A 70093-nucleotide genomic window follows, 5' to 3' on the forward strand; every position below is an offset into this window, starting at 1 on the left:
AGTGCCTTCCAAGGTGTGCTGAATGAGTAGTAGCCATTATTTAATTACCTTTACCCAATTAGCTTACAATGCAGAACGCATAGACCACGTTCAAATGTTTCTCTAAAATTTTAAGCTATTTTCTTCCCAAGGTGTTGACAGTGCCCTTTCCCTCACACCATCCTCCATGCCAATTAGATCTATCAACATACTCGCAATTCACAGGTGGGCTAAATTTAAATTTAAGTGGATCGCTATTCCTGAACCTGTTAAGCAAAAAGTCGACAGCTACCGTGAAGTGTATTACAATAACATTTTAGAAGCTTCAGGTAGCATGAAAACACATTGAAAACCCGTAGCATGAAAACCCATCACTGAGAAGGCAGCAGCTGTTCCTTGCAACAACTCCACCCCGCACGGGGCACCTTGAGCAATCTTGGTGACGGTACTGGCGATACCGCGGACCCCGAGCCCCCAAACATACGCTGGATCCAACCGTGGCAATGTGTTTATAGGTGGAGGGTTAGAAACCACGAACGGTGGCCGTCGGAGCCCAGGTCAAGCTCCGGCGGATGGGCTCCCTGTCTGTTTACCAGGCAGGGAGCTCCGGGACCTCCTCAGCTATCAGGGTAAGGTTGTGGAAGAAAGTACCCCCGTCCCCTGCTTTCCAATGTATCATATGGCATTTTCAAACCCCCCCTCCAAACGTGATCGGTCCCTGAAAAGGGGCCGCACCGAAGTATCTTTTCCTCCTTTGTCTTCGATCTCCATTCCAAAGCCCGATAATTTCTCGCGCTTCCTGGTAATGGAATCCCTAGATAAATCAAAACCCGTCACGTCCCAGTCTGTCTTTCTCATTTCCAAGTTTCTTGAAAGCCTTGTAGGCAAATCGTACAAGGCTAAAAAGCTCACAACCGGAGAAGTCCTAATTGAAGTCCAAAACAAACAATCCTGTAACCTCTTGAAGCAAACGCGCATGGTCGATGTCGACATCAAGATCACGCCCCATCGCACTCTGAATAGCTGCCAGGGCGTCATCTCTGATAGAGATCTAATACCCCGCACGGGGCACCTTGAGCAATCTTGGTGACGGTACTGGCGATACCGCGGACCCCGAGCCCCCAAACATACGCTGGATCCAACCGTGGCAATGTGTTTATAGGTGAAGGGTTAGAAACCACGAACGGTGGCCGTCGGAGCCCAGGTCAAGCTCCGGCGGATGGGCTCCCTGTCTGTTTACCAGACAGGGAGCTCCGGGACCTCCTCAGCTATCAGGGTAAGGTTGTGGAAGAAAGTACCCCCGTCCCCTGCTTCTATACTATGATATATGGCATTTTCTAAACCCCCCCCTAGACGTGATCGGCCCCCGAAAAGGGGCCGCACCGAAGTTCCATTCCCACCTCTGTCAGCAACTGTCTCTTCAACAAACGGGGATAACTATTCTCGTTTTCTTGTCATCGAATCAGCTGACCCAACGAGACCCGTCGCTTCACTGTCGGTATTCCTTGTCTCGAAATTTCTGCAAAGCACATTAGGTGAAAAGTATGAGGCCAAAAAGCTCAGGACAGGAGAAATCCTTGTCGAACTCAACACTGAAAAACAATCCCGCACACTTCTTGCCCAAACTCGCATCCATGATCTGGACATCAGGGTCACGCCCCACAGGAGCCTAAACAGCTGCCAGGGTGTGATTTCTGAGACAGATCTCCTGACGGAAACAGATGCTGACCTTCTTGAAGGGTTAAAGGACCAGGGCGTCACAGCCGTGCGCCGCATCACGATGCGCAGGGACGATAAGATAATCCCCACCAAGCACATTATCCTGACCTTCGACAGATCGACACTTCCGCAGTACATAAATGCAGGCTACATCCGATGCTCTATTCGCCCGTACATACCGAACCCGCGCCGCTGCTTTAAGTGCCAGCGGTTCGGGCACAGCACAACCTCTTGCCGCGGCAAAACAACCTGTGCGAAATGTGCAGCGCAGGACCACCCCACCGACAATTGCAATTCTGATAACCTCACTTGCGCAAACTGCAGGGGCCCACATGCGGCCTACTCCAGGAAGTGCGAGAAATTTCATCTTGAAAAGAAAATAATCAACGTGAAAGTGACAGAGAACATCACCTACCCAGAGGCGCGGAAGAGGGTTGCCTCTTTCCCTCTGGGGAGGTACGCCGACGCAGCTCGCCGGGGGGCGGAGCGGCGTCTGGTTTCCACAGGGACCCAGTTCAGCGAGTCTGACCTGGTCCCTCCTCCGCCCCCCCCTGGGTTGCCTCTGGCATCCCAACCCGCCACCACGCCGCTTGCTGAGGCAGCAGCGGTTGTGGTGGCAACATCTTCCGTCGGGACCGGTGCCGCTCCCACCTCTGTCTCCCAACCCTCCAGTGCGTTGGAGGGTACTGAGGTGATGGACACCACGGGCCCCGCACCGGCTCCCACTGCCACCGCACCGCCCGTGCCACCTCTGGCGCCCCGGACGCCCTCGGCGGTGGCGGCTCAAACGAAGGGCTCCCGAGGGGGGGCCAAGTCCGGGGGGCCCGGTCCGTCGGCCACCCCTCGGACATCCGACGACGAGATGGATGTCGGGGCGTTCTTGCCGGCGGTGCACCGCAAGGAACGCGTCCCGACGCCAAAGCCTCCCGACAAGCCAAAAAAGGCGAGAGTCACAGCCCCGAAAGACGACACATAAAAACACACACACTCCAGTAGCTCTCACACTAAATAATGGGAAGAGAAAACATAATTCAATGGAACTGTAGAGGCCTTCTTAAAAATCTTGACGATGTATACGAAATACTGCATGCTAATCAGCCAAGTGTAATGTGTGTTCAGGAAACACATTTGAATTCTAAACACACAAATTTCTTGAATAGTTACATGGTCTTCAGAAAGGACAGGGTTGGCTGCACACACTCTTCTGGCGGTGTGGCCATAATCGCCCGCAAATCCTTAGCATGCCACCCTGTCACCTTGAACACCGTCCTTGAGGCTGTAGCAATACGCTTAATAATATTTAATAGGTTGATAACGGTATGCTCCATATACATTCCTCCTGATGTTACACTTTTGAGTTCTGACTTCGAGGCGCTGGTTGACCAGCTGCCCGAACCATACATCCTGACAGGCGACCTTAATGCTCACAACACTCTTTGGGGCTCTTCTCGCACGGATGCCCGAGGTCGCCTTATAGAAAAGTTCCTTACATCTTCAGGAGCATGCCTTTTCAACAATAAACAGCCTACATACCATAACATAGGACACAACACATACTCATGTCTTGACTTGGCGATTGGCTCCGCAGTTCTCTTTCCTCTTCTCGAGTGGGGTGTGGGCACTGACCCATACGGTAGTGACCACTTCCCCACCTCACTCACATACATAGGTAAAGGCCCATGCAGTCCATCTTCCCATAATAGGTTCAATGAAGCACGAGCTAACTGGAATACATTTACAGAGACATCCAAACTACACCACACATCCATAGGACACCTACACGTCGAAGAAGCTACCCAACTCCTCACGGCGCACATCCTCGACGCCGCCGAAAGGTCCATTCCCCACGCCTCTGGTGCCCCGCGCAACCAGCGGAGGCCGTGGTGGAATGAGGACTGTAGGCGGGCGCGAGAGGCCCAGAACAAGGCGTGGGGTATCCTTCGTCGGTACCCCACGTTGGGAAACCTCCTCTTGTTCAAACGGGCCAAGGCGTTAGGAAAACGTGTGCGCCGTGAGGCAAAACGAGAGAGTTGGCGTATATTCATAACATCAATAAACTCCTACACAGACACAAGGAAAGTATGGACACGAATACGCAAACTAAAAGGACAACAGACACACAGCCTGCCCCTGGTCAGTACAACAGGGGACAAACTGGAAGACCAGGCTAACACACTCGCACAACACTTCCAACACGTGTCCAGTTCAGCACACTACACTAGCACTTTCATGAAACACAAACAATTGGCCGAAAAGAAGTCTTTACGTGATAATGATAAGTCAACCTCCTCTTATAACTCGGAGTTTTCACTTCATGAGCTGAGGACCGCTCTGAGCACTTGTAAACCCTCAGCTCCAGGCCCAGACAACATCACATATACAATGATACAGCACCTACACTCAGACACTCTTCTAACACTCCTCCACCTATATAACAAGATTTGGCTTTCGGGGCACATTCCTCGCTCTTGGAGGGAGGCCATAGTAGTGGCTATCCTAAAGGAAGGGAAGGACCCTTCCTCTCCATCCAGTTACCGGCCCATTGCTTTGACAAGCTGCCTGTGCAAGCTCCTCGAGAAGATGATAAACCGTAGGCTCGTGTACTTTCTTGAGTACAATGGTCTTCTCGAGGGCTGCCAGGCAGGCTTCCGGGCGGGGCGATGCACAAATGATCAACTGGTTTCTCTAGAGGCCTACATAAAGGATGCATTCATTCATAAGCAATACTGTATGACAGTATTTTTTGACATTGAAAAGGCATATGATACAGCATGGCGCTACGGCATTCTTGGAGACCTAAAAGCTTTTGGTATCTCGGGTAACATGCTGAACACTCTTTGTAGTTACATGTCTTCACGAACATTTCGTGTCAGGGTCGGTTCGGCACTTTCAAATGTTCACGTGCAGGAGAATGGCGTGCCTCAAGGTGGCGTATTGAGCTGCACCTTGTTTATAGCTAAGATGAACTCTCTCCGAAAGGCACTGCCGCCAACCATATCCTGCTTGATGTATGTAGATGACGTTCAAATATCTTTCAAATCATGTAACATATCCATTTGTGAACGTCAGGTCCAGCTTGGGGTAAATAAACTTTCTCGCTGGGCAGATGAAAATGCATTTAAACTTAATCCTTCTAAAAGTACCTGCGTTGTATTCTCAAGAAGGCGGGGCATCCTGCCCGATCCCGATGTAAAACTCTTTGGTGACTCGATTCCAGTAAAAAGAGAACACAAGTTTCTGGGTGTGGTGTTTGACGAGAAACTCTCATTCATACCCCACATAAAACGACTTAAACAAAAATGCCTAAAAACAATGAATATTCTAAAAGTCCTGTCTCACCAATCGTACGGTGCAGACAAACAACTCCTGCTTCGACTTTATGCCGCGTTGGTAGGGTCACGGTTGGACTACGGAAGCGTTGTGTATGGGTCAGCCACAAAAACAGCACTTAAAATGCTCGACCCAGTGCTTCACTTAGGGCTTCGCCTGTCTTGTGGCGCATTCCGTACGAGCCCTGTACAGAGTCTTTACGCAGAGTGTGACAAATGGTGCTTATCACACCAGCGAACCTATGTTGACTTGTTATATGCCTCTAAAATTTCATCAATGGACAACCATCCTTTTAAACCGGTTTTTAATGATACATCCACATCAAAACTCTTTTTAAATCGCCCATCCATTCCTGTTCCCTTCTCGCTCAGAGTAAGGGACGAGGTCACAATTCATGAGGTCTCCTTTGTAGACACATTCAAGTCATCTATCACTGATCTTGTAGCACCATGGCACCTTCGTCCTGTTGCATGTGACTTGTCTTTCTTAAAATACAATAAGAACAGGACACCGAAAAGTGGGATTCTGCAGCATTTCATGTATGTGCAGGATAAATACAAGGCTGCAGAGTTTTTCAGCGATGCATCGAAAACGTTCACTGCAGTGTCTTGTGCGGCGCATGGGCCGAATTTTGAAGCATATAGAACCATGAATGTAAAGACAAGTATTTTTACGGCAGAAGCATATGGCATTTTTCTTGTTGTAAGTCACATAGTCGAACATCATATTCCTAAATCCATCATCTATACAGATTCACTGAGTGTCGTCCGTACATTGTCATCCGGAGAGTCCTCGAAAAACCATGTAGTTAACCTTGTCTTGAAATCAATTGTGCTGGCATATTCTTCAAACCTTGAGGTGACTGTGTGTTGGGTGCCAGGCCACTCTGGCATCGGCGGAAATGAACTGGCGGATGAAATGGCCGCCAATGCTGCACTCCGAAACACAGTAGACATAATAACACTACCTTACACAGACCTCAAGCCACACATAAGACAACACTTGCGCAGAACATGGCAAACACACTGGAATGAACAGACAGACAACAAACTACATGTAATAAAGCCACACTTGGGACGGTACACATCTGACTCGCACAACAGACACACGGAAGTCGCCTTGGGTAGGCTGCGGATAGGGCACACCCATGCAACGCACTCGTATCTGCTGACGGGATCTTCTAGACCCCAGTGCGGCAGGTGCGGAGAGGCCCTATCCGTAGTGCACATACTAATCACATGCGAGGCACTTCACACAACACGTCACAAACACTTCAGAGAACTTTACAGACAACATATTCCCCTACATCCATCTTTTTTCCTAGGTGACGATGCCATTGTTTCCGTCAAACGTGTGTTTGAGTATTTGTCAGAAGTCAAGTTTTTAAACCTCATTTCCTATCACGCATCATGAAATCTGGCCCTTTACACCAGCCATCCTCACTGTCTTTTATTGATTTTACTTTTGTTCTTGCTTATTGATTTCAGTGTCTAAGTTCTCACCTCTCATATTTAACCACTGTTTTGGCGCTCTTTGCCCTAGTTGGCCTTGCGCCATTAACATCCAACCATCATCATCATCATAGAGATCTAATAAATGAGACTGAAGCAGATCTGCTCGACGGCCTTCGTGATCAGGGCGTGACAGCAGTGCGGCGAATCACGATACGCCGAAACGACCAACTAATAGCTACTAAACACATAATCTTGACATTTGACCGCTCAACACTTCCTGAGTCGGTCAGCGCAGGTTTCCTGAGATGTCCGGTCCGACCCTACGTGCCGAACCCACGCCGCTGCGACAAGTGTCAGCGGTTTGGACATGGCACTAATGCTTGTCGTGGTCGACTAACATGCGCCAAGTGTGCACAACATGATCATGCATCTGACAACTGCCCATCGCAAACCCTCATCTGTGCGAACTGCAAGGGACCCCACGGGGCCTACTCTAGAACATGCGAGAAATTCAAACAGGAGAAGGAGATCATCAAGGTTAAAGTGACTGAGAATCTTACCTTTCCAGAGGCGCGAAAGAGGTTCGCCTCTTTCCCCCTGGGGAGGTATGCCGACGCAGCTCGCCGGGGGGCGGAGCGGCGTCTAGTTTCGGCGGGGACCCAGTACCGCGAGTCGGACCTGGTCCCGCCCCCGCCCCCCCCCCCTGGGTTGCCTCTGGCCGCCCAACCCGCCACCACGCCGCTTGCTGAGGCAGCAGCGGTTGTGGTGGCAACCTCTTCTGTCGGGACCGGTGCCGCTCCCGTCCGTGCCTCCCCATCGTCCAGTGCGTTGGAGTGTGCCATGGACACCACGAGCCCCGCACCGGCTCCCACCGCACCGCCCGTGCCACTTCTGGTGCCTCCGACACCACCGGCGGTGGCGGGTCAAACGAAGGGCCCCCGAAGGGGGGCCAAGTCCGGGGGGCCCGGTTCGACGGGCACACCCAGGACATCGGACGACGACATGGACGTCGTGCCGTTTTTGCCTGCAACGCAGCGCAAGGAGAGGCCTCCGACGTCCAAGCCTTCAGATAGGCCGCCCAAAAAGCCCAATCCAAGAGTCACAGCCCCGAAAGACGACACATAAACATACACACTCCAGTAGCTCTCACACTAAATAATGGGAAGAGAAAATATTGTTCAATGGAACTGCAGAGGCCTTCTGAATAATCTTGACGACGTGTATGAGATTCTGCATACCAATCAGCCAAGTGTAATGTGTGTTCAGGAAACACATTTAAATTCTAAACACACAAATTTCTTGAATAGTTACCTGGTATACAGGAAAGACAGGGATGGCTGCACACACTCTTCTGGCGGTGTGGCCATAATCGTCCGGAAATCCTTAGCATGCCACCCTGTCACCTTGAACACTATCCTTGAGGCTGTAGCAATACGCTTAATAATATTTAATGGGTTGATAACGGTATGCTCCATATACATTCCTCCTGATGTTTCACTTACGAGCTCCGACTTCGAGGCGCTGGTTGACCAGCTGCCCGAACCATACATACTTACAGGCGACCTTAATGCTCACAACTCTCTTTGGGCCTCTTCCAGAACGGATGCCCGAGGTCGCCTGATAGAGAAATTCCTTACATCTTCTGGAGCATGCCTTTTCAACAATAAACAGCCTACATACCATAACATAGGACACAATACATACTCAAATCTTGACTTGGCTATTGGTTCGGCAATTCTCTTTCCATGTCTTGAGTGGGGAGTGGGCACTGACCCATATGACAGTGACCACTTCCCCACTTCACTAACATATATAGGTAACGGCCCAAGCAGTTCTTCCCATAATAGGTTCAATGAAGCACGAGCTAACTGGAACACATTTACAGAGACATCGAAACTACACCACACATCCATAGCACACCTACACGTTGAAGAAGCTACCCAACTCCTCACGGCGCACATCCTCGACGCCGCCGAAAAGTCCATTCCCCACGCCTCTGGTGCCCCGCGCAACCAGCGGAGGCCGTGGTGGAATGAGGACTGTAGGCGGGCGCGAGAGGCCCAGAACAAGGCGTGGGGTGTCCTTCGTCGGTACCCCACGTCGGGTAACCTCATTTTGTTCAAACGGGCCAAGGCGTTAGGAAAACGTGTGCGCCGTGAGGCGAAACGAGAGAGTTGGCACACCTTCTTGACATCCATTAATTCATACACAGACACACACAAAGTCTGGACACGTATACGCAAGCTCAAAGGACAACAGACACACAGCCTGCCCCTGGTTAGCACAACAGGGGACACACTTGAAGACCAGGCTAACACGCTTGCACAACACTTCGAACACGTGTCCAGTTCAGCACACTACACGAACACTTTCATGAAACACAAAACATCTGCAGAAAAAAAGCCCTTACACGACAAAGACAGATCAAAAACGTCTTACAACTCTGAATTCACTCTCTATGAGTTGAGGGCTGCCCTGAGCTCGTGCAAACCTTCAGCTCCAGGCGCAGATAAGATTACATACACCATGATACAGTACCTACACCCAGACACTCTTGAAACACTCTTACACCTATACAATAAAATATGGCTTTCGGGGCACATTCCACGCTCTTGGAGGGAGGCCATAGTAGTGGCTTTCCTAAAGGAAGGGAAGGACCCTTCTTCTCCTGCCAGTTATCGCCCCATTGCCCTGACAAGCTGCCTGTGCAAGCTTCTCGAGAAGATGATAAACCGGAGGCTCGTGTACTTTTTGGAGTATAACGGCCTTCTCGAGAGCTGCCAGGCAGGCTTCAGGGCGGGGCGATCTACCAACGATCAACTGGTTGCATTAGAGTCTTATATCAAAGATGCTTTCCTCCACAAGCAGTACTGTATGACAGTCTTCTTTGATCTTGAAAAGGCGTACGATACTGCTTGGCGGTACGGCATCCTTAGCGACTTGAAGTCCTTTGGCATGTCGGGTAACATGATAAACACGCTTTCCAGTTACATGTCCGAAAGGACGTTTCGCGTGCGACTTGGAACTGCACTCTCTAGGGTGCATGTGCAGGAAAATGGAGTGCCACAAGGTGGAGTTTTAAGTTGCACCCTTTTTATTGTGAAAATGAATTCCCTGAGGAAGGCATTGCCACCGTCGATTTCCTGCTCAATTTATGTAGACGACGTACAATTATCCTTTAAGTCTTGTAACCTGTCTGTCTGCGAGCGCCAAGTCCAGCTTGGTGTTAACAAGCTAGGTGGTTGGGCAGACGGCAACGGTTTTAAATTTAATCCAGGGAAGTGCACTTGTGTCTTGTTTTCCAAGAGGCGTGGCATCCGGCCGGATCCAGACATTCAACTCCACGGTGTCTCGATTCCTGTCAAAAAGGAACACAAGTTTTTAGGTATAATCTTTGACGAAAAGCTCACATTCATCCCCCACATAAAACAACTAAAACATAAATGCTTAAAAACAATGAATATCCTGAAGGTTCTCTCGCACATCTCTTTTGGTGCTGACAAACAACTTCTGTTGCGTGTTTTTACCAGCTTGATAGGCTCACGATTGGACTATGGCAGTGTTGTCTATGGGTCAGCAAGTAAAACATCCCTCAAAATGCTGGACCCAGTGCTCCATCTCGGGCTCCGCCTGGCGTGTGGCGCCTTCCGCACTAGTCCAGTCGAAAGCCTGTATGTAGAGTGCAACAAATGGAACCTGCAACGTCAGCGAGCATACACAGACCTCCTTTATGCTTTTAAAATTTCATCCATGCCTCACCATCCTTTTAAATCAGTTTTTCATGATACCTCCATGACTGAACTCCTTTTAAATCGACCATCTTTCTCTGCGCCCTTCTCTTACAGAGTTAGAGAGGAAGCGTCAGAGCTTGCTGTCTCCTTTTTAGATACCATCCAAAGTTCTGTGACAGATCTCATAGCACCATGGCATCTCCGCCCTGTCTCATGCGACACATCATTCACACATGTAGATAAAAACCGAGCTCCCACATGTGCAATTCTGCAGCATTTCTTGTATTTGCAGCAGAAGTATGAGTGCTCTGAATTTTATACGGATGCCTCTAAGACTTCCACCTCTGTGTCCTGCGCGGCGCATGGGCCCGGCCTTAGTGTCACCAAAACTCTGAATAGTCATACTAGTATATTTACGGCAGAGGCTTACGGTGTACTTCTTGTTGTCAATCATATACTTCAAAGCCACATCCCACAAACCATTATCTATACAGATTCCCTTAGTGTTGTGCGGGCACTGTCCTCAACAAAGCCTTCGAAAAACCACGTTGTCAATCTGATCGTCAAGGGTATTATGTCTGTGCATGTACGCAAGTTTGAACTGGTTCTTTGCTGGGTCCCTGGCCACTGTGGTATAGCCGGGAATGAAGCAGCGGACCGAATGGCTGCTGCTGCTACACTCACGAATACAGTAGACATAACCACATTACCCTACACCGACGTGAAACCACACATCAGACAACAACTTCGCAAAACATGGCAAACACACTGGAGTGAACAAACAGACAACAAGTTACACGTAATAAAACCACAGTTGGGACCATACACCACCGACACACGTAATAGATACACTGAAGTCGCCTTGGCTAGATTACGGATAGGGCACACTCATGCAACGCACTCGCACCTTCTCACTGGGTCTCCAAGACCTCTGTGCAGCAGGTGCGGAGAGGCCCTATCCGTGATCCACATCCTTATACAATGTAAGGCACTTGACACAACACGACACAAATACTTCCCACAACTACACACGCGACATATTCCACCACACCCGTCATACTTCTTAGGTGATGAAGCCATGTTTTCAATCAAACGCGTTTTCGAGTTTCTTACCGACGTAAAATTTTTACATCTCATTTCTTATCATGCATGTTGACAACCTGGCCCTTTACACCAGTCATCTTCATTACGTTGTGTTTTACTTTGTTTATTTTTACTGAAGTGTTCTTTTACTTCCATGTCAGCTTCATGTAATCACTTTTCTTTGGCGCTCTTTGCCCTTAGTCGGCCTTGCGCCATTAAACTCTAAACATCATCATCATGCAACAACTCCAAGAACCACATTTCCGGGACACATCACTTTCTTAAACTGTGGGTCCTGACAGGGAGCAACAAGCGGTACAGAATCACGTGCAATGGACAAACAAGGGCACCATGTAGGCTTTTGAGGTTTTTCAAATTTATATCCTTTTCCGCCAACCAGTTTTCAGGTAATGCTGTGGAAAGGACTACAGGCCCTCCGTACAGCAAAAAAAGCGTAGTTCAGCAGCTTTCGAGTGATCCAGTTCTGGAAGACTTTGTGGCCTCCTACTGAAGTCACACGGAACAAATTCGGCTAATTCAAAGTTTCCTTCTGAAACCTCATTGGTTACAAGTGTCCACAAGTTTTGTCGTTGCTTCCGAAACCACAGAGCAAGTAGTTTGCGCATAACACCAAGACAAACATGTTGCATGTAATCAAGGGGAACGTTCTCAATAAGGTCTATAGGTATACCCGCATGCTGTTCTTCCTGTGCCTTGTCACGAAAACTTTGATCTGTGCGTAACTCCTGTCTGATATCTGGGTAACACACCCTGTTCTCATGTTTGCCTTTCACAATTCACTTTGAGCAGCAGAAGAAGTCTGGATGGCCTTTTGTGCACAAAACAAACGCTTTAGCAGGGGCATCACATACTAATGCATGCAGCATCATAAAAAGGGGTTTGTGATCTAACAGTTATGCCATCACCAAACAACACTTTCATTTCATCAACAAAACCTGACAGCGAATCATTCACGTCACTGGGCTTGCTACGGCCGAAGAAACACTCACAACAAATAGCACCTTCTCAACATTGTTCACGTGGCCAAGAGTGCCCCAAAAGGTAGTTCTCGCGCTTTTACATATTTCCAGGCTGTCTATACTGAAGGAAAGGCTGAGTTCTGCAGGGAGCTCTGGACAATGCTGAAGTATTTTGCAGTCCTGCTTTTACACTGAAGTGCTGGTACAGTTGAAAGCTTTATTACAGTAAACACGGGAGCGAGTGCCGCTCAATAGATGCAGAGCGCTCTGGTGAGAGGATGGCGTGCTCTCGCAGTTTGCGCGGTTGGCGGATGCACTCCCTGAAACGCCTTATCGCATGCCTGCCTGCTGCATCAGTTAGTCACGGAGGATAACATTTTTTTTATCACCCAATAAGGAAGCGAAAAGAAAACGTTTTAATCCGTTCGCACCGTTTCGCGCTTGATAAAAAGCCCTTCATTGGCACATGTATTCTCTGGAATCATGCCCAGGTATCTAACGTAGCTACTGCAGCAGCGCAATCAACCGTTGCCAGGGGGTGGATCCGCCAAATGTACGAGCTGCGACAGTTCGCCATCCCATTACTAGACCTCTCTGCATGTACTGAGCGACACACGCTCCCGCGTTTACTGTACAGGGTGTTGCGACGATAATTGCAACACTAAAAAATTTTCCTGAGCGAACCACCGCTCTGTTTGCACTGAAACTTGCCACGAAGGTCGCATTTTGTGGTCTATTTTGTTTTATACCGGGAACAACGACGGTACTTACCTTTGTATTCTGAAAATAAATAAAAACGATTTTAGCCTACGGCAAACTGGCGGCTGATTTGGACATGCGAGCCAGCACAAGTTGATGTTGGAACGACGGAACCACCGGGGGTATGCAGAGCGAAACGCACGTTTGAGATTCACGGTAGGAAGGAGCCAAATGGAGCAGCAGACGATCAGAAAATGCACCTAGGAATGAGCTGGCAGACAATCAGAAAACCCGGTTTTCGGGCTCGCACGTCCAAATCAGCGCCATTTTTTCTTTTCCACGGGTGAAAATCATTTTTATTTATTTTCAGGATAAACAGGTAAGTACTGTCGTTGTTCACGGTGTCAAACAAAATAGACTACGAAATGCGACCTTCGTGTGAAATTCGAGAGCAAACCAAGTGGCGGTTCGCTCAAGAAAAATTTTTAAAGTGTTCCAATTATCGTTGAAACACATGGCATAAGGCTTTCGAGTGTACTTTCCCCTGAATGTTGCGAAGTACCACTGGAACTTGGTGTGTGCAGCAGGGCTCTTGCAGACGATAGCAGTGAAGAAAAACACGTGTGGCTGCGCAACACACCAAGCAGTGATGTAACTGCGGCAAGGGTCAATTTAGAATTTACCTCCCTCTTCTGCAGTTTGTGCCGAAACGCCAACGTGGTGTCTCCATCGTCTTCGTTAACACAACTGTGGTCTGGCAACTCGTGATCTCCGCTGGACAGGGGCCGCGCAACGCGACTCTCGATGTGGCGGCGGTTTATTACAGACACAGCAGTATGTCACGAACTTCGCTGCTGGTGGTTGCTCGGACTGGGATTACGCCTACAACTCTAGCGTGTGCTAGCATCTAATTAAGTTGCTTCTAAACAAAGCCCGCGTTGTTGCGATGTCGACGGCTTGGGCACAAAGTCGATTTGCTTGCTGCCAACTAACGGGGAAAATGCATCGACGTGGCGCTTCCGTTCCCGCCTGAGCTGCCGCTCGCTGCTTTCTGACATTTGGAATCCAGTAAAGTTATACAGAGAGCTCACGTTCGTTATTTGCACCCACGACAGGTACTTACCTTCGTGCATGGCCTCCGTGCATGGCGTGGCGGCGGCCATCTTTCTCAAGGCCGACTGGCTCGTCTTCAAACTAAGTTGGCTTGACTAGAATAAGTACTTGCGCATGGTGGCCAGCAACAAAATAGAAGCGCTGAAAAATTGTTTCACACAGGACGCATGCACGTACTGAACATTTTCTCTTTTGTATGATTTTTAATTTTAAAATTTTCAGACGATGTTTGTATTCTTCTGAATGTTGAAAAGGTACCCAGCCAGTAAATTAGGAGCGCTATTTTTTTACCTGTATTACAAACAAACAATGTGGACGAGAACGCTAATCACTATCTGTGTGAAATACCTGCGCGTGAAAACTATATTAGCGAGCGTACCCATTGTCTTCTAGTGACCAAAATTAGCACATCCTGAGAAAGTCCTCAAATAAACGTTTTAGGACACCAAGCGCACTGACGTACTGAGGATATAGCAAAATCAGCGAGGACGTTTGGACCTTTTGAGGACGTCCTGAGGACATTGTGTGTTGTCTGGGTCTTGGCATGCGTCTCCACCAAAGTATGGAAAAGCGAGTCGCTGTATCCACGAAGTGTTAGCAGGGTTACGCAATGTGATGTCAGAATTTTCGCTACAACCTAGAGATGTCTGTTTTCGTACCGTTTTCACGAATTTATGATTCTGCGACATGTGCCTGTAAACATTCAAGCTGCAAGTATTCAAGCGATTCTTCTTCGCAGATGTGTGATGCTGAAAAGCCCGTCGCCACTCTGGACCCAACTTTTGGCGGCTCAATGCATGATTCTTTCGTCTGAAAAGCCTCTCGCTGCACGGGGAATTCGTATGTGGAAGGCTTGTCCGACCGGGCGAATACTTGCTTGGTAAGTTCATACACCGTTACGGAAAGGCGTTTGTGAGGCGCTTTGAAAAGCCGGCAATCGGAGCAAAACAAGCGAAGACGACGAAGTGCATGGCGAGGTTAGAGAAAAATACGTGTAAAAAGAGGACGGAGAGCAAGTGGCGAGCACTGGAGGCAGGAAGCAGAAAGCGGTTCCAGAAGCTCCCGCCTGGGCGAGAACGCCTAGGAAGTCTTCGTCTCGGAGCCGCCCATTCCTCCTCGAATCTCTCGGCTGGGCGTCAGCGCTGAGGAGATCTTTGCGGCGAGCTACGCCGGGTCAGTTCCACTTCGAGACCGGTCACGGAGGACAAGGGCAGAATGCGACGTGTTTTTTATCGGCCGCAGCGTAGGCATCGACAAGGTCACCGAGCCAATGCCATCTACATCTCAAGCCCTCTGCACCATGTTCGTGACGTCACACACCTTGACCGAGCCGCGCGGTAAACATCGCCTGCCAACATTTGTGTGCGCGCAACGTCCACTTTATCTCCATGGGTTGGTTCGCGTTGTTAACATTTAGTGCCGTCTTAACTAAACAAGAACACTGAGTTAACATTTTATGACTCTGAAAAACTAGTTAAAATGTTTAGAAACCGCTGATGGGAGGGCCAACACACTGTTCTGCGTCTGTTTACTCCTGGCTTACTGATTTTTTTTCTGTAGGAAATAAAAACTCATACACATGTTTTCTTTCCACACATTATTTTGATCACCCTCAACGACTCAAGACCTTATTTCTTGAACCATACGTTCACTTACTACTTCTTTTTAAGCTTACTACTTAAGCGTTCTCAATTTTCTCTGTTGCTCCTCCACCTTTTTTGCCGTCACATTGTCCGCTGTCATGTTCACGTAGTTCTTCAGCAGTGTGTTCGGAGCTGCGTGCAAGACATTTTGAAGCACCGTGTTCGGGTGGTGTTCCTTGAAGCAAACATCCAAATCCTCGTTGTCCACAAGGAAGTGCTTCGATAAGCAGAGCAGCAATTCTCATTGGTTTCGTGCTGCATGAAACCAGGTGACATTTCCTTTTTCAAACAGCTTTTCCAAGACAAGCTGTGTCTGCAAACAGCATTTACGAACATTGCCTGGGGAAACTTCAGGGCACCTCTGGAAAGATTTACAATGAGGATGTTTCTGCCCAGTTGTAGCTCCCTTCAGTTGTGAGGTTCAATTCGCACAATTCACAAGGCAGTTTCTTGAGGGCGGCATGGGCGCAAAATCCGGCAATAAACGTTATCGCTGGCATATTGGGCTCCTTCCGCTTGATGTCGTCAGCTGTGATTTTAATACCGTGGTCTTCCACAAGTTTGTCGGCATCCAAAGTTGGGTGGCAAGGTTTATACAGCTCTTGCATATCTGAGAACACTAGGGAGTCCTGAAGCATCCGTTTTGTTTCAGATTCGAAGATCTGCTGTACCAAAACGTGGTAATTGGATCCAGACAGTCGACGGGAATGACCCAACCGATCGTCCAGACAGTCTGTCTGAACTTTGCCTAGCAACACGTATTCGAAGTGTGGCTATTCGAGGCAGTACCGACTTACTTCAATCAGACTGTACGATGTGAGTCGGAGCGCGGAGTGTGTTTCTGACGTCAGTCTTCGTGTGTCCATTTCCACGTTTTTCCAGGTGTCCAGGCAGCCAACAAAATTGCTGAGAAACTCAATTTGCATATCAGCCATACCTCGTACTTGCTATTGCATGGAGTCGTTGAGTCGCCGCCCCTTTGATGGAGTTTTCACGTTGACAACGCGCCACCGTTTGTGTAATAACTCAATGAAGGCTGCTGTCTCTGTAGCATAAAGCAAGGTAAGCTCTGCTCTCGAAGAGTTCTTAGGGCTTCTGCAACAAATGGACTCATTACCTTAAGTGCCAGCTTCACGTTTTGTCGCTCAAGGTTTGAGGGACGCAAAGCCTTGTACGTCAATCCATATCCAAACTTAGACTGTTTTGTTTTGACGTGTGCAGGTCTCGAAGGGTCTTGAATGAAGCTCCATGGACAAGAACAGGTGAACTCGTGCTGTTGAACTGGGGGTAGAAAATGCATGTCCCCGGATTATTTTGGTTAAGCCAATTGTTCCTGATGCACTTTAATAAGTGCACTGAATCTACAACGTAGAATAGGGGTCGTGAAGAGTCAGCCGGATGTGGGTACACTATATCTACAGTTCTTGCTTTTGAAAACATGGACATTACCTTTCTGTTCACGGAATTGTCAGTCACAACTGCAACTACCGTGAGCCGGGCTTCTTCAAGCCCTAAAAGACTCTTCGAAGAACTTCATGCAACTGGCTGGCATCGATGCTGAATACAGGAAGAATGTGGGCTACACCCTTGTGTGATGATAGCAAGCATTGTGTCATGAACACGTGTGCAGTTTTGGCTGCTTCCGATAAGTTAGAAGCCGTGCCTGTAAGTGAGCCACCTTTGTACTCAAAATACTGCTGGATGTGTATTTCATCCATCATCAGCGTCACATATCGTTCGTGTGGCTCCACAAGCTTTGCTTGTTTTTTCATGTACCTTAAAAAGCCTTCACCATTTTGCTCCTTTGCAGGACTCACATTGTAGTCACTGCAAAGCCTCATTATTGTAGACGGATGAGGCAAGGTCAGCTTTCCAGTGCTTCGTACAAATTTGTACGCATCAGGAGAAATGGTATAAAACAAGCTGGCAAAGACAATCAGGTCTGCTGAATACCTTAAGGCTTCTCATTTTTTGAGGAGTAGGTGCACCTGCTCTACCATGAATGAAAGGGCTTCTTTTTTTTTCTCGTGGCAAAAGGCCCTCACTTGAAATGTGATCCACAAGTGAGAAAAGGAGCTGGAAACAAGCTTACGGTTTTTCATCTTTTTTGCAGGCATCTGGGGCTTTAAAGAATTCTACACTGTCCAAAAAACCTTAGAGCGTCCGCATGTCATCTAGAAAGTCAGGAGCACTGACACCACCTCCACAAAGCTTCACATTTTTCCAAAAAGCGAACACTTTCATGTCACTGCTGACTGTCGCCGAGCGCTCAACCTCTGGGTGCCCGCTCTTATCATCAACGTGCAAGAACAGAATGGCATTTTCCAGCTTCTTTACGATCCAGAAATCAGAAACTAGAAAACCTGGCAGTAACGACACCAACTGTCCAAACGATGACACCCTGTTCTGATGCTCTTCATCCTCATGACATTCAACTGACAGCTGAATGGCTTCCTGGAGTTGTTTATGTCCAAGGCGCTTTCTCTTTGACTCTGGGTCCTCACGGACGGGCGCACAGTCTGACAAATAAGAAGGGCTATTTGGAGACACCGTTGGTACTGCGTCTTGACTAAGCCTCGTAAGGCCCATGGCAACTTGTATCGTCCTGCCATTGTGATCTGTGTACGAGGTAGTTGTCTGCAGATACTCCAGTTTGAAGCGCAGCTCGCACACCTGCAAGACACGGTACACAAGACCGAACAGTTAAAACCAGCAGGCCTTTCCTATTGCTTCCTCTACATCGTGCTTGCAATATCCCGTAATGTGTGAGAACCTTCAGGAGCAATAGTCCACATGTTGTAATACCCTTGGAATACGACAAATTCATTGGTGATTAGGGTGGTGTTATGCACGGGAAACATATCCAATGCACAGGCCAAGATACTGCTTAAAATTGTCCCTTTAACGTTTTAAAGTACGCACCCGTTGTGTTTACTGCCATTTGCTGAAATGATTCACTTGGTAGGAGACACGCTCGCGCAACAAAGGTCGACCATACGAAATTGGCGCCAATAGAAATTTTCAGTCAACGTCCCCGTGCGCATCCTTCTGCTACCGCAAGTCCAGTGTTTGTGGCTTATTTGCTGCAGAACTCCCCTGTGAAAATGGGAAGAGCATTTATAACAAGAAATCATAATTTCCAGCTTCATTTCTGACTAGATTCACAGATTCTAGCTGGAATTGACAGCTTCTAACCAGAAAAATTCTGAAGTCTAGCTAGAAATGATTATTTCCAACTTGCAGGGTTTTTTTCTTCCAGCTAGACTGAGAAATGCTAGCTGGAAGTAATAGCTGCCAGCCAGAACAAAATCTCGATCCAACTAGAAATGAGCTAGAAACTGAATTTCTAGTTAGAAGAATGTCCAGCTAGAAAAAACTTTGTACTAGTAACTGAATTTCTAGCTAGAAACAATGTCCAGCTAGAAAAAAGTTTGTACAAGAACCTGAATTTCGAGCTAGAAACAATGTTCAGCTAGAAAAAAAAACTTGTGTACCCAGCTGCTTAAGCAGTTGCTTTCTTTGCTACCTATACCTCTAGGAGTGCAAACTGTAAATGGGTTGTAATACTTCAAGCTAGTTTAGCTACCTGATGTTGCAACTGCCATGGTTGCTCAAGAATTCATTCTCTTTTTCCTTTTGGTATTAGTCTGGCACACATTCCAGTATCTAAATTTGAAGCACAGACTTAATAAAATCTTTCAGAGAAAACTAAAAACAAAACTTCTTGTAGATGTTCTGTAAACGTATGCTATTTTACTAGTCTCAGCACAAACTGCAAGTAAGAAATACTCTTTTTTTGTGTCCAGTAAGTTTGGGAAGAAGTTTGTAAGATGTCTGCATAGATGTAGACAACTGTGCTTGCAGATTTTCAGCATTAAGAAACAACAGTCAGGGAATCCCAACTGCCAGTGAAAAAGTAGTGCTGCTTGCTTGCTTTCACTAACTGTTCAAAAACAACAGCAAAAAGCAGAGCACAATAGCACTGCACTCATTCTCCAAAGTGAAGGTTACTGGAAAGTACTGGTGCCATTTAATACCGAGCACATAATTATATAAAGAGGCGGTACAAATGCTTTAATTCTACACAACTGCACTCATCAGTACAGCGCATATAGCAACACCAGGACAACCTATAAATGTACACCCTACAGAAGTGCTGCTGTTCTTCAGCCACATCACATTTTAAAGCATTTAATTCATTAAGCTTTATGTTGTCAGAAAAATTTTTTTCATTACTAGCCAGCTGATGGAAATCCGCAGTCATGTTGTAACACAGATCATAACTCTATGCCGTTCAAGCATTTGGTCATGACAAGTCCATTGCACACATGAAGGATCGCAAGTGCACTATCACAATATCAAATTGCCCTGAAAGAGGCACGAAAGTCTGCTACTCCATACAAAGTAGGTCGTCCGCAAGTAAAAAAAAACAGTTGCTGCTACAAGCTTTCCAGTAAAAAAAACACCTATTTTAAGCCTGCTTCAAAATGACACCAATGTATTCAAATACTTTTTTACAGCTCACTTGTGTGTTTCTGAACTAGGAACAGGTGACCCAACTTATTGGCTCCAGCAAATGTTCCTACAACAACACAACAAACTTTCTAAATACTTTACTGGTTTAACACAATTACAAGGAACAAGTTTATGCTACAAACTGTACAGAAAGAAATATAGGAAAAACAAACATGAAAATTACTTTGCATGTTTTTGGCCAAACACCAACGAAAGTGCAACAATTTTATTGTTGGCGACCTCCCAATATTGCCCGAAAGGTTATGCAAAAAATGCAACACACAGTTTCTTTTTGACAGCCATGCAGTGAGGCATTTCGGGGCAACTCTGAGAAGCACACATTACCGCAATACCAGATCCGGCTATATTCATGCAATGCTGCATTTCTTGGCTATGGCTTAACACTATTTTTGTAGGACACCAATTACATTTTCAAATGCACTGTAATTTTACCTTAGCTACACTATGTTATACTAACACACTTTGCTACGAACCGGAAAGGTTTTAAACTTTTTGTTCAACCAAATTTGGATTCTCTGCCATCTCAGTTGCGACTCAAATTTGCTATTACTCTTTTAGAACAAAAATGACCGGTGTTCAATGTGACTGCTCAATGAGGTTACGTATCGCTACAAAAGATTGGTCACCTGAATATGCCAATTGGACCATCTGGCCATCAAACCTTCATAGAAAGAATTAGCACCACTAGCGAGAATGCTGATAAATGATTGACCCTGACTTTGCACCAGTTACCAGTAGTTCATCACCATCATCATTTAGTTATTCTGCAGGGCCCCTGACAGGGTATTACATAATGGGGGGGGGTCAAACAAAGCATATACAAAGGCAGACTAGTTAGTTGGTACATACAAAGTATGTACCAACTAGCTCAGCAACAAGTTTTGTTATACAAAGGCCCCCGCACGGGGCACCTTGAGTAATCTTGGTGACGGTACTGGCGATACCGCGGACCCCGAGCCCCCCAACATAAGCTGTGTCCTACCGTGGTGATGTGTTTTTAAGGTGAAGGGTAGAAACCTCTAACGGTGGCCGTCGGAGCCGTGGTCAAGCTCCGGCCGATGGGCTCCCGGCCTGTCTACCAGGCAGGGAGCTCCGGGACCTCTTACCAGGGTAAGGTCAAAGGAGAAAGTACCCCCGTCTCCCTGCTTTTCAATGTATCATATGGCATTTTCTAAACCCCCCCCAGACGTGATCGGCCCCCGAAAAGGGGCCGCACCGAAGTTTCTTTTCCTCCTTTGCAATCGATCTCTCCCCCAAAGCCTGATAATTTCTCGCGGTTTCTGATCATGGAATCTGTTGACAAGACAAAGCCCATCACTTCCCAATCTGTGTTTCTAATCTCCAAGTTTCTTGACAGCCTTATCGGAAAGTCGTATAAGGCTAAGAAACTCACAACGGGAGAAGTTTTGGTAGAAGTAGAAAGCAAGCAACAATCCTCTAACCTCCTCAAGCAAACGCGCATGGTAGATGTTGACATCAAGATCACGCCCCATCGCAGCCTCAATAGCTGCCAGGGCGTGATCTCTGATCGGGATCTAATGAATGAGACTGAAGCAGACGTGCTCGAGGGCCTCCGAGAGCAGGGCGTGACAGCAGTGAGGCGAATCACCATACGCCGAAATGATGAAATAATTCCAACCAAGCACATAATCTTGACACTTGACTGCTCTAACCTTCCTGAGTCGGTCAACGCAGGCTTCTTGAGATGTCCAATCCGACCCTACGTGCCGAACCCGCGCCGCTGTTTCAAGTGTCAGCAGTTTGGGCACGGCACAACGTCTTGTCGTGGTAAATTGACGTGCGCAAAATGTGCAGCACATGATCATCAAACTGACAGTTGTAAATCCGAGAACTTCACCTGTGCCAACTGCCAGGGACCACCCGCTGCCTATTCTAGGAGCTGTGGAAAGTTCAAAGAAGAAAAACAGATCATTGCCTTGAAAGTCAACGAAAACATCACCTTCCCAGAGGCACGGAAGAGGTTCGCCTCCTTCCCTCTGGGCAGGTACGCCGACGCAGCTCGCCGGGGGGCGGAGCGGCGTCTTGTTTCGGCGGGGACCCAGTACCGAGAGTCGGACTTGGTCCCGCCCCCCCCCTGGGTTGGCTCTGGAAGCCCAACCCGCCACCACGCCGCTTGCTCAGGCAGCAGCGGTTGTGGTGGCAACCTCTTCTGTCGGGGCCGGTGCCGCTCCCGTCCGTGCCTCCCCATCGTCCAGTGCGTTGGAGTGTGCCATGGACACCACGAGCCCCGCACCGGCTCCCACCGCCACCGCACCGCCCGTGCCACTTCTGGTGCCTCCGACACCACCGGCGGTGGCGGCTCAAACGAAGGGCCCCCGAAGGGGGGCCAAGTCTGGGGGGCCCGGTTCGACGGGCACACCCAGGACATCGGACGACGAGATGGACGTCGTGCCGTTCTTGCCTGCAACGCAGCGCAAGGAGCGGCCTCCGACGTCCAAGCCTACAGATAGGCCGCCCAAAAAGCCCAATCCAAGAGTCACAGCCCCGAAAGACGACACATAAACATACACACTCCAGTAGCTCTCACACTAAATAATGGGAAGAGAAAATATTGTTCGATGGAACTGCAGAGGCCTTCTGAATAATCTTGACAACGTGTATGAGATTCTGCATACCAATCAGCCAAGTGTAATGTGTGTTCAGGAAACACATTTGAATTCTAAACAATCAAATTTCTTGAATAGTTACCTGGTATACAGGAAAGACAGGGATGGCTGCACACACTCTTCTGGCGGTGTGGCCATAATCGTCCGGAAATCCTTAGCATGCCACCCTGTCACCTTGAACACTATCCTTGAGGCTGTAGCAATACGCTTAATAATATTTAATAGGTTGATAACGGTATGCTCCATATACATTCCTCCTGATGTTACACTTTTGAGTTCTGACTTCGAGGCGCTGGTTGACTAGCTGCCCAAACCATACATTCTAACAGGCGACCTTAATGCTCACAATTCTCTTTGGGGCTCTTCTCGTACGGATGCCCGAGGTCGCCTGATAGAGAGGTTTCTTACATCCTCTGGAGCATGCCTTTTCAACAATAAACAGCCTACATACCATAACATAGGTCACAACACATACTCATGTCTTGACTTGGCTATTGGCTCCGCAGTTCTCTTTCCTCTTCTCGAGTGGGGTGTGGGCACGGACCCATATGGCAGTGACCATTTCCCCACTTCATTAACGTATATAGGTAAAGGCCCGAGCATTCCATCTTTAGTAGGAGTAGGGATCGCTGACAGGTCTTTTCAACAGGTATACCCCGCTGCAATAGGTGAAGAGCTGACTTTGAATCGCTGAATATTGTGACTTTTTGCCTTTCAAACGATGACAGTTGGCGCAACGCAGCTTCTATGGCAACACACTCACTCGCTGTAGATGAAACCAAAGGCGTCACCCTGGCAGCCCACGAAATATTCAAACTGGGTATGAAAAAAGCCGCCGCGCACACCCCACTATTTGCGTCAACCGATCCATCAGTGTATATGTGCAGAGAGTCCCCGTATTCCCGTTCCAAATGCTCCAGCACCAGCGATCGGGCTTCAGCAATAGGTGTACAACGCTTCGAGCGCATATGAGGGATGGTCAATGCACAATCCACACTCTCGTGGGAAGCATGAAGGCTTCACCGTGCAATTCCAGTGGATCCCGTCGCACGTCGGTGTAGCGGGAAACGAACATGCTGACAGCTTAGCCAAGGACGCCTTATCTTCTACAAGGACGGTGCAAACGCGGTGCGATTTCCAACGCATACAGAAACAGACCGTTCGCGAGCACTTTAGGCAGCTGTGGCGACCAGTACATCAACCAGTCGTGACGAAGGGCCTGAAAAGAGCCGAAGCCTGTCTGCTCCACCGCGTAAGAACAGACTCAGCCCGTACACCAGCTTGGCTACATAAAATCAACATGGTTTCATCCCCTTTGTGCCCCTCGTGCAGTGTGACTGGTGACATTGATCACTTCATTATGAACTGCTCCAAAACCAACCCTGAGCGGACGAACTTTTTTCGTGATCTCCAGAAGTTAGGAGTGCCCCATGCTACATCGGAGGACATTATTTTTCCTAGGGACCACTGGATTGTGCGAAGAGATGTGTCTCATCTCCTACTCGGATTCTTGCAGTCCACAGGACTAAGTGAGGTGTGGTGACATAGCGGGTCTGTTATTTTAGGACTAAGTGATGTGTTATGACTTTGAGAGATTTGATATGGTATTGGGGACGATTAGGCGGAGCAATTGCCGGCAGCTATGCAAGGCTAAGTCCGCCTTATTCAACAATACTTACTACTACTACTACTACTACATTCCATCTTCCCATAATAGGTTTAGTGAAGCACGAGCTAACTGGAACACATTTACAGAGACATCCAAACTACACCACACATCCATAGGACACCTACACGTTGAAGAAGCTACCCAACTCCTCACGGCGCACATCCTCGACGCCGCCGAAAGGTCCATTCCCCACGCCTCTGTTGCCCCGCGCAACCAGCGGAGGCCGTGGTGGAATGAGGACTGTAGGCGGGCGCGAGAGGCCCATAACAAGGCGTGGGGTATCCTTCGCCGGTACCCCACGTCGAGTAACCTCCTCTTGTTCAAACGGGCCAAGGCGTTAGGAAAACGTGTGCGCCGTGAGGCAAAACGAGAGAGTTGGCGTACATTCATAACATCAATTAACTCCTACACAGACACACGGAAAGTATGGACACGAATACGCAAACTCAAGGGACATCAAACACACAGCCTGCCTCTGGTCAGTACAACAGGGGACACACTCGAAGACCAGGCTGACACACTCGCACAACACTTCCAACACGTTTCTAGTTCAGCACACTACACAAACACCTTCATGAAACACAAACTCGTGGCCGAAAGGAAACCTTTACATGACAATGACAGGTCAGCCACCTCTTATAACTCCGAGTTCACGCTTCATGAGCTGAGGGGTGCTCTGAGCACGTGTAAACCCTCAGCTCCAGGCCCAGACAACATTACATATACAATGATACAGAACTTACACACAGACACTCTTGTAACACTTCTTCACCTTTTCAACAAGATATGGCTTTCGGGGCACATTCCAAAGTCTTGGAGGGATGCCATAGTTGTAGCATTCTTGAAAGAAGGGAAGGACCCTTCTTCTCCCGCTAGCTATCGACCCATTGCCCTGACCAGCTGCCTGTGTAAGCTTCTCGAGAAGATGATAAACCGGAGGCTCGTGTACTGTTTGGAGTATAACGGCCTTCTCGAGAGCTGCCAGGCAAGCTTCAGGGCGGGGCGATCCACGAATGATCAACTTGTGGCACTAGAGTCATATATTAAGGATGCCTTCATTCATAAGCAGTTCTGTTTAACTGTGTTTTTCGACCTAGAAAAGGCCTATGACACCGCTTGGCGTTATGGGATCCTTACTGACCTGAAGTCATTCGGTGTTTCTGGTAATATGTTTAACACCTTTGCTAGCTATTTGTCTGAGAGAACCTTTCGCGTCAGAGTTGGTTCTGCACTGTCAAAGGTACACGTGCAAGAAAATGGCGTGCCGCAAGGCGGAGTTCTAAGCTGCACTCTCTTCATAGTAAAAATGAACTCCCTTGGGAAGGCACTGCCGCCTACAATTTCTTACTCCATATATGTAGATGACGTACAGATATCTTTTAAATCATGTAATATGTCCATCTGCGAACGTCAAGTCCAGCTCGGCGTCAAGAAGCTTGCCGGCTGGGCAGACAAGAATGGGTTTAAATTGAATCCTGCAAAAAGCTCCTGCGTTGTGTTCTCCAGGAAGCGCGGGGTCCATCCGGACCCAGACATTACTCTTAATGCCATGTCGCTTCCTGTGAACAAGGAGCACAAGTTCTTAGGTGTGGTGTTTGATCACAAACTCACATTCATTCCCCACTTCAAGGAACTTAAAAATAAATGTCTCAAAACAATGAATATACTTAAGGTTCTCTCCCACCAATCCTATGGTTCCGACAAAGAACTCTTGCTTCGCTTGTATACTGCTTTGGTTGGGTCTCGTTTGGACTATGGCAGTGTGGTGTATGGGTCGGCGACTAAGACAGCCTTGCGAATTCTTGACCCAGTTCTACACCTGGCCCTTCGTCTTTCGTCGGGTGCTTTTCGCACTAGCCCTGCTGAGAGTCTTTATGTTGAGTGTTATAAGTGGAGCCTTGAGAACCAAAGAACATACATGGACTTGCTTTATGCTTTTAAAATTTCATCGCTGAATAATCATCCTTTTTATCCTGTCTTTAACGACACATCCACATCTCTGCTCTTTGTAAATCGCCCATCCGTTCCTCTGCCCTTTTCACTTAGAGTGAAAGAGCGAGCCTCGGATCTACGTGCTTTGTTTTTGGATGTGTGCAGGTCATACTTTTCAAACAGTTTACCGCCTTGGCAAGTTCGTCCTGTGTCGTGCGACCTTTCTTTTATGAAACTTGACAAAAATCGGGTACCGCAGGCTGCAATACTGCAGCACTTTTTGTCTCTGCAGTTTAAATACCCACTTGCAGAATTTTACAGTGACGCGTCTAAAACCTCCACTATGGTCTCCTGCGCTGCTCATGGTCCGAATTTCTGTGCAGCCAGAACCATGAGCGTCCACACGACAATTTTTTCAGCAGAGGCGTATGGGATTTTGCTGATTGTACGGCACATACTTGAAAATCAAATTCCAAAGTCTATCATCTACACAGATTCCTTTAGTGTTGTTCGCGCACTGTCATCGCATACACCCCCCAAAAACCACATAGTTAATCTTGTATTTAACACTATCATGTCTGTGTATGCAAAGAAGCATCAGCTGCTCCTCTGCTGGGTTCCAGGACACACTGGGATCGCTGGGAATGAGTTGGAGACGAGAGGGCTGCTGCTGCTGCACTCAGGAACACTGTAGACATAACAACCGTACCCTACACAGACGTCAAGCCACACATAAGACAACACCTGCGGAGAACATGGCAAACACACTGGGACGAACAGACAGACAACAAACTACACGTAATAAAGACACACTTGGGACGGTACACAGCTGACTCACGCAACAGACACACGGAAGTGGCCTTGGGTAGGCTGCGGATAGGGCACACCCATGCGACGCACTCGTATCTGCTGACGGGATCTTCTAGACCCCAGTGCAGCAGGTGCGGAGATGCCCTATCTGTGGTGCACATACTAATCACATGCAAGGCACTTCACACAACACGACGCAAACACTTCCCACAGCTATACAGACTACACGTCCCACCACACCCAGCGTTTTTCCTCTCTGATGATCCCATGTTTTCTATCAAGTGCGTTTTTAAATATTTAGAAGAAGTTCAATTTTTAGACCTCATTTCATACCACGCGTGATCACTCCCTGGCCCTATACACCAGCCATGCTCATTGTCGTTTTGTGATTTTACTTTTGTTTTTGCTGACTGTTCGTAGTGTTTAAGGTTTCACCCCTCATATATGACTATTGTTTTGGCGCTCTTTGCCCTAGTTGGCCTTGCGCCATAAACATCCAACCATCATCATCGTTATACAAAGGCATGTGCAACCAAGAACACAGAGCAAAATCGAATAGAAGAAGTGCAGTTACAGTGCAGCAATAACAATATAACTGGTTACACAACAACTAATACCTGAATTTCAAAGTAATTTTACAGCATAAAAGAAACACACATATCTCTTGAAGAAATTGCTATCATGACAGTGTTGAAGGCTCCAGAGTAATAATACTACAGCGCGCCTCATCACCTGCGTTGCTCCGGCGTGTTAAACCTTACAATCAATCGATCCAGAATACTGCCTTTTTCAATGCGCCTTCAAGTACCTACACTTCTATTATAGGCCCTTAGGGACATCCTATGACCATGTATACTTGTTTGGCAGGTCACTAAAATGCATTTTGCCTGCAAATGAAAAATATGCACAAGGGCGAATGTACTTATCTATAATGTACAAGTTATTCTCTCCTTTTCCGTGCAAGTTGGATGTGTTTACATGGCATGACAGCTTCCGTGGAGTAGATGCTCGACAAAATTAAAAACCTCCGTCTGCCGGATGGTTCTCTGTAGCACAAAAGCTTCTCTACTTTCGCGTGCGTGCCATCTTTCAGAAGTACAGCTGTACAGTCAACTCGTAAGTGCCTGCTGTATTTTTCGGAGCATATGATAATACGGCCAACCTTCAGCCTTTCATATTCCAGAAGCTCATCTCCTTGCTGTCGGGGTACCGAAAAGTCTGAGCTCTCTCCAACAGCCACAGGCTTTCCGAGAGGAATCATTTCCTCTCGGTCATGGTTGACCGTTTCTTCGATTCCGATGAGCACTAGTGCACGCTCACTTGCAACAGCTCGTAGAGAGACAAAGCTGCTGTGCAGCAGGAGACGCGTGGTTATCTGAAGTGCCACGCCGTTCGATGATGTTACGAGCTTGAGTAACCTACCCATGTTTGATTCAAATGAAAAACATGAGTGGGCCCAAAGTGGCCCAAAAAGGTGAGCTGACTTTGCTAGGTGCAAAAGCTGATGCACATTGTAGGTCATCTGGTTTTCTTCATAGAGAAACTGCAGACGTACAACAAATTGTGCAAGGAGCTTGCTGCTCTGCTCGACATCACTTTCAGTGATGGAATACTTCAGAAGAAGGTACACTCCGGCAACGAGAAGACCCCAATGCTCCACATACTCATCATCCAGTACACCACTAATGCACGGTACACTGTAATGAAGCAGCCAATGCTGCCATTCAGAAGCCTTCCAGTTACCCCTTGCATGAAGGGATCTAGGCTGCCTGTTCACACACTGTGGCATCCTGATGGAACACAGCCTCTCACTTAAAAGTGCCAGTAAAGAGGTTCGTGTACCTTCGTAGAATTCTCCAGCCTCTGTCAACCACAGATCAGTTATCTGGCGTGTCACTCCAAGCAGAACACAGTGCATATAATCTGGGCACCATGCCCAGATAGCGCTGAATCTTGGCAGATTAATGAATGGTGACACTGCCTTCACACCACGCGCAGAAGCCAAGGAGTCATCCTGGCATAGAGATCTCATGTCGGATATGGCCTTTTCAGCCGTCCTGTCCGCAAATGGCGTGCTGACACAGTATTTTACAACACCTGTGAAAGGGAATGTGAGAAAAAAAAGGAAACGAGTATTTTTTTACTGCAATTATTTGCACAATAAGCAAATTATGAGCTGGAGATAACAAAGCCTTACAAAAAATTTAGAATAACAGTGCAGCAAGCTTGCATTTTTTGTTTCAAAGCCATAAAATAGTAATGGTTTCTAACACGAGAAATGGTGGGCAAAGGTTTCTGGCTACTTGACATGATGCCCAATACACACATTCACTATGTGGTAGTGGGAAGTATTTAAAATTACTGCAAGGGAACAACACAACTAAAATAAGGACGGGTAGATAAGCCCCTGAATAAACAAGTAGTACAGCTGGATGCCACACTCAGTCTGTTAGTGCTTCAAAGAATTCTCGGGGGAGTTTATGTAGTGAAGAGCTATGGATAAATTTTGACCAAATGGAAATTTTCAATCCGTGCTGCAATTTCAACACGCAGGTTTTGCAGCTTTTTTTTGCCATCATCTAAAAAGCGGCGGCCGCCGCCAAGACCGCACCTGTGACCTTGGGCTCACAATGCCTTAGCCTGCCTTAGCCACAAAGCTCTTACTACTTGAAGGCCTACTTACCATCTACTTTGGTGCCTGGATGATAGCACCAGCTGCACCCATAGTAGCCATTGTACTGCATAATCTGCTGCATGGCAGCTTTTGCTGGTGCATCTGCACAACAGCAGACACAAAACACCTGCAAAATAAATGTATCTGGTAGTGTGTATACATATCACAATAAAATTGGACTCCAGTTCAACAAAATGTTAAATTACTAGAATGCAAAATAGAAAACCTGTTACCTTAGAGTGGACTATGCCATCTGCAGATTCCCAAGTGATGCCCCTTTCATTGAGTTCTTCCACCTGGGTTACAAAAGCTTGCAGCAGCAGCATCATGTTGGGGTGCTCGTTGTCATACCACAGTAAAGGTGTCATCGCATTCTTCGAAAGAAGAATAGGTGGAAGCTGATTCAATGTCAACTGAACAGGCCAAATGCTATACTTAGCAGATTTAAAAACTGGGCTACCATCGGAATTCACAGTGAACGTGAGATCGTCTCTTGCCATGTTGTTCTGCTTACGCATGTTGCTGTAGTGCTTGCCATCCGTGGATGTCATTCATGTCTGAAGGGTCAGCATTGGCCACAACTCTTTAAAGTTGACCGGACTGCAGAACTTGCTGCTTTGCTCGACAGAACAGAAATGATCTGGTTTTCGAGAGGCAAGCTCACAAAGAAGCTGCCCGTCCGCACAAGGTAGCACCCTTTGTAGGATTTGTGGCACACATCACACTCCACTTCTAGCTGTTTGCGCTCCGGTAGGCTTCTTGTAGTCACTGCTAGAAGCGTCTTGCAGTCCATACAGTAGAAATGGAATTTTATGTCCGCCAGGTCCACGCCGCAGAGTTTCTTGAACAGAAACTTACTGTCTGAAAACACCTTTTTTCCTAAAAGGTTGTTAAAAAGCTTCTGCACGGCTTCAATAGCACTCCACAAGAGCCCATACTTTAGTGAGAAATCTAGAAGCATCATATATGCATCACCGCGCATAAGCTCTCCCGAGTCTGCGAAAGGCAGGCCGAATTCGACAGTATCGAAAAAACTGCTCGGTTGAGGGCTTGGGGCCGCGGGCTCTGGGTGCGGTGCACTAGGCTCAAAAGAGCCCTCGTCAAAAGCCCCTTCGATCTCGTCAACGTCGAAATCGTCAACGTCGAACCAGTCGGACGCGTCAAGGTCGAACCCGTCGTCTTCGCACTCGTCGACCTCATACTTGTCGACTTTGCCATCAAGCTCCTCTTCATCGTCGCTGAAGACGCTGAAGAGCAATAATTGATGTTGTTCGCCGTTATCGGAACTCCTGAGGTGCTGCTCTGCATTTGACGAAGTCGACGAACTGGCTTGTGATGGTACGGCTACACGTTGCCTAGAAACTGAAGCATCCCCGTTTTTCAGCGCCCATTTTGTTGCTTTCGGAACAGATGCACTTGACCCGGGATCCAAATACGTTTTCCGCCTCTTCGCTGGAGCCATCGCATGCCCCAACTTCTGCGCTCGCAGCTCACGCGAAGAGATTTCAAACAAGGAAGTTTTGTTCCTCGCGTGCGAAGAGTTCGAACAAGCCAACGCCGCATGTATACACAATGCTTTCCGTGTCAGTCAAAAAGGGAAGAAAGTTTGGGCTAGGTATTGTTGGACTGCGCCGCGTTGCGGGGACTACGCAAAATTTGCGCTTCAGCTGTACAAGGCAATCGGTACGCTAATGCGCGCGTTGTTGCGGGCAGTCATGGAACACTTACGTTTAACCGGTGGTAAGAAAAAGCGAATGATAAGGTTATTGTTTTGCGAGCTGAAAGGCTGAAACCTTTTCTTTCCTCCATGGCTGAAACCATGCGGAGCCAGGAGGAGCCACATGAAGAATTCCGCGTACAAACACAGCCGAGGAGCCACATGAAGAATTCCGCGTACAAACACAGCCGCGCTACTTCTTTTTCTGCGGACCCCGCACGGGGCACCTTGAGCAATCTTGGTGACGGTACTGGCGATACCGCGGACCCCGAGCCCCCAAACATACGCTGGATCCAACCGTGGCAATGTGTTTATAGGTGGAGGGTTAGAAACCACGAACGGTGGCCGTCGGAGCCTTGGTCAAGCATTGGTCGGAGCCTTGGTCGGCGAGCAAAACGGCGTTACGAATGCTTGACCCAGTGCTACACTTGGGGCTTCGTCTCGCCTCGGGTGCTTTTCGCACTAGCCCTGTGGAGAGTCTGTATGTCGAGTGTGATAAGTGGAGCCTTGAGAACCAACGAACGTATATGGACTTCCTTTATGCTTTTAAAATTTTATCACTCAATAATCATCCTTTTTATCCTGTCTTTAACGACACATCCACATCTGTGCTTTTTGTAAATCGCCCATCCGTTCCTCTGCCCTTTTCATTTAGAGTGAGAGAGCGAGCCTCGGATCTGAGCGCTTCGTTTTTAGATGTGTACAGGTCATCCTTTGCTAACAGTTTACCGCCTTGGCAAGTTCGCCCTGTGTCATGCGACCTTTCTTTTATGAGACTTGACAAAAATCGTGTACCACGAGCTGCAATACTGCAGCACTTTCTGTCTTTGCAGTTTAAATACACATGTGCATAATTTTATAGTGACGCTTCTAAAACCTCCACTATGGTGTCGTGCGCTGCTCATGGTCCAAATTTCAATGCAGCCAGAACCATGAGCGTGCACACAACAATTTTTTCAGCAGAAGCGTATGGAATTTTACTGATTGTACGACACATTCTCGAAACTCAAATTCCAAATTCCATCATTTATACGGATTCTTTGAGTGTTGTTCGCGCACTGTCATCGCACAAGCCCCCCAAAAACCACATAGTTAATCTTGTATTCAACACTATCATGTCCGTGTATGCACAAAAGCATGAGCTGGTCCTCTGCTGGGTCCCAGGACACGCAGGGATCGCTGGGAACGAGTTGGCAGACGAGAGGGCCGGTGCTGCTGCACTCAGGAACACTGTAGACATTACAACGATACCCTACACAGACCTCAAGCCACACATAAGACAACACCTGCGCAGAACATGGCAAACACACTGGAGTGAACAGACAGACAACAAGTTACACGCTATAAAACCACGCTTGGGACCATACACCACTGACACACGCAACAGACACGCAGAAGTCGCCTTGGGTAGGCTGCGGATAGGGCACACCCATGCGACGCACTCGTATCTGCTGACGGGATCTTCTAGACCCCAGTGCAGCAGGTGCGGAGAGGCCCTATCCGTAGTGCACATACTAATCACATGCAAGGCACTTGACACAACACGACACAAACACTTCAGAGAACTCTACAGACAACATATTCCCCTACATCCATCGTTTTTCCTAGGTGACGATGCCATTGTTTCCGTCAAACGTGTGTTCGAGTATTTGTCAGAAGTCAAGTTTTTAAACCTCATTTCCTATCACGCATCATGAAATCTGGCCCTTTACACCAGCCATCCTCACTGTCTTTTATTGATTTTACTTTTGTTCTTGATTACTGATTTCAGTGTCTAAGTTCTCACCTCTCATATTTAACCACTGTTTTGGCGCTCTTTGCCCTAGTTGGCCTTGCGCCATTAACATCCAACCATCATCATCATCATCGAACAGACAGACAACAAACTACATGTAATAAAGCGACACTTGGAACGGTACACAGCTGACTCACACAGCAGACACACGGAAGTCGCTTTGGGTAGGCTACGGATAGGGCACACGCATGCAACTCACTCGTATCTGCTGACGGGATCTTCTAGGCCCCAGTGAAGCAGGTGCGGAGAGGCCCTATCCGTAGTACACGTACTAATAACATGCAAGGCACTTCACACAACACGACACAAACACTTCAGAGAACTCTACAGACAACATATCCCCCTACATCCATCTCTGTTTCTGGGTGACGATGCCATGTTTTCCGTTAAACGTGTGTTTGAGTACTTGTCAGATGTGAATTTTTTAAACCTCATTTCCTATCACGCATAATCAAATCTGGCCCTGTACACCAGCCATCACCATTGCCGTTAATTGATTTTATTGTTGTTTTGGCTTTAGTAGACACTATTTTATTTTAGATACTTTTGTTTGGCACTCTTTGCCCCAGCTGGCCTTGCGCCAAAAAACTCTAATCATCATCATCATCTTTTTCTGCGGAGCTAATGTTGGGCACTCAATATGTGGTCTCGGGTCATAAAAAAAAGCATTTGACTAATTATGTTTTTTATAAATCAAAATTATTTAATTTATGTTGCACACAAAGGGTGCCTAATGCACAAGCACAAATGTTTGGACAGCAACTGACTACATTTTGGCGCGCTTTTAAGTTGCACACTCTGGTAGAACGTGTTCCCGGGCCAGGCGCTATCCGCGCCTTCACGTCTGCTTTGCCCAAAGAGCGTGCTCGTGAGCTTTTAATTTTGCGACCATGTTCGCTCTTGTGAGATGTGTGGAGGATTTCGCGGACAACACGCTACAGGTGATTCCTGTTGATGATATAGAAGACGTTCACCCGAAAACGACACAGCTTTTGACAGTAAGGCCACTTATTCGGCCTACTGGAACGACAAAAAGAATGACACCAACAGCGGCTACTTCATTCTACAGATTCTGAGGCTAGCCGGTAAGTTACGTTTGTTTTATCAGTTCTATTAGTTTTTCCTAGCACTTCATTCATGCATTGCAAAGCGCACTGGCGTCATTGTTTCTGGATTTCGTGATCTTGCCGGGAAATGTGGACGCTGCTAGACCTGGCCTCTTTGTTACGCCAAACACGGATTTTTCCCGCAGAAATAGCTGCAACTCAGAAATCATGTCGCGTGCATAAATGCTGCTGCATGCATTTTCAGCGGAGGATTATGGGGAGCTTGGGTACAGAAGCACGTTTCAGGTCGCTCTTGCATAGATCGCGTCAACTGCCCTTAATTTTCTCAATTTGCTTTTTCAGTTCAATCAATGAGTGATCGTTTACGTTATTTTCCCCCGCACGGGGCACCTTGAGCAATCTTGGTGACGGTACTGGCGATACCGCGGACCCCGAGCCCCCAAACATAAGCTGGATCCAACCGTGGCGATGTGTTTATAGGTGGAGGGTTAGAAACCACGAACGGTGGCCGTCGGAGCCCAGGTCAAGCTCCGGCGGATGGGCTCCCTGTCTGTCTACCAGGCAGGGAGCTCCGGGACCTCTTTGGCTACCAGGGTAAGGTCAAAGAAGAAAGTACCCCAGTCTCCCTGCTTTTATACTATGCTCTATGGCATTTTCAAAACCCCCCCCCAAACGTGATCGGTCCCTGAAAAGGGGCCGCACCGAAGGATCTTTTCCCGAATTGCCATCTTTAACATTTCCTGAACCGGATAATTTCTCTCGATTTCTTGTGATGGAATCGCTCAATCCAACCCACCCTCTAGCATCTCAGTCAGTCTTCTTGATCACCAAGTATGTTGAAGCCATAGTAGGAAAATCATATAAGTGCAAAAAACAAAGGTCTGGTGAACTCATCGAAATAAATGACAAGCAGCAGTCCACGAAGCTTCTAGCTCAGACTAGACTGGCTGATCTAGACATCAGGGTCACACCCCATCGGAGCCTCAACAGCTCCCAGGGTGTGATATCCGAGACAGATCTTTTGAACGAAACGGATGCGGATCTCCTTGCCGGCTTGAAGGATCAGGGCGTCACTGCCGTGAGACGCATCACCATCCGCAGAGACGACAAGGAGATTCCCACCAAACACATTATCTTGACTTTCGACCGCGCAATTCTTCCACAATACATAAATGCAGGTTTTATCCGTTGCTCCATCCGTCCGTACATCCCGAACCCGCGGCGCTGTTTTAAGTGCCAGCGGTTCGGGCATGGTACGAACTCTTGCCGTGGCCGAACGACGTGTGCAAAGTGCGCGGCGCACGATCATCCGAGCGAGAACTGCTCAGCCGAAACTCTCACTTGTGTAAACTGCGGGGGGCCGCATGCGGCATACTCCCGCAAGTGCGAAAAATTTCAGCTAGAAAAGAAAATCATCAACATCAAAGTCACTGAAAACATCACCTTCCCAGAGGCGCGAAAGAGGTTCGCCTCTTTCCCCCTGGGGAGGTACGCCGACGCGGCTCGCCGGGGGGCGGAGCGGCGTCTCGTTTCCACGGGGACCCAGTTCAGCGAGTCTGACCTGGTCCCTCGCCCGCCCCCCCCCCCCCCCCCTGGGTTGCCTCTGGCAGCCCAACCCGCCACCACGCCGCTTGCTGAGGCAGCAGCGGTTGTGGTGGCAACCTCTTCCGTCGGGACCGGTGCTGCTCCCGCCTCTGTCTCCCCGCCCTCCAGTGCGTTGGAGGGTACAGAGGTGATGGACACCACGGGCCCCGCACCGGTTCCCACCGCCACCGCACCGCCTGTGCCACCTCTGGCGCCCCGGACGCCCTCGGCGGTGGCGGCTCAAACGAAGGGCTCCCGAGGGGGGGCCAAGTCCAGGGGGCCCGGTCCGTCGGGCACCCCTCGGACATCCGACGACGAGATGGATGTCGGGCCGTTCCTGCCTGCAACGCAGCGCAAGGAACGCGTCCCGACGCCAAAGCCTCCCGACAAGCCAAAAAAGGCGAGAGTCACAGCCCCGAAAGACGACACATAAACAAACACACACACTCCAGTAGCTCTCACACTAAATAATGGGAAGAGAAAACATAATTCAATGGAACTGTAGAGGCCTTTAAAAAATCTTGACGATGTATACGAAATACTGCATGCTAATCAGCCAAGTGTGATGTGTCTTCAGGAGACGCATTTGAATTCCAAACACACAAATTTCTTAAATAGGTACATGGTCTTCAGAAAGGACAGGGATGGCTGCACACACTCTTCGCGCGGTGTAGCCATAATAGCCCGGAAATCCCTAGCATGCCACCCTGTCGCTCTCACCACCGTCCTTGAGGCTGTAGCAATACGCACAATAATTTTTAATAGGTTGATAACGGTATGCTCCATATACATTCCTCCTGATGTCACACTTTTGAGCTCTGACTTCGAGGCGCTGGTCGACCATCTGCCCGAACCGTACATCCTAACAGGCGACCTTAATGCACACAACTCTCTTTGGGGCTCCTCCAGAACGGATGCCCGAGGTCGCCTGATAGAGAAATTTCTTACATCTTCAGGAGCATGCCTTTTCAACCAAAAACAGCCTACATACCATAACTTAGGACATAATACATACTCACATCTCGACTTGGCTATTGGTTCTGCAATTCTCTTTCCATGTCTTGAGTGGGGCGTGGGCACGGACCCATATGGTAGTGACCACTTCCCCACATCCCTAACATACATAGGTAAAGGCCCATGCAGTCCATCTTCCCATAACAGGTTTAATGAATCAAAAGCAAACTGGAGTACATTCACAGAAACATCTAAACTACACCACACAACCATAAAACACCTACACGTTGAGGAAGCAGCCCAACTCGTCACGGCGCACATAGTCGACTCCGCCGAAAAGTCCATGCCCCAGGCCTCCAGTGCGTCCCGCAACCCAAGGAGGCCCTGGTGGAACGAGGACTGCAGGCGGGCGCGAGAGGCCCAGAACAAGGCGTGGGGTGTCCTTCGCCGGTACCCCACGTCAGATAACCTCATTTCGTTTAAACAGGCAAAGGCTCTTGGGAAGCGAGTGCGTCGTGAGGCGAAAAGGGAGAGTTGGCGCACCTTCCTCACTTCCATCAACTCATACACCGACACACACAAAGTCTGGACACGAATACGAAAACTAAAAGGACAACAGACACACAGCCTGCCCCTTGTTAGTACAACAGGGGACACACTGGAAGACCAGGCTAACACACTTGCACAACACTTCGAACACGTGTCCAGTTCAGCACACTACACAAAAACGTTCATGAAACACAAGACATCTGTAGAAAAGAAGTCCCTGCGTGATAACAACAAGTCGCACACTTCTTACAATTCTCCTTTTTCAATTCATGAGCTGAAGGTTGCTCTGAACGCATGTAAGCCTTCAGCTCCAGGTGCAGACAAAATCACATACACCATGATACAACACCTACACCCAGACACTCTTGAAACACTCCTACATCTATACAACAACATATGGCTTTCGGTGCACATTCCTCGCTCTTGGAGAGAGGCCATAGTAGTGGCTTTCCTGAAGGAAGGAAAGGACCCTTCCTCTCCCGCTAGCTATCGGCCCATAGCCCTCACAAGCTGCCTGTGCAAGCTCCTCGAGAAGATGATAAATAGGAGACTCATGTACTTTCTTGAGTACAATGGTCTTCTCGAGAGCTGCCAGGCAGGCTTCAGGGCGGGGCGGTCCACCAACGACCAACTCGTCGCGCTCGAGTCCTATATAAAGGACGCCTTCATTCACAAGCAGTTTTGCACAACGGTATTTTTTGACCTTGAGAAGGCCTATGACACCGCTTGGCGTTACGGGATCCTCTGTGACCTAAAGTCTTTCGGTGTTTCGGGCCATATGCTCAAAACCCTTGCTAGTTATTTGTCCGAAAGAACGTTTCGCGTGAGAGTAGGTAGCACACTCTCAAGAGTTCATGTGCAAGAAAACGGCGTTCCGCAAGGTGGAGTGCTAAGCTGCACTCGGTTCATAGTTAAGATGAACTCCCTTGGGAAGGCACTGCCACCTACCATTTCTTATTCAATGTATGTAGACGACATCCAGGTATCTTTTAAATCATGTAATATGTCCATCTGTGAGCGTCAAGTCCAGCTCGGTGTCAAAAAACTTGCCAGCTGGGCAGACAAGAACGGTTTTAAACTTAACCCAGAAAAAAGCACCTGTGTTGTCTTCTCCAGGAGGCGTGGGATCCATCCGGACCCAGACATTATCCTTAATGGCGTATCGATTCCTGTGAGGAAGGAACACAAGTTTTTAGGTGTGGTGTTGGATGAAAGGCTTACGTTCATCCCTCACATTAAACAATTGAAACATAAATGTCTAAAGGCTCTCAACATTCTTAAAATCTTGTCCCACCAGTCGTATGGAACGGATAAGCAACTCCTGTTACGTATTTTCAGAAGCCTAGTGGGGTCTAGATTGGACTATGGGAGTGTTGTGTATGGGTCAGCCACTAAAACAGCACTTAAAATGCTCGACCCAGTGCCTCACTTGGGGCTTCGCCTCTCTTGTGGCGCATTCCGTACGAGCCCTGTACAGAGTCTTTACGCAGAGTGTGACAAATGGTGCTTATCACACCAGCGAACCTATGTTGACTTGTTATATGCCTCTAAAATTTCATCAATGGACAACCATCCTTTTAAACCAGTTTTTAATGATACATCCATATCAAAGCTCTTTTTAAATCGCCCATCCATTCCTGTTCCCTTCTCGCTCAGAGTAAGGGACGAGGTCACTATTCATGAGGTCTCCTTTGTAGACACATTCAAGTCATCTATCACCGATCTTGTAGCACCATGGCATCTTCGTCCTGTTGCATGTGACTTGTCTTTCTTAAAATACAATAAGAACAGGACACCAAAAAGTGGGATTTTGCAGCATTTCATGTATATACAGGATAAATACAAGGCTGCAGAGTTTTTCAGCGATGCATCTAAAACGTCCACTGCGGTGTCTTGTGCTGCGCATGGGCCCAATTTTGAAGCATGTAGAACAATGAATGTTAATACAAGTATTTTTACGGCAGAAGGATATGGCATATTTCTGGTTGTAAGTCACATAGTTGAACATCGTATTCCTACATCCGTCATTTATACAGATTCGTTGAGCGTCGTCCGTGCATTATCATCCGGAAAGTCATCAAAAAACCATGTCATTAATCTTGTCTTCAAAACAATTATGGTAGCTTATTCCTCAAACCTTGGGGTGACTGTGTGTTGGGTGCCAGGCCATTCTGGCATTGGCGGTAATGAAGTGGCGGATGAAATGGCCGCCAATGCTGCACTCCGAAACACAGTAGACATGGCAACACTACCGTACACAGACCTCAAGCCACACATTAGACAACAACTCCGTAAAACTTGGCAAGCAGACTGGAGCGAACAGACAGACAACAAACTACATGTAATAAAACCACACTTGGGACAATACACAACTGACTCACACAACAGGCACATTGAAGTTACCTTAGCTAGATTACGGATAGGCCATACACATGTGACGCACTCGCACCTGCTCACGGGATCTCCAAGACCCCTGTGTAGCAGGTGTGGGGAGGGCCTATCCGTAGTCCACATACTCATACAATGCAAGGCACTTGACACAACACGACACAAACACTTCAGACAACTGTACAGACAACATATTCCCCTACACCCATCCCTGTTTCTAGGTGACGATGCCATGGTTTCTGTGAAACGCGTTTTTAAATATTTGTCAGACGTCAAGTTTTTAAACCTCATTTCCTATCACGCATCATGAAATCTGGCCCTATACACCAGCCATCACCATCATCTTTATTGATCTTACTATGTCCAGTTTACACGTTTTATACCTACCTTTTGTGGTAATCACTTCTTTTCATTAAATAACTTCTCTGGCGCTCTTTGCCCTCGTCGGCCTTGCGCCATTAAACAAAAAACCATCATCACAGTCTGTATTTCTCATTTCAAAGTTTCTTGACGGTATTGTTGGAGGGTCGTATAAGGCCAAAAAACAACGAACCGGTGAAATTCTTCTCGAGGTCAGTAGCCAGGATCAGGCCAATAAACTTCTTGCTCAAACCAGCATCGCCGATCTGCCAATCCGAGTCACGCCCCACCGCAGCTTAAACAGCTCCCAGGGCGTGATTTCCGAGTATGACCTGCTAAATGAATCTGAAGCTGACCTGCTGGAGGGCCTTCGTAGTCAGGGCGTAACAGCGGTCAGGCGCATAACCATCCGCAGAGACGATAAACAAATACCGACAAAGCACCTCATCCTAACCTTTGACAAGTCCATCCTTCCAGAATTCATCAACGCAGGTTACATCCGATGTTCACTCCGGCCGTACATCCCGAACCCGCGGCGCTGTTTCAAGTGCCAACGGTTCGGGCACGGCACAAACTCCTGTCGCGGCCGACTTACCTGCGCAAAATGCGCCCAGCACGACCACCCGTCTGACAACTGTAACGTTCAACAACTCCTTTGCGTAAACTGCCAGGGCCTACATGCGGCCTACTCCAGAAAATATGAAAAGTTCCAATTAGAAAAGAAAATCATTAACATCAAGGTCACTGAAAACATCACCTTCCCAGAGGCGCGGAAGAGGTTCGCCTCTTTCCCTCTGGGGAGGTACGCCGACGCAGCTCGCCGGGGGGCGGAGCGGCGTGTGGTTTCTGCGGGGACCCAGTACCGCGAGTCGGACTTGGTCCCGCCCCCCCCTGGGTTGCCTCGGGCAGCCCAACCCGCCTCCGCACCGCTCGCTGAGCCAGCAGCGGCTGTGGGGTCAACCACGTCTGGTGGAAGCGATGCTGCATCCTCCACTTCCACTCCAGCGTCCCAAGCCACAGGCGAGGGCGCAGAGGAGATGGACTTGGGGGAGCCAGCGGCAGCTCCCACCCCCACCGCACCGCCTGTGCCATCCGAGGCGTTCCTGAACCCCTCGGTGGTTGCGGGCAAGGAAAAGCGCGCCCGAAAGGGTTCGCGGTCCAAGGAGCCTGATCCCTCAGGCGCTCCGAGGACATCCGAGGATGAAATGGACGTCGGTCCGTTCTTGTCTGCGGTGCACCGCAAGGAACGCGTCCCGACGCCAAAGCCTCCCGACAAGCCAAAAAAGACGAGAGTCACAGCCCCGAAAGGCGACACATAAACAACACAGTCCAGTAGCTCCGAACACTTCATAATGGGAAGAGAGAACATAGTACAATGGAACTGCAGAGGCCTTTGAAATAATCTTGACGACGTCTATGAGATTCTGCATGCTAATCAGCCAAGTGTAATGTGTGTTCAGGAAACACACCTGAATTCCAAGAACACAAATTTCTTGAATAGTTACCTGGTATACAGGAAAGACAGGGATGGCTGCACACTCTTCTGGCGGTGTGGCCATAATCGTCCAGAAATCCTTAGCATGCCACCCTGTCACCTTGAACACTATCCTTGAGGCTGTAGCAATACGCTTAATAATATTTAATGGGTTGATAACGGTATGCTCCATATACATTCCTCCTGATGTTTCACTTACGAGCTCCGACTTCGAGGCGCTGGTTGACCAGCTGCCCGAACCATACATCCTTACAGGCGACCTTAATGCTCACAACTCTCTTTGGGGCTCTTCCAGAACGGATGCCCGAGGTCGCCTGATAGAGAAATTCCTTACATCTTCTGGAGCATGCCTTTTCAACAATAAACAGCCTACATACCATAACATAGGTCACAACACATACTCATGTCTTGACTTGGCTATTGGCTCCGCAGTTCTCTTTCCTCTTGTCGAGTGGGGAGTGGGAACTGACCCATATGGCAGTGACCACTTCCCCACCTCACTCACATACATAGGCAAAGGCCCAAGCAGTCCATCTTCCCATAATAGGTTCAATGAAGCACGAGCGAACTGGAATACATTTACAGAGACGTCCAAACTACACCACACATCCATAGGACACCTACACGTTGAAGAAGCTACCCAACTCCTCACGGCGCACATCCTCGACGCCGCCGAAAAGTCCATTCCCCATGCCTCTGGAGCCCCGCGCAACCAGCGGAGGCCGTGGTGGAATGAGGACTGTAGGCGGGCGCGAGAGGCCCAGAACAAGGCGTGGGGTATCCTTCGTCGGTACCCCACGTCGGGTAACCTCATTTTGTTCAAACGGGCCACGGCGTTCGGCAAACGTGTGCGCCGTGAGGCAAAACGAGAGAGTTGGCGCACCTTCCTTACATCCATTAACTCATACACAGATGCACACAAGGTATGGACAAGAATACGCAAACTTAAAGGAGCCATGAAGAGAAAACACAAGTTTGGTTCATTCGAAAGATTGCCTCGTTAGAACCATAGCGACACCACTTATAACGCAAACTTCGCTCAAATAAGCTACATAATTAGGAAAAAAGGAAATGACCATGCGACCCAACAGCTCATTTTCCGCAACAGAACCTATGCCGTCACATGGGCTAAGCTCTGCGATTGGCGGAGGCCGGCAAAAGCAAACGCATGTTAGACAGGGCTTACAGCTTGCATAGCGAGCTAAATGCCCGTGAAACATACTGCACATTCTTTTTATGACAAAGAACGGTGGAGTAAACGGTTGAAGGTCCGAACGAACTCGCAAGCGTGTGCGCCAATGCGTACGAAACTAGCGCCGCGGCCGAGCTCGACATCTCGCCGTCGCGCAGACGAATTTTAGGGTTCGAGGCTCTTCGGGGCCAACGAACCGTTCCAGCACGCACAGCCGCGACCTTGCTTCGTATCGTAATCCCTTCACAGGAGGTTGGCCGTCATATCGCCAACCAGCAAAGGTAAAAATAGAAACGAGGGGAGTAAGGAACAGCAAGAAGCGACGAGATAGTGCCAGTCGTCGCGTAAGTTTCGAATGGTGTTGGCTTGCTGCTGTCGTTACGAGCTCGTTTCCAGTTTACAACCACTGAAAACTTCAGTTTCTTCAGTTACGGCAGGGACCCTTACGTTAGCTCACTCCTGGGACATGCTGGCGCTCGTCGCCGACTTCGTCAAATCGCTCTGACCTTGGGGAAAAAAATGCCGTAAACACCGCGCATTGACGTTCGTATCTTTCTGGTCGAAGCAGAGAGCTCGCGCGAACGGCTTTCCATACACGACACCGGCCAACTGGCATAAGTGATACTGCTACTGAAATTGAACTATTATTAACCGTAATCAAAATACGGCACATACGTACCAGTCTATATTCGTCCGTCGCGACGGGGCTGACGAGGCAGCGGTGCCGACGGCTGGGCGTTCGTCTGTTGTGGCTATCGCGGAATGGTCGCTTTCCCGTCCACCGCGTATCCCACAACTCTTGCCGCTCGTGCACTTAGAAGCATTGAGCGTTTTTGTGGTGTGAGGTTGTTAAATGCAAGCCCGAGCTCCTCGGCGAGAGTTTTGTTCTCCGGTTCAGGCGATTCCATGACTAGGGCTGCGGGTGCACTAGGTTTTACTAGTATTTTTAAAATGGCCGCCGTCTCGATCGACTCCCGCGTGTGGGTGCTATATGGAGTCGACATACTAAGTATCTGTTTCATGGACCGGCTCTATGACGCCATTGTACACGTCACGGAATGTGCAATTTTAGCGGGAGATTTAAAATTTTGGCTTAAATTGCCTTATTTCTCAGTGAATAAAGCATCATTTGCTTCCGGGAAAGCGCTTGGGGTACTATGAAACACCTAATCTTTCGAATAAAACAAACTTTTGTTTTCTCTTCATGGCTCCTTTAAAGGACAACATACAAATAGCCTGCCCCTGGTCAGTACAACAGGGGACACACTCGAAGACCAGGCTAACACTCTTGCACAACACTTTCAACACGTTTCCAGCTCTGCACACTACACAAACACTTTCCTGAAACATAAAAATACTTGTGAAAAGAAGTCCCTACATGACAATAACAGGTCAAAATCTGGTTACAATTCTGAATTTACACTCTATGAGTTGAGGGCTGCACTGAGCACGTGTAAACCTTCAGCTCCCGGCGCAGATAAGATTACATACACCATGATACAACACCTACACCCGGACACTCTTGAAACACTCCTACACCTATACAACAACATATGGCTTTCGGGGCACATCCCAAAATCTTGGAGGGAGGCTATTGTAGTGGCGTTCTTGAAGGAGGATAAGGACCCTTCTTCTCCCGCCAGTTATCGACCCATCGCCCTCACAAGCTGCCTGGGCAAGCTTCTCGAGAAGATGATCAACAGGAGACTTGTGTACTTCTTAGAGTTCAATGGTCTTCTCGAGAGCTGCCAGGCCGGCTTCAGGGTGGGGCGATCCACAAACGACCAACTCGTCGCCCTTGAGTCGTATATCAAGGATGCGTTTGTCCATAAGCAGTTTTGTGCTACGGTGTTTTTTGATCTTGAGAAAGCCTACGATACCGCTTGGCGATACGGGATACTTTGCAACCTAAAAGCCTTCGGTGTCTCGGGAAATATGTTTAATACACTTCGTAGCTACCTGGCGGAGCGAACCTTTCGTGTGAGAGTTGGCACTGCCCTTTCAAATGTTTTCCTGCAGGAAAACGGCGTGCCTCAAGGCGGCGTTTTGAGCTGCACATTGTTCATTGTCAAGATGAACTCACTTCGAAAGGCGTTGCCACGAACCATTTCCTGTACAATATATGTAGGAGCAATCTTGGTGACGGTACTGGCGATACCGCGGACCCCGAGCCCCCAAACATAAGCTGGATCCAACCGTGGTGATGTGTTTTTAAGGTGAAGGGTAGAAACCTCTAACGGTGGCCGTCGGAGCCCAGGTCAAGCTCCGGCGGATGGGCTCCCTGTCTGTCTACCAGGCAGGGAGCTCCGGGACCTCTTTGGCTACCAGGGTAAGGTCAAAGAAGAAAGTACCCCCGTCTCCCTGCTTTTATACTATGCTATATGGCATTTTCTAAACCCCCCCCCAAACGTGATCGGCCCCCGAAAAGGGGCCGCACCGAAGTTTCTTTTCCACCACTTCCTAACTTGAGTCCTCCGAAACCGAACAACTATCCTCGCTTCATCGTGATGGAATCTGTAGACCAATCAAAACCTCTTGCTTCACAGTCTGTATTTCTCATTTCAAAGTTTCTTGACGGTATTGTTGGAGGGTCGTATAAGGCCAAAAAACAACGAACCGGTGAAATTCTTGTCGAGGTCAGTAGCCAGGATCAGGCCAATAAACTTCTTGCTCAAACCAGCATCGCCGATCTGCCAATCCGAGTCACGCCCCACCGCAGCTTAAACAGCTCCCAGGGCGTGATTTCCGAGTATGACCTGCTAAATGAATCTGAAGCTGACCTGCTGGAGGGCCTTCGTAGTCAGGGCGTAACAGCAGTCAGGCGGATAACCATCCGCAGAGACGATAAACAAATACCGACAAAGCACCTCATCCTAACCTTTGACAAGTCCATCCTTCCAGAATTCATCAACGCAGGTTACATCCGATGTTCAGTCCGGCCGTACATCCCGAACCCGCGGCGCTGTTTCAAGTGCCAACGGTTCGGGCACGGCACAAACTCCTGTCGCGGCCGACTTACCTGCGCAAAATGCGCCCAGCACGACCACCCGTCTGACAACTGTAACGTTCAACAACTTCTTTGCGTAAACTGCCAGGGCCCACATGCGGCCTACTCCAGAAAATGTGAAAAGTTCCAATTAGAAAAGAAAATCATTAACATCAAGGTCACTGAAAACATCACCTTCCCAGAGGCGCGGAAGAGGTTCGCCTCTTTCCCTCTGGGGAGGTACGCCGACGCAGCTCGCCGGGGGGCGGAGCGGCGTCTGGTTTCGGCGGGGACCCAGTACCGCGAGTCGGACTTGGTCCCGCCCCCGCCCCCCCCTGGGTTGCCTCTGGCAGCCCAACCCGCCTCCGCACCGCTCGCTGAGCCAGCAGCGGCTGTGGTGGCATCCACGTCCGGTGGGGATGCTGCTGCACCCACCGTTTCCCCCTCTCCACCGGCCCGAAGCACACGCGAGGGCCCGGACGAGATGGAGACGGAGGCAGTCGCAGCGACCCCCTCTCTCTCCTCACTGCCTGTGCCATCTGGGGTGCTCCCCACGCCTTCGGCACTGGCAGTGCAGGCAAAGAACACCCGAAAGGGTACCATGTCAAGGGGGCCCAGTCCGCTGGGCACCCCCTTGCCTTCAGATGACGACATGGACGTCGAGCCCTTCCGGCTTTCATCGCAGCGGAAGGAACGGGCTGCGACGTCCAGGTCAGTAGAGAAGGTCAGAAAACCCCTTCCAAGAGTGCAAGCCCCGAAAGACCCTACATAAATAGTCACACTCCAGTAGCTCTGAACACATAATAATGGGAAGAGAAAATATTGTTCAATGGAACTGCAGAGGCCTTCTGAACAATCTTGACGACGTTTATGAGATTCTGCATGCCAATCAGCCAAGTATAATGTGTGTTCAGGAAACACATCTGAATTTCAAACACACAAATTTCTTGAATAGTTACATGGTATACAGAAAAGACAGGGATGGCTGCACACACTCTTCTGGCGGTGTTGCCATAATCACCCGCAAATCCTTAGCATGCCACCCTGTCACCTTGAACACCGTCCTTGAGGCTGTAGCCGTCCGCACAATAATATTTAATAGATTGATAACGGTATGCTCCATATACATTCCTCCTGATGTTTCACTTTTAAGCTCTGACTTCGAGGCGCTGGTTGACCAGCTGCCCGAACCATACATCCTGACAGGCGACCTTAATGCTCACAACGCTCTTTGGGGCTCTTCTCGCACGGATGCCCGCGGTCGCCTTATAGAAAAATTTCTTACATCTTCAGGAGCATGCCTTTTCAATACTAAACAGCCTACATACCATAATATAGGACACAACACATACTCATGTCTTGACTTGGCGATTGGCTCCGCAGTTCTCTTTCCATGTCTTGAGTGGGGTGTGGGCACTGACCCATATGGCAGTGACCACTTCCCCACCTCACTTACATATATAGGTAAAGGCCCAAGCAGTTCATCTTCCCATAATAGGTTCAATGAAGCACGAGCTAACTGGAACACATTTACAGAGACATCCAAACTACACCACACGTCCATAGGACACCTACACGTTGAAGAAGCCACCCAACTGCTCACGGCGCACATCCTCGACGCCGCCGAAAAGTCCATTCCCCACGCCTCTGGTGCCCCGCGCAACCAGCGGAGGCCGTGGTGGAATGAGGACTGCAGGCGGGCGCGAGAGGCCCAGAACAAGGCGTGGGGTGTCCTTCGTCGGTACCCCACGTCGGGTAACCTCATTTTGTTCAAACGGGCCAAGGCGTTAGGTAAACGTGTGCGCCGTGAGGCAAAACGAGAGAGTTGGCGCTCATTCATAACATCTATAAACTCATACACAGACACACGCAAGGTATGGACACGTATACGCAAACTCAAAGGACAACATACACACAGCCTGCCCCTGGTCAGTACAACAGGGGACACACTGGAAGACCAGGCTGACACAATCGCACAACACTTCCAAGACGTGTCCAGTTCAGCACACTACACGAACACTTTCCTGAAGTATAAAGCCTCTTGTGAAAAGAAATCCCTACACGACAATAACAAATCACAGACTTCTTACAACTCCCTGTTTTCCCTACATGAGCTGAGGGCTGCTCTGAACACGTGTAAACCCTCAGCTCCAGGCCCAGACAACATTACATACACAATGATACAACACCTACACGCAGACACACTTGAAGCACTTCTACATCTATATAATAAAATATGGCTTTCGGGGCACATTCCACACTCTTGGAGGGAGGCCATTGTATTGGCTTTCTTGAAGGAGGGAAAGGACCCGTCGTCCCCCTCAAGTTACCGTCCAATAGCCCTGACGAGCTGCCTGTGCAAGCTCTTCGAGAAGATGATCAATCGCAGGCTTGTGTACTTCCTCGAGTACAATGGTCTTCTCGAGAGCTGCCAGGCAGGCTTTAGGGTGGGGCGATCGACGAACGATCAACTGGTTGCACTTGACTCATACATCAAGGATGGCTTCGTGCATAAGCAGTACTGCTTAACTGTATTTTTTGACCTCGAGAAGGCCTACGACACCGCTTGGCGTTATGGGATCCTTAGTGACCTCAGGTCATTCGGTGTTTCGGGTAATATGTTGAACACCCTTGTTAGTTATTTGTCGGAGAGAGCGTTCAGAGTAAGAGTTGGTTGTGCACTTTCAAAGGTTCACGTCTAAGAAAATGGCGTGCCGCAAGGTGGCGTCTTGAGTTGCACTCTCTTCATAGTAAACATGAACTCTCTTGGAAAGGCACTGCCACCAACAATCTCTTATTCTATGTATGTAGACGACGTGCAAATATCTTTTAAATCATGTAATATGTCAATATGCGAACGTCAAGTCCAGCTTGGTGTCAAGAAGCTTGCCGGCTGGGCAGACAAGAATGGGTTTAAATTGAATCCTGCAAAAAGCTCCTGCGTTGTGTTCTCCAGGAAGCGCGGGGTCCATCCGGACCCAGACATTACTCTGAATGGCGTGTCGCTTCCTGTGAACAAGGAGCACAAGTTCTTAGGTGTTGTGTTTGACCAGAAACTCACATTCATTCCACACATCAAGAAACTTAAACATAAATGTCTGAAAACAATGAATATACTGAAGGTTCTCTCCCATCAATCGTATGGTTCCGACAAAGAACTCCTACTACGGCTCTATACTGCTTTGGTTGGGTCTCGTTTGGACTATGGCAGTGTGGTATATGGGTCGGCGACTAAAACAGCGTTGCGAATGCTTGACCCAGTCTTACACTTGGGGCTACGGCTTGCGTCGGGTGCTTTTCGCACTAGCCCTGTTGAGAGTCTGTATGCCGAGTGTAATACGTGGAGCCTTGAGAACCAACGGACGTACATGGACTTACTTTATGCTTTTAAAATTTCATCGCTGAATAACCATCCTTTTTATCCTGTCTTTAACGACACATCCACATCTGTGCTTTTTGTAAATCGCCCATCCGTTCCTCTGCCGTTTTCACTTCGAGTGAGAGAGCGAGCCTCGGATCTGAGCGCTTCGTTTTTAGACGTGTACAGATCATCCTTTTCAGACATTTTACCTCCTTGGAAAGTTCGTCCTGTTTCCTCCGACCTTTCTTTTATGAAACTTGACAAAAATCGGGTACCGCGAGCTGCTATACTGCAGCACTTTCTGTCTCTGCAGTTTAAATACCCACTTGCAGAATTTTACAGTGACGCGTCTAAAACATCCACTATGGTCTCCTGCGCTGCTCATGGTCCGAATTTCAGTGCAGCCAGAACCATGAGCGTCCACACAACAATTTTCTCAGCAGAAGCATATGGAATTTTATTGATTGTACGACACATACTTGAAAATCAAATTCCAAAGTCTATAATCTACACAGATTCCTTGAGTGTTGTTCGCGCACTGTCATCGCATACACCCCCCAAAAACCACGTAGTTAATCTTGTATTTAAATCTATCATGTCTGTGTATGCGCAGAAGCATCAGCTGCTCCTCTGCTGGGTCCCAGGACACGCTGGGATCGCTGGAAACGAGTTGGCAGACGAGAGGGCAGCTGCTGCTGCACTCAGGAACACTGTAGACATAACAACCGTACCATATACAGACCTCAAGCCACACATAAGACAACACTTGCGTAGAACATGGCAAACACACTGGGACGAACAGACAGACAACAAACTACATGTAATAAAGCCACACTTGGGACGGTACACAACTGACTCACACAACAGACACACGGAAGTCGCCTTGGGTAGGCTGCGGATAGGGCACACCCATGCGACGCACTCGTATCTGCTGACGGGATCTTCTAGACCCCAGTGCAGCAGGTGCGGAGAGGCCCTATCCGTAGTGCACATACTAATCACATGCAAGGCACTTCACACAACACGACACAAACACTTCAGAGAACTCTACAGACAACATATTCCCCTACATCCATCGTTTTTCCTAGGTGATGATGCCATTGTTTCCGTGAAACGTGTGTTTGAGTATTTGTCCGACGTCAAGTTTTTAAACCTCATCTCCTATCACGCATAATCATATCTGGCCCTATACACCAGCCATCACCATTGCCGTTAATTGATTTTATTGTTATTTTGGCTTTAGTAGCCTATATTTTATTTTAGATACTTTTGTTTGGCGCTCTTTGCCCCTGCTGGCCTTGCGCCAAAAAACTCTAACGATCATCATCATCAATATATGTAGATGATGTGCAAATATCTTTTAAATCATGCAATATGTCAATCTGCGAACGCCAAGTCCAGCTTGGTGTCAACAAACTAGCAGGCTGGGCAGATCAGAACGGTTTTAAGCTGAACCCAGTCAAGAGCACTTGTGTTGTGTTTTCCAAAAGGCGTGGGATCAGGCCAGATCCAGACATCAAACTGAATGGTGTCTCGATTCCGGTCAAAAAAGAACACAAGTTCCTCGGTATAATTCTTGATGAAAAACTTTCCTTTATTTCTCATATGAAACAACTAAAACAAAAATGTCTTAAAACAATGAATATCCTGAAGGTTCTCTCCCATCATTCATATGGTTCTGACAAAGAACTCCTACTACGGCTCTATACTGCTTTGGTTGGGTCTCGTTTGGACTATGGCAGTGTGGTATATGGGTCGGCGAGTAAAACAGCATTGCGAATGCTTGACCCAGTACTACACTTGGGGCTACGGCTTGCGTCGGGTGCTTTTCGCACTAGCCCTGTCGAGAGTCTATATGTTGAATGTAATAAGTGGAGCCTTGAGAACCAGCGAACGTACATGGACTTGCTTTATGCTTTTAAAATTTCATCTCAGAATAACCACCCTTTTTATCCTGTCCTTAACGATACATCCACATCTGTGCTGTTTGTAAATCGCCCGTCCATTACTCCGCCTTTTTCACTTCGAGCGAGAGAGCGAGCCTCGGATCTGAGTGCTTCATTTTTAGACGTGTACAGGTCATCCTCTTTAAACATTTTACCGCCTTGGCAAGTTCGCCCTGTGTCCTGTGACCTTTCTTTTATAAAGCTTGACAAAAATCGGGTACCGCGAGCTGCAATACTTCAGCACTTTCTTTCTTTGCAGTTCAAATACCCACGTGCTGAATTCTACAGTGACGCTTCTAAAACCTCCACTATGGTGTCGTGCGCTGCTCATGATCCAAATTTCAATGCAGCCAGAACCATGAGCGTGCACACAACAATTTTTTCAGCAGAGGCGTACGGAATTTTACTGATTGTACGACATATCCTTGAAAATCAAATTCCCAATTCTATCATCTACACAGATTCTTTGAGTGTTGTTCGCGCATTGTCATCGCATACACCCCCCAAAAACCACATAGTTAATCTTGTATTCAACACTATCATGTCGGTGTATGCGGAGAAGCATCGGCTGCTCCTCTGCTGGGTCCCAGGACACGCTGGGATCGCTGGGAACGAGTTGGCGGACGAGAGGGCCGGTGCTGCTGCACTCAGGAACACTGTCGACATAACAAGCGTACCATATACAGACCTCAAGCCTCACATAAAACAGCACCTGCGCAGAACATGGCAAACACACTGGGACGAACAGACAGACAACAAACTACACGCAATAAAGCCACACTTGGGACGGTACACAACTGACTCACACAACAGACACACAGAAGTCGCCTTGGCAAGGCTACGGATAGGGCACACCCAGCGACGCACTCGTATCTGCTGACGGGATCTCCTAGACCCCAGTGCGGCAGGTGCGGAGAGGCCCTATCCATAGTGCACATACTAATCACATGCAAGGCACTTCACACAACACGACACAAACACTTCAGAGAACTCTACAGACAACATATCCCCCTACATCCATCGTTTTTCCTAGGTGATGATGCCATTGTTTCCGTGAAACGTGTGTTTGAGTATTTGTCCGACGTCAAGTTTTTAAACCTCATTTCCTATCACGCATCATGAAATCTGGCCCTATACACCAGCCATGCTCATTGTCGTGTTGTGATTTTTTGTTTTTGCTGATTTTACTTAGTGTTTAAGGTTTCACCCCTATCATCGACTATTGTTTTGGCGCTCTTTGCCCCAGTTGGCCTTGCGCCTTAAACATCCAACGATCATCATCATTTACGTTATTTTCATATTTATTCAGGGACCGAATTCTGTAAAATATGGCGGCCGCCTCGTTGAAATTACGCAGTGGTGACGTGAAAAGTTTTCTTTGTTCGTTAGTCCTGCGAGCATGCTGCAAAATCAAATTGAAAACGTGGGCCGCGACTCGCTTTTGTCCGCAAGCGAAGCTCAGCTCCGCGATTTGTTTTGGCTGTCATCTTCTCACAAGACTCCCCAACAAAGAAAAGACGTTTCTCGCGCTAGTACTACGTAATTTCAATGTGGTGGCCGCCGTTTCACGGAATTTGGCCTCAGGTCGTGTATAACATGACTAAGCGGCATTTGAAATCAGAATGCGGCATGCCTACATTATGTAAATCATTAATTTCTTAGCCGATCTTTTGGAGGATGCGTGGAAATCTAACTTTTGCAGTTTTAAATGAGTAATTGCAGCGGCTTTCTTAGTTTTGTTGATGTCGCCTTTTGAAGCATCTCTTAAAACCGTGTTGCAGAGACAGTTGAAGAAATGGACCAGAAGAGGCTCAAAAAGCGAGTCATCTTCCCACCCATTGATCGGATGCAAGTTTTGGACGAAGACGAAGCCGGCCTCAACAACCACAAAAGAATCCTGACCCAGGTTTGCCGTTTTCATTTTCATGTGTCTATTTTGTTCTTGCTGTCTTGTATGTTGCTGGACAATGTGCGCAAATGCTCTGTCACCTTTGTTTCAACCACTGTTTGCCATAGGAATAAAAAAAAAGAAAAACCAGGCTGTTGCGAAGAAGTTGCAGTGCCAGGCCATAATGAAACAGCGCATGAGTCACGCCGTTGCCACGCTCCAGCAGTCAAAGACTGCGCAGGTAACTTTACCATTATCTTTGTAATAGAAGTAAACCTAACAAGCACTGTAAACTTCCTAGGCTGAGCATCCACTGCATGGCTGCACAAGTGGTGGCAGACAAGAAGGCGGCGAGCGGGACCAGAGCAGAGCCGTGCCATACCGGAGCCATGCCAACATTGGCAATAAGGTGCTGTGATATCTGATTGGGTATTATACTCATGTTTGTGAAACACTGATCGCTGAAATTATGCCTGGGGCATTTGTGGCCCATGGTATTAATATATTGCTCACTTGCACATTTCCCCTAGTCGTAAAAGTCACACCATTTGTATTTGCAGGTGAAACGGAAGAGGACCGTGATTGTGGAGTCTGACTCCGATGCCGATAACATCACGGTGTCAGCTAGTGCACTCAGACGAGCGGAACAAGAGGCCCACTTTTGGCGCCAACAGTTTCGCCGCGAGCAACAACTAAGCACAACGCTGCAGGGGCCTATAGAGTTCCTGGAAAAAAAGTTGGAGCACAAGCTCACGTCAAGTACATCACCCGCCGCGGTGGCTCAGTGGCTAAGGCGTTGCGCTGCTGAGAACCACCCATGTTCGATTCCCGGCCGCGGCGGCCGCTTTTCTGATGGAGGCGAAAAACAAAAACGCCCGTGTGTACGAGATTTCGGCGCACGTTAAAGATCCCCAGGTGGTCAAAATTAATCCGGAGCCCTCCACTACGGCGCGCCGCATCGCGTGCGTTGCGTCGGCGCGTTAAACCCCACAATCAATCAACGTCAAGTACATCGTTTAAGACATTTCTTTTTAATATAATGCCTGTATGCCAACTAATAATTGTCGTTTTTTCCAGTCCACATGACGTTCCAGGACATGAGCCAGACTGGTAAGCATACAAGCCAACTTAGACTAGCATATGCATATAGCGCATGTATGTTATTCCGGAGCTATAGCACAGAACCAGTCTTGTACTGTACACAGGAGGTGACCAGTGTTGCTGTCACAAATTGTTTTCTGGTTACTTTTCATTCGATATAAGATGATTAAATCTAAAGCTTTTTGATTCCCAAATGTGCCCCACCACTGAGTACAATTTTTTGTGTGTTGTTTAGAACGCCCGCAGCGATCCAGTCTGCTGCGAGCCAGCCCACTGCCACCCAGCCCACCGCCAGCCGCGGTTTTGAAAGGTACATAACAGTAGTTTTTCCTTTTGCAAAGCACTTGCATTGAGTGTTTGGCATTTTCCTAAAGTCTGCCTTGGTTGTTGTGTTCTGTCCTTGATGCACCTTTGGTGCCACCTCCAGTTCCTGCCCCTCACGCTGCCACACCCGCAGAAGAGTTTGGGGACTTTTCTGAGACAGGTGATGGACGTGTAAACTGTTTTCAATATTCCTCATTAGTTGATATGCATTATATATGTTGATATGCATTACATGTCATTTTATGTTCTGTGATTTTTTTCAGTTCCACCTGTGTGGTGGCGTTCTAATTGGAAAGGATCAAGTTGCCAAAATCTTTGCAAATAAAAAGGGCACAATTGTGGTGCGTGACACAGCGCAGGTCATTTGGGGCCTTGATGTCCTTGCCCAGCGAATTGTTGGTGGCAAGGTCGCTCCCAAGAAGCGTGGGAGCGAGAGTGTGGCGTTCAAGCAGCTCACACCAGCCAAGGCCGACATCGTGTACGGTCAGGACCTTACTTTCAACCAGCAGCATACAGTGCCTAGTGATATTGTTCCTAATGAAAATGTTTTTGCTATTTTATATTTTTCAGCCTGCCTTGACCACTGGGCAACACTGCACAGCGTTGACGTGGCTGTACTGATAAACTCTGTGCCACGAATACTCACGAGCAAAATTCAGGATGTGAAGAAAAAGCTGCAGCTTTGCTCGGCGACCACAAGCGCTGCAACCCCAGCTGCTGCAACCACAGCTGCTGCAACCCCGACTGCTCCAACCCCGACTACAAGCACCGAACCCTCAAGCGCCCTTGCACCAAGTACCACGCCAAATACGATCATGGAGGCAGAGTGACAAGGACAAATAAAGGATCGAACAACAAGTCACTGACCTTTGTGTTTTTGTGCAGCTAGGCTTTAATAAGCTGTGCTGTGATGTTTGATTTTGCTACAATGATTTTACGGTAGGCTGGAAAGCCAACAGTTTCTAGCTAGAAATTGCTAAATTTGAGCTGAGAAAAAAAGGAATTTCTTACTAGAAATATTGAACTTCCAGCTGGAAATTCAGGTAATTCTAGCTGAAAAAATAATTTCTAGCTGGAAGGTAAGGTGGGAATTTGGGTGTTCCAGCTAGCTTTCCAACTGGTTATCATGCTTGTTCTAACAAGAAAACGTCTATTTATAGCTAGAAAGGAAGCTAGAAATTTCACCAATCCAGCTTCACTTTTCTAGTTGGGAACTTTTGAAGCTAGAAAAATTCCGCCTATTTCCTAGCTAAAATATTTATTGCTAGAAGAGATTTCTGGTTCAATATTCGAACTAGAAAAAAATATCATTTTCACCTGGGCTGTTTGGCTAGGTAACGTTTTCACCACGTGCCATCAAGCCGAAGTTATAATTTACACCTAAAATATGAACATCACTAGGCATGCGTTTCAAATGAGTATCGCAAAACCAGGCGCTTTGTTTTGAACGTACGTGAGTGCCAGAAAGTTATTCAAAATTTAGGCATCAAGCAGGGTCGTGGTAATGGTGGCGAAACATGATATCTTACCTTGGAGTCGCGCAAGGTCTCGATGTCAGCGTCGTCACGACGAATGGCCCGTATCCACTTCGCTTTGCGGCCGTCCTTTGGAATGAAGAACACGCGGACCTTCGGCCCACCATAGTAGTTGCCGCGACATTTCGGAACACAACACCGGCCCATTGCTCGCCCCGTACGGTCACACCGCACTCAAGCCTCGTAACCACACATACGAGAACTTGACGTAAAGCACGTTACCACCGCAGCAGAAACAGCGCTCACGATCCTTGGGTGGCACAAGCAACAGCGTGAACACAACAACCCCGTCAAACGTCAAACACGAAACGACTTGCCGTACGTGCGCCCCAACCGTTGTCAAGTGCCTGCCGCTAGCGCCATCCAGTGGGCCTACCGTAACACCACCCTTCGGTCAAAGTGTGGTGACGTCAGAGCATCGGAGAGGGGGGTGAAGCGGCCTTAATTTCCAGGAGGCTTTGACCGAGCCCTGAGCACCGATCCAGCTCAACGACAGGGACCGACACGTGAGCGCGAAAAATTTGGAGTAGGACTTCTCTCAGGGGACTTTGTTATCATAGGACTGTTGTTGTTAGATTAGATTGATGTTCACTGGTGCCCCTTACTTTCTATTCTGTGCCTTCAATATATTTGTTTTTTGTGAATAGCCAGATCGTCTCGACAACTGTCCGCCTGGTAGAATTAACCTCCTCATTCACAAAACAACCTGCTTCACAACGGTTTAGTTTATTAAAACGAGGACGGCGAATGGACAGGACTGGATATCACCAGTCCTGTTTTTGCCGTCCTTGTCTATAACGCGCTAAATCTTCTTTCCATAATAATGAATCCCCCGCACGGGGCACCTTGAGCAATCTTGGTGACGGTACTGGCGATACCGCGGACCCCGAGCCCCCAAACATAAGCTGGATCCAACCGTGGCGATGTGTTTATAGGTGGAGGGTTAGAAACCACGAACGGTGGCCGTCGGAGCCCAGGTCAAGCTCCGGCGGATGGGCTCCCTGTCTCTTTACCAGGCAGGGAGCTCCGGGACCTCCTCAGCTATCAGGGTAAGGTTGTGGAAGAAAGTACCCCCGTCCCCTGCTTCTATACATGCTGTATGGTATTATCAAACCCCCCCTCCAAACGTGATCGGTCCCTGAAAAGGGGCCGCACCGAAGTATCATTTCCGTCCTTACCAACGACCTCAACCCCAAAGCCAGCCAACTATCCCCGCTTCCTGATCATTCAATCCGTTGAAAAAGAAAAGCCTGTTGCCTCTCTGTCCGTCTTCTTGGTCACAAAGTTCATAGAAGGTATAATAGGAAAATCCTACAAAGCAAAGAAACAGAGAACGGGAGAACTGTTGGTCGAAGTCAATAACCAGCAGCAGGCAACAAATCTCCTGAGCCAGACACGCATTGCAGATCTTGACATCACGGTCACGCCCCACCGAAGCCTTAACAGCTCACAGGGCGTGATCTCAGATCCTGACCTCATGACTGAAACTGAAACCGATCTGCTGGAGGGCCTGAAAAGTCAGGGCGTAACAGCAGTGAGGCGCATAACGATACGCAGAGAAGACAAAGAAATTCCTACTAAACATCTCATCTTAACATTTGATCGATCAACATTACCAGAATTCATTAACGCAGGATACATTCGATGTTCGGTTCGGCCATACATTCCTAACCCCCGCCGCTGCTTTAAGTGTAAGCGGATCAGGCACAGCACCAACTCTTGCCGCGGCCGTCTGACCTGCGCAAAGTGCTCCCAGCATGATCACCCATCCGACAATTGTCCATCATCAACCCTCACCTGCGCCAACTGCCAGGGACCCCATGACGCCTACTCTCGAAAATGTGAAAGTTTCAACTAGAAAAGAAAATCATCAACATCAAAGTCACTGAAAACATCACCTTCCCAGAGGCGCGAAAGACGTTCGCCTCTTTCCTCCTGGGGAGGTACGCCGACACGGCTCGCCGGGGGGCGGAGCGGCGTCTGGTGTCCACAGGGACCCAGTTCAGCGAGTCTGATCTGGTCCCTCCCCTGCCCCCCCCCCTGGGGTGCCTCAGGCATCCCAATCCGTTGCCACGCCGCTTGCTGAGGCAGCAGCGGTTGTGGTGACAACCTCTTCTCTGGGGACCGGTGCCGCTCCCGCCTCTGCCTCCCCGTCCTCCAGTGCGTTGGAGGTTGCCGACCGAATGGACACCGGGGGCCCCGCATCGGCTCCCGCCGCCACCGCCCCTCCCGTGCCACCTCTGGTGCAACGGACGCCCTCGGCGGTGGCAGCTCAAACGAAGGGCTCCCGAAAGGGGGCCAAGTCCGGGGGGCCTGGTCCGCCGGGCACCCTTCTGGCATCCGACGAGGAGATGGATGTCACGCCGTTCCTGCCTGCTACGCAGCGCAAGGAGCGGCCTCCGATGTCCAAGCCTACAGAAAAGCTTAAAAATCCTAGAATAACAGCCCCGAAAGACGACACATGAACAAACACACACACTCCAGTTATTCTTAAACTTAAATAATGGGAACAGAAAACATCATCCAATGGAACTGCAGAGGCCTCCTTAAAAATCTAGACGATGTATATGAGATTCTGCATGCCAGTCAGCCAAGTATCATGTGTCTCCAGGAAACCCACCTCAATTCTAAACAAACAAATTTCTTAAATAGGTACATGGTATTCAGAAAGGACAGGGTTGGCTGCACACACTCTTCAGGAGGTGTGGCAATTGTCGCCCGGAAATCATTAGCCTGCCATCCTGTCACTTTAAACACTATCCTCGAGGCTGTAGCAATCCGTACAATAATATTTAATAGGTTGGTAACGGTATGCTCCATTTACATTCCTCCTGATTTTGCACTTCTGAGCTGATTTCGAGGCGCTGGTCGACCAGCTGCCCGAACCATATATTCTAACAGGCGACCTGAATGCGCACAACTTTCTTTGGGGCTCCACCAGAACGGATGCCCGAGGTCGCCTGATAGAGAAATTCCTTACATCTTCAGGAGCATGCCTTTTCAACAAAAAACAGCCTACATACCATAACTTAGGACACAATACATACTCACATCTTGACTTGGCTATTGGTTCCGCAATTCTCTTTCCATGTCTTGAGTGGGGCGTGGGCACGGACCCATATGGTAGTGACCACTTCCCTAACTTACATAGGTAAAGGCCCATGCAGTCCATCTTCCCATAACAGGTTTAATAAATCAAAAGCAAACGAGTACATTCACAGAAACATCTAAACTACACCACACAACCATAAAACACCTACACGTGGAGGAAGCAGCCCAACTCGTCACGGCACACATACTCGACGCCGCCGAAAAGTCCATGCCCCAGGCCTCCAGTGCGTCCCGCAAGCCAAGGAGGCCCTGGTGGAACGAGGACTGTAGGCGGGCGCGAGAGGCCCAGAACAAGGCGTGGGGTGTCCTTCGCCGGTACCCCACGCCAGATAATCTCATTTCCTTTAAACGGGCAAAGGCTCTTGGGAAGCGTGTGCGTCGTGAGGCGAAAAGGGAGAGTTGGCGCACCTTCCTCACTTCCATCAACTCATACACCGACACTCACAAAGTCTGGACACGAATACGTAACCTTAAAGGAGGACAGACACACAGCCTGCCCCGGGTCAGTACAACAGGGGACACACTAGAAGACCAGGCTAACACTTGCACAACACTTTCAACACGTTTCCAGCTCTGCACACTACACAAACACTTTCCTAAAACATAAAAATACTTGTGAAAAGAAGTCCCTACATGACACTAACAGGTCAAAATCTGGTTACAATTCTGAATTTACACTCTATGAGTTGAGGGTTGCCCTGAGCACATGTAAACCTTCAGCTCCAGGGGCAGATAAGATTACATACACCATGATACAACACCTACACCCAGACACTCTTGAAACACTCCTACACCTATACAATAAAATATGGCTTTCGGGGCAGATTCCACACTCTTGGAGGGAGGCCATAGTAGTAGTGTTCCTGAAGGAAGGGAAGGACCCTTCCTCTCCCGCCAGTTATCGTCCCATCGCCCTGACAAGCTGCCTGTGCAAGCTGCTCGAGAAGATGATAAATCGCAGGCTCGTGTACTTCCTTGAGTACAACGGTCTTCTCGAGAGCTGCCAGGCAGGCTTTAGGGTGGGGCGATCCACCAACGATCATCTTGTTGCGTTGGAATCCTTCATAAAAGATGCATTTGCTCATAAGCAGTTCTGCCTTACAGTATTCTTTGATCTTGAAAAGGCTTACGACACAGCCTGGCGATACGGCATCCTTAGTGACCTGAAGTCCTTTGGTGTGTCAGGTAACATGTTAAATACCATTTCTAGCTACATGTCCACGAGGACATTTCGTGTTAAGGTTGGGTCATCCCTGTCCGGGATACATGTGCAGGAAAATGGTGTGCCGCAAGGTGGAGTTTTAAGCTGCACATTGTTTATAGTTAAGATGAACTCCCTCCGAAAGGCATTGCCACCAACCATTTCCTGTTCCATCTATGTAGACGATGTTCAAATATCTTTTAAATCCTGTAACCTGTCAATTTGCGAACGTCAAGTACAGCTCGGTGTTAAGAAGCTTGCTGGATGGGCGGACCTTAACGGTTTTAAACTGAACCCGGGCAAAAGTACTTGTGTTCTGTTCTCCCGCAAGCGCGGGCTTAGTGCGGACCCTGAGATTGCTCTTGGCCGTGCATCTATTCCTGTTAAAAGGGAGCACAAGTTTTTAGGTGTCATATTTGATAACAAGCTCACGTTCATACCTCACGTCAAAGCACTGAAACATAAATGCCTAAAAACACTAAACATTCTCAAGGTGCTCTCCCACCAATCCTATGGTGCAGACAAGGAGCTACTTCTCCGGGTCTTTACCGCCTTAGTCGGGTCCCGGTTAGACTACGGCAGCGTCGTCTATGGGTCGGCATCAAAAACCGCACTAGAAATGCTTGACCCAGTACTCCACTTGGGCCTCCGCCTTGCGTCGGGTGCGTTCCGCACTAGCCCGGCAAAGAGTCTATACGTTGAATGTAACAAATGGTGCCTTGAGGACCAACGAACGTACATGGACTTGCTCTACGCTTTCAAAATTTCATCGATGAATAACCATCCTTTTAAACCTGTTTTTAATGATGCATCCACATCACTAGTGTTTGTAAATCGACCGTCCGTTCCTTTGCCATTCTCACTTAGAGTGAGACAGGAAGCTTCGGATTTCAACATCTCCTTTTCAGACATTTACACATCTTCCTTTACTGATGTTTTACCACCCTGGCAGCTTCAACCTGTGTGTTGTGACTTGTCTTTCATAAATATTGATAAAACCAGGGTACCACAAACTGCAATTTTGCAGCACTTCTTCTCCCTGCAGTACAAGTATCAATGTGCAGAGTTTTATAGTGACGCATCAAAAACTGGAACCATAGTGTCTTGCGCTGCTCATGGACCAAACTTTGATGCATGCAGAACCATGAGCACATACACCACAATTTACTCAGCTGAAGCATATGGCATCTTACTCATTGCACAACACATTCTTGAACACAAAATCTCGAAGTCCATCATATATACAGATTCCTTGAGCGTTGTGCGCGCATTGGCATCATACAAGCCATGCAAAAACAGAATTGTCCATATGGTTTTCAACACTATCATGTCTATATATGCCCAAAAACTTGTTCTGGTGTTGTGGTGGGTTCCAGGCCATGCTGGAATTGCTGGCAATGAGGTTGCGGATCAGAAGGCCGCATTTGCTGCACTCAGGAACACAGTAGATATAACCATACTACCACCGAGTGACCTTAAGCCACAAATTCGACAATACCTTCGTAGGAAATGGCAAACACACTGGGACGAACAGACAGACAACAAACTACATGTAATAAAGCCACACTTGGGACGGTACACATCTGACTCACACAACAGACACACGGAAGTCGCCTTGGGTAGGCTGCGGATAGGGCACACCCATGCGACGCACTCGTATCTGCTGACGGGGTCTTCTAGACCCCAGTGCAGCAGGTGCGGAGAGGCCCTATCCGTAGTGCACATACTAATCACATGCAATGCACTTCACACAACGCGACACAAACACTTCAGAGAACTCTACAGACAACATATTCCGCTACATCCATCGTTTTTTCTAGGTGACGAAGCCATTGTTTCCGTGAAACGTGTGTTTGAGTATTTGTCAGAAGTCAAGTTTTTAAACCTCATTTCTTATCACGCATCATGAAATCTGGCCCTATACACCAGCCATGCTCATTGTCGTTTTGTGATTTTACTTTTGTTTTTGATGATTTTACTTAGTGTTTAAGGTATCACCTCTCATATATGACTATTGTTTTGGCGCTCTTTGCCCCAGTTGGCCTTGCGCCATAAACATCAAACCATCATCAACTACAGGAAAGTGTTCGTGTAGTTTGCTGAACTGGGCACATATTGGAAGTGTTGCGCGAGTGTGTTGGCCTGGTCTTCCAGTGTGTCCCCTGTTGTACTGACCAGGGGCAGGCTGTGTGTCTGTTGTCCTTTGAGTTTGCGTATACGTGTCCATACCTTGCGTGTGTCCGTGTATGAGTTTATGGATGTTATGAATGAGCGCCAACTATCTATTTTGGCCTCACGACGCACACGTTTTCCAAATGTCTTGGCCCGTTTGAACAAGAGGTTTCCCGACGTGGGGTACCGATTGAGGATACCCCACGCCTCGTTCTGGGCTTCTCGCGCTCGCCTTCAGTCCTCATTGCACCACGGCCTCCGCTGGTTGCGCGGGGCACCAGAGGCGTGAGGAATGGACTTTTCGGCGGCGTCGAGGATGTGCGCCGTGAGGAGTTGAGCGGCTACATCTACGTGTAGGTGTCTTATGGTTATGTAGTGTAGTTTCGATGTCTCTGTAAATGTGTTCCAGTTAGCTCGTGCTTCATTGAACCTATTATGGGAAGATGAACTGCTTGGGCTTTTACCTATATATGTTAGTGAGGTGGGGAAGTGGTCACTGTCGTATTGGCCAGTTCCCACACCCCACTCGAGAAGAGGAAAGAGAACTGCGGAGCCAATAGCCGAGTCAAGCAAGATATGAGTATGTGTTGTGTCCTATGTTATGGTATGTAGGCTGTTTATTGTTGAAAAGGCATGCTCCAGACGATGTAAGGAAACCTCTCAATCAGGCGACCCCGGGAATCCGTACGAGAAGAGCCCCAAAGAGAATTGTGAGCATTAAGGTCGCCTGTTGAAATGTATGGTTCGGGCAGCTGGTCAACCAGCGCCCCGAAGTCAGAGCTCAAAAGTGCAACATCAGGAGGAATGTATATGGAGCATACCGTTATCAACCCAGTAAATATTATTAAGCGTATTGCTACAGCCTCAAGGATAGTGTTTAAAGTGACAGGGTGGCATGCTAAGGATTTCCGGACGATTATGGCCACACCGCCAGAAGAGTGTGTGCAGCCATCCCTGTCCTTTCTGTATACCAGGTAACTATTCATGAATTTTGTGTGTTTGGAATTCAGATGTGTTTCCTGAACACACATTACACTTGGCTGATTAGCATGCAGTATTTCGTATACATCGTCAAGATTTTTAAGAAGGCCTCTACAGTTTCATTGAATTATGTTTTCTCTTCCCGTTATTTAGTGTGAGAGCTACTTGAGTGTGTATGTTTATGTTTATGTGTAATCTTTCGGGGCTGTGACGCTCGCCTTTTTTGGCTTGTCGGGAGGCTTTGGCGTCGGGACGCATTCCTTGCGGTTCACCGCAGACAATAATGGTCCGACGTCCATTTCATCCTCGGATGTCCTCGGAGCGCCTCAGGGATCAGACTCCTTGGACCGCCGACCCTTTGGGGTGCGCTTTTCCTTGCCCGCAACTGCCGAGGGTTTCAAAAACGCCGCGGGTTGCGCAGGCGGTGCGGTGGGGGTGGGAGCTGCCGCTGGCTCCCCCATCTCCATCTCCGTGCCCTCGCATGTGGTTTCGGACGGTGGAGCGGAAGTGGAGGATGCAGCATCACCCCCACCAGACGTTTTTGTCTCCACAATCGCTGCTGGCTCAGCGAGCGGTGCAGAGGCGGGTAGGGCCGCCAAAGGCAACCCAGGGGGGGGGCTGAGGCGGGGCCAAGTCCGACTCTCGGTACTGGGTCCCCGTCGAAACCACTCGCCGCTCCGCCCCCCGGCGAGCAGCGTCGGCGTACCTCCCCAGGGGAAAAGAGGCGAACCTCTTTCGTTCCTCTGGGAAGGTGATGTTTTCTGTTACCTTGAGATTGATTATTTTCTTTTCTGTTTGGAACTTCTCGCATTTCAAGGAGTAGGCCGCATGTGGGCCCCTGCAGTTTGCACAAGTGAGGATGTCAGAATTACAGTTGTCGGTGGAGTGGTCATGCGCGGCGCATTTCGCACACCTTGTTTTGCCGCGGCAAGAGGTTGTACTGTGCCCGAGCCGCGGCCACTTGAAGCAGCGGCGCGGGTTCGGAATGTAAGGACGAATGGAGCATCGAATGAAGCCTGCGTGGATATTTTCAGGAAGTGACCGGTTAAAGGTCAGGATAATATGTTTCGTGGGGATTATGTTATCATCCCTGCGCATCGTTATGCGGCGCACAGCTGTGACGCCCTGACCCTTTAAACCTTCAAGCAGGTCGGCATCTGTTTCCGTAAGAAGATCTGCCTCAGAAATCACACCCTGGGAGCTGTTGAGGTTCCAGTGGGGTGTGACCCTGATGTCCAGATCATGGATGCGGGTTTGTGCAGGAAGAGTGCAGGCTTGTTATTCGGCATGGAGTTCTACAATGATTTCTCCCGTCCTAAGCTTTTTAGCTTGATACTTTCCACCTATTGTGTTTTGAAGGAATTTCGAAACCACGAATACAGACAGGGAAGCGACAGGTCTTGCTGAGTCAGCTGACTCTATCACAAGGAAATGAGCATAGTTATTCACGGTTGTTGAAAAGAGTTGTTAGAAGAGGTTGGAATGAAACTTCGGTGTGGCCCCTTTTCAGGGACCGATCACGTTTGGGGGGGGGGGGGGTTGAAAATGCCATATAGCATAGTATAAAAGCAGGGAGACGGAGGTACTTTCTTCTTTGACCTTACCCTGGTAGTCAAAGAGGTCCCGGAGCTCCCAGCCTGTCCATCAGCCGGAGCTTGACCAAGACTCCGACGGCCACCGTTTACGGCTTCTACCCTTCACCTTTAAAGACCTCGCCACGGTTGGACACGGCTTATGTTATGGAGCTCGGGGTCCGCGGTGTCGCCGCTCACCGTCACCATGAATACTCAAGGTACCCGGTACCGGAAAATAGGGTAGATGTAGACCATTTGTGGAACGAAATTAAAAAGGCAAACTTACAAAGAATAAAAGCGCACCTGCTGTTAAAGAGTCTACATAATTCACCACAATCACATGAATACTGAAAACAAAAGTACTATAAAGAAACCGGAGAATACAAACCGAACAGGAAAAATTTTAAAAACGCACCAAAAGTAAACGCTTTTCATTTAAATGAAAGGGCATATTTAGCGAAGTTAACACATTTGTCGTATACCAGCGTAAATGTATATATGTTATTTGTATAAGAAAAACTAGAAATATAATTAAAGGCAGTGTCATGTGTCAGGGCACCCCCTGAGAGGGGGACGCAACAAAACCCCCGAAAAAACAAGGAAAAAGAACAAAGGAACGGCCATTTGAAGTGCGCGCCAGGTGCGCGCCAATCAGCAAGCGCCAGCACTGACGCACCGAGGAATCATGGGCAAAGGTGGCAGCATACTGGTGGGCCAACCAGGGAAGGCCGCGCATGGGACAAGTTGCGTATTGACCATATAAGGACAGGGAAGGTGAGCAAACTGAGAGCCACTTGAAAAAATATGATGGCTGACGTGCACAAAGACAGTTTATTGAAGCTCCGTGCTATCAGAGTCTCTACCGTAAAACGACAGGCACTCGGTACGTTAATACAAAAAATCCGAGATGATCTTGCCTCCGTTGACTGCCCTTAGCAAAGTTACCTAGCACCGTTACCGGCCTCGCCAACCATCATCGTCACTTACCCTCCTGAGAAGAAGTGACGTCGATGATCGAGTGGTAAAACTCTCGTATCGTAAGCGGGAGGTACCAGGTTCGAATCCTGGGCCGCCGGATATCCACCAGTTTCTTTAAAGGGTACAAGCGTCCCCGTACCGTAGCTTGTCTCGATGGTGGAACAAACGTTTGGAGCTGGACCACAAGCAGCCATGGGAGGCCATGCGGTAGCTCCCTCGAACCCCTTCGGGCGGGGTCTGGGACCTCTGGGCACCCACCAGTTCAAAGGGTACAAGCGCCCCCTGTCTCGGCGGGAGATGAAAGGCTTGGACACGCACTACCACTGCGGCAGACATGGTAGGTTCCTCTGGAGCCGCTGGTCACCCACCAGAATAAAAATTGGGACAGGCGCCCCTCGTACGGGGGATCCAGTGCACTGGAAATCGTTCCACCACGTCGGTTTGTACCATGGGGTACAAGAATGTGGGAGGTACTTCGGTACCGCTGGGCACCAACCAGTGAAAAAATTGGTACAGGCACCCCCTGCACAGGGGATCTCGTGCTTGGGAAGTTACCCGACTTTTTCGGGAAATGCCCCGGTGGAAGGGGTCGTAACTTTTTTAGACCGCAGCGATGGCTCAAAGGTACAGCACTCGCCTCGTATGCGGGAGGTACTGGGTTTGAATCCGCGTACCGCCGGGCACCAACCGGTTTCTTTAATGGGTACAGGCGTCCCTGGTCGAGTGCAGACCCTTAAAAGGGGAATCCACGCCTCGAAAGCTTCCTTAACCCTTTCGAGGGGCCCCTGACCCTTGTCCATCTGACGGGGCCCCCGGCCATTATGCCGCATTGCGCCATTGCCGGGGGTGAAAGTCTGGCGGCATGTCCTGCCACAGGCGGTTGTGAGTTAAGCGTCCATCGTGGCTGTGGAAGGCACCATGTGAATTCGTGTTCCTTGGTGGCGCCGAGCACCTACCGGTAAAATAGGTACAAGCGACTCCCCGGCCTGGCGCTCGGCCCTAGTGTGGGACTACAACGCTCGGGAAGTTCACCGGGCTTGCATGGGAAATCGCCCCTATGGAAAGGGCCGGCTGCAAAAACGCAGGAACTTTTTACCGACGGCGATGGTCGAGTGGTAAAACACTCGTATCGTAACCGGGAGGCACCAGGTTCGAATCCTGGGCCGCCGGATACCCACCGGTTTCTTTAAAGGGTACAAGCGTCCCCGTATCGTAGCTTGTGTCTACGGTGGAACAAACGCTTGGAGCTTGACCACAAGCAGCCGTGGAAGGCTATGTGGGTGGTCCCTGGAACCCCTTCTGGCGGGGTCAGGAGCCGCTGGGCACCCACCTGTCAAAAGGGTACAAGCGCCCCCTGTACTGCCTCGGCAGGGGATAAAGGGCTTGGACATGCTCTACCACTGCGGCAGACGTGGTAGACTCCTGTGGAGCCGCTGGTCACCCACCAGAATAAAAATGGGGACAGGCGCCCCCCGTACAGGGGATCCAGTGTACTGGAAACCGTTCCACCACGTCGGTTTGTACCATGGGGTACGAGAATGTGGGAAGTACTTCGGTACCGCTGGGCACCAACCAGTAAAAATTGGTACAAGCACCTCCTGTCCAGGGGATCTAGTGCTTGGGAAGTTACCCGACTTTGTCGGGAAGTGCCCCGGTGGAAGGGGTCGTAACTTTTTTGCGAGGGCCGCTGGTCTGTGCTGACGCAATGTTATTTCTGCCCAGTGCTCTCAATGTCAACGTAAAAAAATTTAAAAAAGCACCGGTGAACGGCGGAAGTAGCTATGACTCTCTTGTTGGGAGAGTTGATGGTTACGAGTCGTTACGAGTCATGCACTTCTTAGGGCAGCATCTCCCTGTCCTGGCAACTCCAGGTAGCCCAAATCCAGTGAGCCTCGGAACAGCTGCGGGGCGCCAGGGGCTACCGGATAGATTCAGATACATTCGGTAGGCCGAGTGCAGACGATGATGCGTAAGTGTGCTTCTCGGGTGGCAGATAACCGCGGCCTGCAGTGCGTGCTTTGCCTGGGGAGACCCGTCGGATGCCATGGGACAAGGAGAGGAGAGGTACTCGGGCACCTTGGTGGGCATACACTTGGCGAGTGCGGGCTGTGGTCCCGGGGGACTCTGCCTCCCATCGTTGTTTCCACCTCCTCGTGGTACCGCCAAGAAACACTGGGTGCTTCATGCGTCCTAGTAGGCTAAGCGAAACAAAGAAACCGGCGGAGGGACGAAATCCAACCACCACCATGCGAGTGGTGTCCCTGCCAACCCCGTTCGGGTGGCTTAGGAACGTGCTATGAGAGAGGGCACGTAGTCCGCTCCTATGGCTGGCTGAACGGGACCCACGTAGGGCGCCGCCTGGAACAACTGGGGAGGTTTTAATCCAGCTAGGAGACTGAGGCACAGTTTTTACCCCAGGGTGGTTTTGCAGGGGTCTGATGAGCTAGCAGACCAAGGCGATGTGATGGATAAACGACAGACGCAAGACTGATTTCCACCTCCAGGCGGTATAATTCAAGGTCCCGTGTTGGTCTTCCTGAAATGCTTGGGCGGACGAGCCAAGAAGTTGATGTTCGATTCACGATCCAGAGCCCGGCAGGTCAGCAGTACAGACGGCCCGGGGGCCGGTATCCACCTGGTGACCTCCTGGGGTGGCCGTGGTGGCGTATGTCGAAGTAGTCTCAAGTACGAAGGTGTCTGGAGAGCAGGGGAGCGTGCTTTGCCTGGATTGGGAAGGCGACCTCGGAGTCAGGTTTCAGTCTCAGCTCCACCCGTCCCTTGAGATGGAAGGAGTGGGGACTTCTGTAGTACTCCTGGAAACGCGGCCTGTGCAGTACGAGAGGAACCACAGGTCGTTGGCGAAGTACGGAGGAAACGGCACCTCGGTTTAAACTTACCTTGGGTGCATGGCAGCCTGGAACGCGGGGGAAGCGACGGGCAGAGCGGGTCTCTAACCCCATTGATGAACGATACCGTTGGAAAGGGGCACGGATACTTACGAATCCGGTAGGGGCAAGAACTCCTGCAAGGCATGCCGCAGCAGGATACATCGAACTCTGTGTCAGGGGTTGCTCAGAACCCTGACAAGCATAACTTCCGAGCCGAACCGGACGGGGATCCAAACGGTGGTGGTAACCTGAGCGGCTGGGTTGCCATCCCAGCCGCCATGAATTGCTTGGCCCTGACAACGAAATGAAAACAATAGAAAGCGGCCGCCGAGCGGCGGTCGCCCCAAGCCAGGGAATGGGCGATGCAGAGCCTGGAGGGTGCGCTAGTTCACCCGCGGGCCCCCAAGCAGATACCGCAGAGGTGCACAGGTGCGAGGTGTGCTCAGCACACTTCAAAACACAAAAAAGAAAGAACGTCCACGTGGCCCTGAAGCACCGACAGACGGAGCGGCCGCACGAGACCTACGGCACGCGCGTCTTTTACAGGACAAATCACCGTCCGTGACACGGAGTGGAGGATCGGAGCAAGGTAAAGCGGCCGAAAGGGTGCGCGTTGGGAGGATGTCCCCCAGGGATGATGGGGACTCTCCTAGTTCATCTCAGCTGGGGGGGTCAGGAAACAGAAGATCTCCCCGCTCTCTCGCACAGTCAACCAGGCAGAAAAGCACTGCCCCAACAAGGATGCAGGGACTGCGTCAGTTAGAATCAGATGCTGATGTGGTACCTGCAGCCATTCCGGAATCAGGATCAATAGGCAGAAAAGCACTGCCCCAAAAAGGACGCAAGGACGGCATCGGTTAGAATCGGATACTGATGCGGAACCTGCTGTCTTATCGGAGCTGGAATCGGATGCGGCTCCGAGACCCGTGAGGCACCGGACCTCTGTGCTGGATCAACCGAGGTTGGT

General features: G+C 48.9%; 1 protein-coding gene and 1 pseudogene across 1 annotated transcript; both read right to left on the bottom strand.

Annotated features, from left to right (window-relative positions):
* Positions 1-15039: 15039 nt before the first annotated feature.
* LOC144167174 (uncharacterized) lies at positions 15040-16369 on the bottom strand (annotated as a pseudogene).
* A 1510-nt stretch (positions 16370-17879) lies between these two features.
* LOC144167173 (uncharacterized) lies at positions 17880-56865 on the bottom strand. Its single transcript, XM_077696528.1, has 2 exons — positions 56216-56865; positions 17880-18404 (listed from the first exon to the last, which is right to left on the bottom strand). The coding sequence occupies exons 1-2, from the start codon at positions 56366-56368 to the stop codon at positions 17886-17888; spliced, it is 672 nt and encodes a 223-aa protein (XP_077552654.1). The 5' UTR covers positions 56369-56865; the 3' UTR covers positions 17880-17885.
* Positions 56866-70093: the final 13228 nt, after the last annotated feature.

The sequence above is a fragment of the Haemaphysalis longicornis genome, unplaced genomic scaffold (assembly GCF_048455015.1).
Source record: "Haemaphysalis longicornis isolate Haplotype H1 unplaced genomic scaffold, Haemaphysalis longicornis Haplotype H1 scaffold_2, whole genome shotgun sequence".
Classification (NCBI taxonomy): Eukaryota; Metazoa; Arthropoda; class Arachnida; order Ixodida; family Ixodidae; genus Haemaphysalis; species Haemaphysalis longicornis.

Bases quoted from the DNA above. Each gene is read 5' to 3' on its own strand.
- LOC144167173 (XM_077696528.1), bottom strand. From the start codon at position 56,368: ATGGGCCGGTGTTGTGTTCCGAAATGTCGCGGCAACTACTATGGTGGG. The intron at 18,405-56,215 runs GTAAGATATCAT...CGTGTCTTGCAG, and splicing joins AGACCTTGCGCGACTCCAAG to GTGTGCGAGCTGCGCTTCAA.